This window comes from Tasmannia lanceolata, unplaced genomic scaffold (assembly GCF_043159265.1).
Source record: "Tasmannia lanceolata isolate RefF3 unplaced genomic scaffold, GAP_Taslan_0.1 ptg000015l, whole genome shotgun sequence".
Taxonomy (NCBI): domain Eukaryota; kingdom Viridiplantae; phylum Streptophyta; class Magnoliopsida; order Canellales; family Winteraceae; genus Tasmannia; species Tasmannia lanceolata.
Window position 1 is genome coordinate 61,018,524 of NW_027518692.1, and position 61,652 is coordinate 61,080,175.

General features: G+C 38.3%; 5 protein-coding genes across 9 annotated transcripts; 2 read left to right on the top strand and 3 right to left on the bottom strand.

Annotated features, from left to right (window-relative positions):
• The first annotated feature begins 57 nt into the window (after nucleotides 1-57).
• Nucleotides 58-3,254, top strand: LOC143846387 (Tetratricopeptide repeat (TPR)-like superfamily protein). 2 transcript variants are annotated; one of them, XM_077354819.1, is made up of 2 exons: nucleotides 96-175; nucleotides 271-3,253. In XM_077354819.1, exon 2 carries the CDS (start codon nucleotides 472-474, stop codon nucleotides 2,638-2,640), a length of 2,169 nt encoding a protein of 722 aa, XP_077210934.1. In that variant the 5' UTR covers nucleotides 96-175; nucleotides 271-471; the 3' UTR covers nucleotides 2,641-3,253. The 2 variants fall into 2 exon arrangements, with proteins under 2 accessions (XP_077210933.1, XP_077210934.1); XM_077354818.1 differs by having other exon boundaries at nucleotides 58-3,254.
• Nucleotides 3,255-5,726: 2,472 nt separating this feature from the next.
• On the bottom strand, nucleotides 5,727-20,796 carry LOC143892823 (solanesyl diphosphate synthase 3, chloroplastic/mitochondrial-like). 2 transcript variants are annotated; one of them, XM_077397715.1, is made up of 12 exons: nucleotides 20,386-20,796; nucleotides 19,155-19,247; nucleotides 18,628-18,708; nucleotides 18,421-18,492; nucleotides 18,003-18,134; nucleotides 17,759-17,845; nucleotides 16,005-16,076; nucleotides 14,012-14,097; nucleotides 12,864-12,996; nucleotides 12,667-12,741; nucleotides 8,625-8,723; nucleotides 5,727-6,268 (listed from the first exon to the last, which is right to left on the bottom strand). In XM_077397715.1, the coding sequence occupies exons 1-12, from the start codon at nucleotides 20,527-20,529 to the stop codon at nucleotides 6,089-6,091; spliced, it is 1,254 nt and encodes a 417-aa protein (XP_077253830.1). In that variant the 5' UTR covers nucleotides 20,530-20,796; the 3' UTR covers nucleotides 5,727-6,088. The 2 variants fall into 2 exon arrangements, with proteins under 2 accessions (XP_077253830.1, XP_077253829.1); XM_077397714.1 differs by having other exon boundaries at nucleotides 12,667-12,756; nucleotides 20,386-20,794.
• Nucleotides 20,797-23,088: 2,292 nt separating this feature from the next.
• Nucleotides 23,089-32,581, bottom strand: FUG1 (Translation initiation factor 2, small GTP-binding protein). The gene is made up of 12 exons (XM_077397716.1): nucleotides 30,390-32,581; nucleotides 30,229-30,261; nucleotides 29,941-30,054; nucleotides 29,228-29,377; nucleotides 29,056-29,154; nucleotides 28,895-28,957; nucleotides 28,566-28,721; nucleotides 28,339-28,404; nucleotides 26,257-26,493; nucleotides 25,802-26,077; nucleotides 25,519-25,707; nucleotides 23,089-23,584 (listed from the first exon to the last, which is right to left on the bottom strand). The coding sequence occupies exons 1-12, from the start codon at nucleotides 31,944-31,946 to the stop codon at nucleotides 23,423-23,425; spliced, it is 3,102 nt and encodes a 1,033-aa protein (XP_077253831.1). The 5' UTR covers nucleotides 31,947-32,581; the 3' UTR covers nucleotides 23,089-23,422.
• A 2,849-nt stretch (nucleotides 32,582-35,430) lies between these two features.
• On the top strand, nucleotides 35,431-44,073 carry LOC143892825 (uncharacterized). 3 transcript variants are annotated; one of them, XM_077397717.1, is made up of 19 exons: nucleotides 35,431-35,580; nucleotides 36,543-36,636; nucleotides 36,727-36,775; nucleotides 36,874-37,052; nucleotides 37,383-37,469; nucleotides 37,590-37,706; nucleotides 37,904-38,038; nucleotides 38,587-38,709; nucleotides 38,821-38,943; nucleotides 39,090-39,212; nucleotides 39,318-39,428; nucleotides 41,362-41,436; nucleotides 41,523-41,614; nucleotides 41,717-41,834; nucleotides 42,151-42,239; nucleotides 42,334-42,427; nucleotides 42,622-42,713; nucleotides 43,224-43,531; nucleotides 43,885-44,073. In XM_077397717.1, the coding sequence occupies exons 2-19, from the start codon at nucleotides 36,604-36,606 to the stop codon at nucleotides 43,908-43,910; spliced, it is 1,974 nt and encodes a 657-aa protein (XP_077253832.1). In that variant the 5' UTR covers nucleotides 35,431-35,580; nucleotides 36,543-36,603; the 3' UTR covers nucleotides 43,911-44,073. The 3 variants fall into 3 exon arrangements, with proteins under 3 accessions (XP_077253832.1, XP_077253834.1, XP_077253833.1); XM_077397719.1 differs by having other exon boundaries at nucleotides 38,824-38,943; XM_077397718.1 differs by having other exon boundaries at nucleotides 35,481-35,580; nucleotides 36,589-36,636.
• Nucleotides 44,074-47,039: 2,966 nt separating this feature from the next.
• Nucleotides 47,040-56,706, bottom strand: LOC143892826 (V-type proton ATPase subunit d2). The gene is made up of 10 exons (XM_077397720.1): nucleotides 56,281-56,706; nucleotides 55,251-55,371; nucleotides 53,267-53,374; nucleotides 53,083-53,185; nucleotides 52,471-52,551; nucleotides 52,296-52,381; nucleotides 52,045-52,104; nucleotides 51,895-51,943; nucleotides 48,980-49,114; nucleotides 47,040-47,415 (listed from the first exon to the last, which is right to left on the bottom strand). The coding sequence occupies exons 1-10, from the start codon at nucleotides 56,459-56,461 to the stop codon at nucleotides 47,284-47,286; spliced, it is 1,056 nt and encodes a 351-aa protein (XP_077253835.1). The 5' UTR covers nucleotides 56,462-56,706; the 3' UTR covers nucleotides 47,040-47,283.
• Between the last annotated feature and the right edge of the window lie 4,946 nt (nucleotides 56,707-61,652).

A 61,652-nucleotide genomic window follows, 5' to 3' on the forward strand; every position in this document is an offset into this window, starting at 1 on the left:
TCATACGAATGCTCAATGTACGAAAATGCCTACAACAAGTACAAGAATTACCTGCCCTTGAGATAAAAAAGATCTAATGTGAAATCACATACAGTGGAAATTCGTAGGAGGAGCTACTTGTCTGCTAAAATCAAGAGATGGATTTTGAGGAAAAAGATCGATTCATGGATAGAAAGTAAGTTCTCTCAAACCCATTTTGTAGATTATCATGTTCGGATAAATTGAACAAGGAAAATCTTATCGAATTTCTATTGCTACACTACAATGCAGAAAACCCTAGCAAGAACTTACAAAGCTAGGGTTTTTGTCCAACTTCGTACGTACATTCATGGCAGAAAGATAGAATCTACGGAAAAACCTAGAAAAAATGTCTCTCCCCAAAATAAGAAATGGGCCGAAGAGATTGAAGAAGAAGAAAACGATGCTAATCAGGGGTCTGAGGTTCTAGGTTTCTTTGGAAACCCTAAACCTATGAATACCCAATATGGAGAAACAGATGATTCAGATGATTATGAACAAACAGATGAAGAAATCGAAGAAGAAATTACAAATTGTGATGATGATTTTAGGGTTTTAGACTTATTTGACAGGAACAGACCACAAAAGGTAGAAATTAGGAATGTTGATGAAGAAGAAAATGGATTCAGACACCCTTTGGTTAGAGAGATTTGTAGATTGATCAATCTTAAGCATGCTTGGAATCCAAAGCTTGAGGGTGAATTGAGACACTTGCTTAGAAGCCTCAAACCCCATGAGGTTTGTGCCGTCCTTCGCTCTCAGGACGACGAGCGAAGTGCCCTAAATTTCTTCTATTGGTCTGATAGGCAATGGCGGTACCGACATGGGGTCGAGGTCTATTACGCGATGCTTGAGGTCCTCAGCAAGACCAAACTATGCCAGGGATCAAAGCGAATTCTAAGGTTGATGGCCCGGCGGGGGATTGAGTGTCGCCCCGAAGCATTCCGATATGTAATGATCTCATATAGCCGGGCGAGTAAGCTGAGGAGCGCCATGAGGGTTTTGAATTTGATGCAGAAAGTTGGGTGCGAACCTGATTTGTTGATCTGTAACACTGCAATATATGTTCTTGTGATGGCAAATCGGTTGGAGAAGGCATTGAGGTTCTTAGATCGGATGCAAAGGGTCGGTATTAGTCCTGATGTTGTGACTTTTAACTGCTTAATTAAGGGTTTTTGTGACGTGCATCGAGTTGATGAGGCTTTAGATTTGATTGAAGAGATGCCCTTTAAAGGTTGTTATCCTGATAAGATTAGTTACTATACTGTTATGACCTTCCTTTGTAAGGAGAAAAGGATTATGGAAGTTAGGAAGGTTTTGGAGAAGATGGAGAAGGATGGTAACTTGTTACCTGATCAGGTCACATATCATACACTTATCCATGTGCTTTCAAAGCATGGTCATGGAGATGAAGCTCTTATATTTCTGCGAGAATCGGAAGAGAAGGGGTTCAGGGTTGATAAAGTGGGGTACAGTGCAGTGGTGCATTCATTTTGTCGAGATGGGAGGATGAGCGAGGGGAAGGAAATTGTTAATGAAATGTTTGCAAAAGGTTGTATTCCTGATGTGGTGACTTATAGTGCAGTTGTTGATGGTTTTTGTAGGATTGGGAAGGTAGATCAAGCGAGAAAGATGCTTCAAGTAATGTACAAACATGGTTGCAAGCCGAACACTGTATCTTATACCTCATTACTAAATGGGCTATGTAGAATGGGAAATTCTTTGGAGGCGAGAGAGATGCTCAAATCTAGCGAGGAGGAGTGGTGGACTCCAAACGCCATCACATTCAGTGTTGTGATGCATGGGCTCCGCAGGGAGGGGAAATTGGCTGAGGCTTGTGATTTGGTGATGGAGATGATAGAAAAGGGCTTTCACCCAACCACTGTTGAAATTAATTTATTGATTCACGCCCTTTGCAGAGAGGGAAAGGCGTGTGATGCCAAAAACTTCATGGAGGAATGTCAGAGCAAGGGGTGTGCGGTTAACGTGGTAAATTTTACCACTGTTATTCATGGGTTCTGTCGGGAAGGTGATTTGGAAGCGGCGCTCTCTTTGCTAGATGATATGTATTTAAGTAACAGACATCCTGACGTTGTGACATACACGACTGTAATTGACGCATTGGGCAAGAAAGGTAGATTGGAAGAGGCAACAGAACTTGCAAACAAGATGCTTAATAAGGGTTTGGTTCCTACACCTGTTACTTATAGGACAGTTATCCATAGGTACTGTGAGAATGGTAGAGTGGAAGAATTAGTGAAGCTGTTAGAGAAGATGGTTTTGAGGCAGGAATTCCGGACGGTGTATAATCAAGTTATTGAGAAGCTTTGCAGATTTGGAAACCTTGAGGAGGCTTATAAGCTCTTAAGTAAGGTTTTAAGGACGGCTTCAAAAATAGATGCCAATACATGTCATGTGTTGATGGAGAGTTATTTAAGTAAAGGGCTTCCTTTATCATCATATAAAGTGGCGTGTCGAATGTTTAAGAGGAACTTGATTCCTGACGTCAGCTTATGTAGAAAAGTAAGCAAGAGCCTGATCTCAGAAGGAAATTCAGATAAGGCAGAGATGCTTATGCTAAAATTTGTTGAAAGAGGGCTCCTTTCACCTCAGTTTCAATAGCATAGGAACTAAGAAAAACTACACTCATATAGTAACTGAGAATGGATGACCACTCGGCCTCATTTTTCCATTTTTGTTGTTCTTTGAGGAGAGTTTGTTTGGATTTGGAGACAATGATGCCTTTTGTCCAAGAAGATTCAAACCCAAGGCTGCAAAAATACAACAATCCAGTGATCTACTACACTAAGAATGTGCATACCAGAGCGGATAAGCTTTTGGTTGTGTCCTTTTTCTTGGTTCTGTAGGTTTTGGTTGTCCATTGTATATTTATTCTGTATTTTTTTACCATCTCGGTCTTTTTAATGAAATCTTTTACCGATCATTAAAAAACCAATGTGCATACCAGAATGTAAATCTAGGAAAGTTTCAGAGATAGCAAAGGTTAGAGATAATACCTATTTTCTTGGAGTAAAAAGTAGAATTCTGAAAAGGATCAATCAAGGTCCAAAGATCCAAAGCTTGATACTACTACAATGTACTCCACCGTTTGCAAGTTTCTTTGCTTACTTATTTGTGCAGATACCTTTTGCAGTATATGAATAGAGAATCTGCTCAATCTTCTAGAATTTGGGAAAGAGCCAAGGAGGATGGGTAAAAATCCCGTTTCAGCTAATGGACAGCGTTGGGTAAGTCTTTGATTGAAAGCGTTCTAGAAGTTTGGTAACTTTATCCCTTTCAGAAAGACCAAACGCCTTAATAAAATCATTAACTGTTTTATTTCTAACCTAATGTTCTTAACTTGTGTCAATTATTTTTCATGTATTATCTTGTTTCTCATTGATTTTTTCATTATCCTAGCTATCTGAGATGGTATTGTGTTTGAGGGTTTTGTGTTTTCACTTCATATGGAAACTCAGGTCTGGATGCTCTTGGAAATGAACTGAAACTGAGTTTACAAGAATTAGATTTTGCTTCTTTTTTTTTTTGGGCTAGTGAAGTAGATTTTGCTTTAGCTCTTATAATCTCACTATTCTAGGATTAGAAATTTAGAATATTTGGTAGTGTTCTTTTATCTTGCCTTATATGCTTTCATCTTTTCGCAATTTTTCTTGAATCTCTCCTATCCATGTCTGTTAGTCTGTGAGTCTCTTCGTGGCTATTTTGGGTTGGACTTTTGGTGCTACGGATATGTAGTTGTTGACTATATGAATGTTGCATACAACAACAGGTGGAAAGCCCATCTTAAAATCCTACCATGTATGTGGGCCACACTTCAATCAATCTGGACCATCTAAATGGCTGTCACCACTGTGATTAGACAAACCCAGGTAACTGACTAATGAATCTATCCAGCCATTTAATTGAACTATTGCCTGTACTTTTTCTTCACCACCCATTGGCAGGCTCTTGATCAGACGTATCTGATGGTTATATTAGATCTATGAAACATTGAAAACCATAAAAGCATTTGATCATGGATCTCATTGCTAAAAGCACAGATGACAATGGAGCTGCTAGAGGAAGACCTAAAGCTGTGGTCAGCAGGCATGGAAGTTAACATTCCTCTCAACACTTCATTATGTGAACCCTAGCATTTCTATCTTCTTTCATTTTCATTATTTTTTGGTAAGCTCAACGGACCGGACCTACCTGCAGCTATTCATTTTTTCGGCCTGAAGTGTGATCACGGCTGACTTTTGCATGAGAGAACAGCCATGCGCGCTCACTATTCAATTCAGCAGATTTTATCTTATTCATTTAAGTCATCTGAGGGGGCCATTTTTTCATTCAAAAGTAAGCCGGGAAATGCCTTTCTGCGAAATTCGCTAGCAAATCCTTCGATATATTTGTTTGTTATGTAAGGTATTTAATAGCTATAAAGAAAATTATGTTTACAAGGTAGCTCGCTTATTTAAGCCCGAGCTCAAAAACTCATGTGGGCTCACATTTTTTGGGTGATCCTAAGCATTCATTTGGAAGGCCCTTACACTTACACAGACGGGATGTTAGTGGTTAAGATCATCCTAACCCTTCCATTTATGGAGGGAAAAATGGGCAGATTTGTGGAGAAACAGTATCTGTCTATTTTTCCCTTCACTTTTGGATGGGTGAGGATGATCATGGACCTAATTTTTGCTACAGCCTATCTATGTAGAGGTTTTCCAAATGAATGCTTCAGATCACCCCAAAAATGTCGGCCCACACAAGTTTTTGACGCTCGAGCTCAAATAAACTATCTGAGCCTGAGCTCAGAAACTGGTTTCCTATTAAAAAAAAAAAAACATTTATAAGACGTTTCTTCCAACAGTTAATCATCTTCCCATTCCCACCCTTGATATTTGTTCCAACAGGAGCACCCTTTTTGGGATGCTGCTGTTGGATCAAATATCATGGGCAGTACTCCCATCGTACCACAAATAAGTGTTTGTACGCCCATTCAACATATAATTTCTCACAGATATTATTGATAGTAAGGTCAGCCACACTGTCTCGACATAATTTTCGTAACAGAGAAAAAGATCCAATATGAGATCGATTTTTAGGTTTCTCACAAGAAATTACAAAAAGGACCCTTTCTATTATTATTCTCCATTATGATTAGTAAGCAATCATTTATTTGGAATTAATATTAACTGCTGATATTGGGAAAATCATGTTTTGATAATTGCACAAACTCACTTGTTTTTTATATATTTACCCAGGTGCAAATGTGATTACAATTCCCAAAAGGTAAATGATATCAGCACAACCATGTTTTTATAATTGCACTAACCCATCTTGTCAGTTTATTATTTAAAGAGCCGCAAGGGCTATTACAGTTTGCAAAAAGCTCTTAGAAACCAATTAAAAAGGAAAAGACAAGCTGTGTTCGTGCAGTTATTAAAGAATAGTTGTGCTGATATCATTTCCCTTCCAAAAAAACACTCAAAAGATAATTAAAACATGGTAGTGTCATTATCAGTACTCTCTTTTTTTGTGGTTGCCCAACATGTCCATAGAGAGCAGTCAGGAACCTGTTTCAATGAATTGCTCACAGTACATGTATGTGAATTCTAGCTGCAAAAATAGATTAAAATCTGAATCCCATGTTCTTCCACCTAGAAGGTTGAATCACCTTGTGTGAATGTCAGTCGGGACCTCGTGGGAATAGAAATGCGAAGCCAATCCATTATGAAATTTACGCATTGGACAAATAGATTACACCATAGATTTTTGAAAAGATCTACATGCCACTGGTATGGAGAGGCTGGCCTAAAAAACACAGTATAGAAGAGTTACAGATTCAAAATATTCATCCACGTTAAGATGTGGGGTCACGGCCATTTCGGCCACTTATTAAGAAACAAGAAAAGCAGCTTTACATGCAAGAATTCGGATCCTCGAATTGGAGAAAAATTATATAAAAAAAACAATTGCCTACTAATAATTAAAAGAATATGAAGTACAAATTAGGAGAAGATGTCCCTCCAAAGATGATATAGCAGTGAAGTAAGCATTTGAGTTATTTTCACTTTGTTCTGGTGATGACTCTGTGGGTGAGATCCACAAGCGCACGCCTAGAAATCAGGACATCCTCGTCGTCACTCTCTGGAAGAGAATCAATTGCTTCAGCGGCAATTTGTGCATGTTGTGCAGCTAGTTCTCTGGTCCTCTGTATTCCGCGGCTCTTTCCCAGGTACTCAAGGGCCTGTGAATCAACATTTATGTTTACCAGTTATAAAAGGAAAATACAGATGCCCATATTCCAAAGAAAGTCCCAAGCCGGAAATGTTTCATTCAAGCGTCTGATTTGTCGTTAATCCGAAACAAAAATAAGCTTCATTTTTTTTTTTGAACAGTAAAGGCGTGTTCTGCAACACTTCTTAAGAGGGCCTTTTCCATTTTTAGGTGTGGAGAGAGAAAAATGCCAAAAATCTCATGAAATCACATTCGACAACGCTGACCCGGAAAACCCATCTCCTTTGTCTCACTTCTTTTTGCGACTAAATGATGAGATTATTCGACTCCGAGTCCCTTAGGTGACTCTCATCTATCTGGCTACAGAAGAAACACAAACAAAAAGGAACAGATGTCCCAAATACAACCAACCATATGCCCTACCATATCTTGTGCCCTTGGTATTAGACCCTATACACAGTGCCTGTACAGCTCTCCCAAACTGGCCAAAAACAATAGGATCAATCTTTATTTTCATTATGAATTGCCCCAACATCCTACCCTTCTCATAAAGTCCCATCATTCCTCTCCCTCCAAATTTGCTAAGCCAATACAAATTACTTTTTCAAAATTTTTCAAAGGGACTCCTGCCCCATTTAAGAGTTATTTTTCTCAATCGAAGTTGGGAATACCCAAGAAACACCAAAACAATATCAAATGGTGCACCAAAGTTTCCGCACTGAAGGAGCAATGAACCATTAAATGATCTAATGTTTCCTCCTTGTATTCGAAAGATAACAGATTTTATTGTTAAAAAAAAGAAATAAAACAGATCTACATAGACCTCAATATATGCTGGAATTTTACCATTCAACATATATATATATATATATATATATATATATATATATATATATATATGAAAAAGGTTTCTGAGGTATCGCTCACCGTGAGCAGCCCTCTAGATACCCCATTCTCTCTCTCTCTCTCTCTCTCTCTCTCTCTCTCTCTCTCTCTCTCTCTCTCTATATATATATATATATATATATATATATATATATATATATAGAGAGAGAGAGAGAGAGAGAGAGAGAGATTAGGCCCACATTAAAAAATTTCCCTACTAAACGGGGAGAGACAACTGATCCTTCTATCTATAGATTAGGCCCACATTAAAATAAGGGGCATGGTAGAGAATAATAGAAACATCTCATATCACAGTTGTCAGGGGAACATCCTAAGTCGCACCGACCATCTGTCCTGATAAGAATGCCACGGAACATCATTTTGTAAAACGCTCTTATTATTAAAAATCGTTGCTGTAAAGGAAGATTGCAAGAGTAGGGAAGGAAATAGGATATACACGGGAGATCGTTGTATGCGCTCTGGCAAATATGGCCTCCGCAGAGCAGCTCAGTAATCCCGACATGAGAGAAAATGCCCTCCTCGATCTCTCCAAGGTCGGTATTCCATCCGTACTTTCTGTATCTCTTTTTTTTGGCACTTATCTCTTATTTCATTCAGTGTAAGATTATCTTCTTTTTTTGGCACTTCTCTCTTATTTCATTCAGTGTAAGATTTTTATTTTTTTTTGGCACTTCTCTCTTATTTCATTCAGTGTAAGATTTTTTTGTTTTGGCACTTATCTCTTATTTCATTCAGTGTAAGATTTTTTTTTTTGGCACTTATCTCTTATTTCAATATATATATATATATATATATATCTGTGTCTGTGTGGAGGAATTCAGGGCTTAAAGCAAAGATCCCTAATTTAAGTAATAACACCTCCAAATTTCCAAGTACCTACAGTTTTTTTTCCGGCCTATGCAATGACGTTTGAAGAATCACCTTCAAGGCTTCAATGACTAATGGACCATTCATAGAGCTAGCGTATCATCTCAGTCTCCAAAGAAGGGCTCTTGCTTCACTCCTAATGTCAGTAATAACACCTGCTAATTTCTAAGGACGAAGGAGAATAAAACCAGTCCCTCACTCCTAATGTCAGTAATATAACACCTGCTAATTTCTAAGGATCTACAGATAAAGGTGACAAATAAAACCAGTCACTCACTCCTGCAATTGAGTACTAGATGCTTTTTTACCTTTTCTTTTATTATTCTCCTTTTTTTGTCAACATCTAAAAAAGCTAAAGGTTCCAAAGCTAAATATTCCATGCAGAAATTCAACCATATGAATATTATTCAATGCTGTTGGCGTAGTGAAAGGTGTGACACCATACAGTAGAAAAATGATAAATGGTGACATTGGTAAATCCAACATAAGGATTCTTGGACCATAATGGTCCTCTATGAAGATTGTTATACGAAGAAAACAGAAATGATATCTCATTGAAAATAGAGCGTGTAGTGAGGCATATGTATACTTACAAGATCTATATCCGACGGGTCGTCAAAGCCCCGATCGACCACTGTCCGCAATTGAGGAAACTCTTCAATGGCGAATAATATTGGAGCGGTTACAATTCCCTATAAAATGAGTAAAGTCATCACCAATTTACCACAAACACATGGCATTTGTTCACATCTGATGTTCAGAATATTGAATTGGATTGTAAATCACAAAAGTGCCACAGTGACTCAAATCATAACTTCATATCTCTAATTATAAGATTTTAAAAATTCAAATAGAATTAAACATAGCACGTGACCGAATCAACCATAGAAGAAAATTCCATGTCAAAATTTAGTTAATATACATTTTATGACTTGTACATGTAGTAACCAGCCATTAAAAAAAAAAGAGTAGTAACCAGCTACATAGAGCATCAAGAACACTAAATAATTGGAAAGAGTCTATGATTAGGAATCGTGAAACATTATCCATTCCGTTTTTAGTTAAATAGATTCAAATGTGATTTTAGTTGAATTGGAGTCAAGTTGAATTATGAGACGACTCAAATATAAACAGAACTGCACGATATCAGAATTACATTTTAAATATTTTCCACGACAACTACCTTGAAGAAGGGTGATATTCCAGCGCACTCATCTTCACAGAAATCCCACGTAAAGTAATAAAGCAAGGAAGAAGTATGCCTCTGTTGGTGCAATGAGAGTGCTATGTTCCTCCGGTTCGTGAAATTCATCGAATACCCTTAAATCATAGTAATCACATGCTCCTGTGAAACCATTTCTTCGTGAACTGGTGAAGTAAATGCATAGTACAAATTGAGGATAAGAGTTTTTTGTGTACCAGGTTCTCCATAAAGGAAGAGTTGTTTTGTCTTGATGAGTTGGCAAGCAATCCAGTCTAACTACAAGTATTTTTCCAGCAACTCTTCAATATCGTTTTCCTCTGTATTTCCCTTCGTAGACTATGAAAAGAAAGACAGGATAGTTTCGAAGACCTTACCATTTACTAAAAAAAAGAGGTCGAACTCAAATTTCGTATAGAAAGAAAGATGTGGGTTGAAATGTTTATAAATATCGCACCCTTGTTATATTGTTTGATATAGTTATATAACTAACACTAACTTCAAGCAGCCGGGGTTACGTTTTGTTCCTTCTTTTAGGAAGGAACCATACATGTTGGTTCTCATCTGAGTGCCGACCCCCTTTTTTTGAATGATAGCCGAGAATTTATTAAAAAAGAGGAGACCAAGATGGACAAAGTACAAAGGAGAAATGAAAAGAGAAATTGCCTTCCCACTAAAAACAAATAATCAAGGGGGGAGGGAATCAAATAATGCAAGTGCTTCTTTAGAAACTCCATCCCATAGCAGATAGTCTCAAGTCATGTTGAAACACTACGGGCGATGAGCCAATCCTATCAAACACTTCATAAAAAAACCTGTCAAATCTCCAAGGGTGATTTTGGGATCCTTTTAGCCAATGAATCACATTTAAGGAGTCACCTTCCACCACCAAGGAATCCATTTGGTTTGTTCCACTAATTTCATCCCTTGGTGAACTGCCCTGACTTCTGCTTCTGATGCATCTGTTTCCCCAATAGGCCCTGCAAAGGCCCAAATTACCTCCCCCAAATCATTCCTCAAGACTACTGATGCCAGCCGGGCCAGGATTTCCCAAACTTGAACCATCAAAGTTCAACTTAAGAAAGCCCGGAGGAGGAGGCGCCCATTCTTGGACCACCTTTTGAACTATTTTCATAATTCAAAAATAGGAGGAGCTGACCCCTATTTTTATAGTTATTTTCTTTTTGAAAAACAATTGTGTATAATTTTGTGTATTTCATGTTCTTAACTATCAAAATCGGTTGCATAAATGTGAAGAAAAAAAATCAACATCAATGTGTTTATTTTTTTTCCAAGATCAATGTGTTTAATTTGTTTGACTAGCTATATGACATAGCCAAAGCACCCTACTTTGAGAAAACCCATGCAGGTAGTCTGTTGTTATCAGACAGCTGCTAATTTGGGCCACTTGTGCAACAGTTGCAGTGGCAAAGAAGCCGTTTGGAGTCCACAACAGTTACATGTTGCACTCTAACGATGGCACTGGAATCTGAGCTCCTAGGCAAAAATTTGATGCTTGAAGATAGAAAGAGAAGAGATTAACTGAATGCTTTGTAGTAGAAGTTGCACCTAATGCTTAATCTAACTATTAGGTACTATATTAGAGAAAGACTCAATCTGTCCAACTATACAGTAGGAAGAACTGTATTAGGGTAGTGGCCCAGCTCTTGAAGGGGGAAGCACATAACTAATAGGGTTCAGGCTTATACGGTTCATGTTGACTCTCTCTCTCTCTCTCTCTCTCTCTCTCTCTCTCTCTCTCTCTCTCTCTCTCTCTCTCTCTCTCTCTCCTATTGCCTGCCTGGAACTCCTGGCAGTCTTTTAAGAATAGCTAACCATGATGCATAGTTTTAGAACTCCCCTGCGTCCGCGTTGACTCCCCGGAGTCCACTCCCTTTTACATTGTCCGCGTTCCGTATTTGGCACTACAGATTCAAATAAAAACTCCTTTGACTCTTCCGAATTATGACCGAATTATGACCGCGCCAAGCGAGTACTCGACCACGTCGTGCCGAGTCGACTAGGATTTTCTTCGGCCGCATTCCGTGCCGCATCCGCGTTTTTAAACACTGCCACGATGTAAAGCAAGATCCATGTAAAAACCGTTAGGTTTTGAAGCCAAAACTTGCTCATCTAACAAGTAGGTTCAAACATCAAAGAAGCATGAGACCAGAAGAGCAGATCCTAATCTGTGATGTCCTTCCAATAATGGTCACCTATTTTGATTGGATGAAATTCAAAGATGCTTTTGTTCTTTTTCGATGAATTCAACTTCAGTTGATAAAAGGGGACATCTACAGATTTATAAGACCACCATCACCATCGTAAAAATGCATTAGTCTCACATGGGCTCAACACCCCAGTTAATTAAACTATCAGCCAAGGCAGTAGCTTCCCTCTGTGTGGGCGAGTACAATGTGAACTATCCCAAGCTCTTGAGCAAATCCAGGATCTCCTTGAATATCTCGTTGAATCTCCAAAGCTATAATATCATCTCTAACCCATTAGACCACATAGGTCATTCTTTATAATCCACCCCACAGCCCTATTAGCATCCTAGACCCATAGCCAAGGGTTCACTCTCCGCCAGCTTAGAGACATTGTTTATAGACAAATATGCATGCCACAGCAACATCAGTTCATTGATACTGACAATGAAAAATTAACTAGTGAAATAATGAAGAATGGGATGGTGAGTACAAGAACTCATTATGATGAGTATGAGAGCCGAGTACGAGAAGTATGGAGGTTAAGTATGAAAAACCGCTTATGATTATTCTGTAGCACTATGATGACTTTATTTAAAATAAGTAATGTTATATTGTATGAGTACCAAAAGGAAACAGTGTCTGGATGCAGGGGTACAAATGGTATTTCTGTGCTTTTCATGATGATTATAACAAGATTAATCACCAAATGATAAAGATGGTGTCCATGTGAAATGCAAGAGTTACCAGCTGTGCCTAGAAATGCACCACTATCTTCCAGAACATTGGGTGGTTTAGCATGACATTCTCACAGGCAAGCAATCATGGATGAACACTCGGCTGTACATAGGAGTAGGACAAACAAGCTTAACATTTAACAAAATAAAAACAAGTTCTATAAGAAACAGATCCATAAAAAAAAGGTTCACAAATTTAGAAAATACGTCAATGTTTAAAATCCCCACAAATTTCTAGCCCAAAGTAACAAGCTATTTTAAGAAGCGAAATAGCTAAATGTGTACAGTAGTACATCACATAGTTGAGTTGCACATGTTTGTCCAACAGTACACATGCCAAACCTATCATATCTAGCTTCGCCTTAGCAAATGAAGGACTTTATTCCCTAATAATTCATATTATTTTGTAAAATAGGAAAGCATGATGGAAAATCACAAGATAAAATCATCCAGAAAGTGAAAGATAAAGCAAATGGGGAAGACGGATTACCTGGCGGATGTCAGACAAGGAACCCTTTCCAAGGTAAGCCGATGTACCAGTAAAATCAAGGACATCATCAATCAACTGAAATGCCAATCCCTTGAAATAAGTGAAAATTTAATCAGTGATACAAATCAGAAAGAAGAGTTATAAACATAACGGAGAAATGATGACTCAAGCATACGATAGCAAAGATAATAACAAACCAGATTTCGACCATAGTCAAAAGCAAGCATTGAAACTTCCGCCGTTTGTCCCGCAAGGAGAGCAATTGCTTTGCAGCTATTTGAAATCAATGAAGCTGTCTTATAGTATGTTTTCTGCAAGTAATATTCCATGCTGTTTCCACATAAAGTGATTTTCAAATTAGTGAAGGTGAAAGAAGCCTTGTAGTATGGGACAAAAGAATTAGTCAGTAACGGAAATTAAGCATTGACAAGATAGAAATCGAGATTAGTCAATGGATTCAGAGTTTCCATACTGGAATAAAAGCCACGATAGAAAATATGGAACATGATAGTAAAGAGACGCTTGGTTAGTAACTCAGTTGCGGATGCAGAAAGAGAAGTGGAGCAGAAAGAGAAGTGGAGCGGATGAATTAATACTGATGAATTTAATAGGGGGTATACAACTTGTTTAGATTGTGTTCATAGAAACTTAGAATCTAGGGAACTTTAACGCTGACAATAGGGTTTAAAGTTTAAAAATAGTGACCTCAAAAACACAACATGCTGACATGTCTGCACATATAACAGTATTTTTTTTGGAATAATTTTTTTTTTTTTTTTAATCTTAAAAAAAAGTCTTTTTTTTAAAGATAACAGAGTGATGTATTAATTCAGAAACGCTTACAGCACATACAACAGTATTAGTGGATAATTTTATAAATTTAAAAGTTAATTTATACAAGTCAAAGATATAGAAACATTTATTTCAAATAAAAAGTACAAAAAGCTACATAAATAATACTACAAAACTAACATTTTGTACGAAAAGGCACGCCGACATTTATCTAATTAATGTGTTTAACATGTGTCCCAATGTAGCACTTCTGTAAAGATGAAGAGACCTTGTTACACAACTTGGAATGTATAAATTTGGACCTACATACAAAATTGACAGAGTTATAGGTGGCCTTGACTCTTGATGTGATGATATTAACAATAGTTGGTGGTGTGAGCAAGACAAGGCCTGGGAGTGGGAGCATGAGTTGAAATGACTTGAGTAGAAGGCTCCAGGTACTAAGGTGTGTATAAATTTGCATATGCCATCCTTTTTCATAAAATGAAAAATAACAAATAAAACAACACAGAGAGAAATTTAATACAAGGTTTTACATGTTAAAAACTTGTACCTATAACGTTGCTCAGGTGTAGTTGTCATTTGCATTGTTTCACCCGTAACAAGATGTTCCACGACAGTTGCCAGTAATGTTACAACCTGTAGATACAAGATAAAGAAAATAACATGTGAAAGAACTGAGAAACAATTGCAAGTTCTGCAGACTGACCAATGCAAGCAACCCAAAACCATCTTGAGAGAAAGGTTGGAGCATCTAAATCCTCGTATAATTTTGATAAATATTTTTTACCCAAAAAAATATCAAAACAAGAATATAACATGCCCCGTAACCAAGGATCAAAGGTGAAAAGCCTGGGGCATAATAATTCACAATTTTAGGTATAAAGTTATGTGATTCTTGTCCGATCTAATTCCAGTTAAAATAATACACATTCCTAGTTATCAATTTTTATACATAAAGAAGTATTTCTATAGAATACCTCCTACAAAGCATAAACAAATAATAGCTCATACAAAGCATCATCGAAGATGTTACAAAACCGATACTATGACCCTGAGTTGACCATGGAATAACAAAGTTACGCTTAACAACATACTTTGCAAGACTCCATGTGTCAAGAATCCTACCATGTGACCATTCTAGCAGAAGTGAAATATTGAGCAAGGACGGAAAGCCACCCTCTCTACCATGTCAAAAACAATCCTGTGCAACTTCCAAAATCTGTCCCTCAAGCCACCGGTTAATCTATTTATTACAAAGGCCCAAGTACAGCGTAGTAGGTAAGGATCCAAAGGGACTAAAAGCCTTAATTGGCCCAGGGAAGCCTTCATTCTAACCCCATATCGGTCAATTAAGTTTAGGGTCCTTCTTTTTAGCAGACCTGGTCTTTTAAGTTCTACTCATTATGCTCTAGATGGTCAATTAAGTTTAGGGTCCTTCTTTTTAGCAGACCTGGTCTTTTAAGTTCTACTCATTATGCTCTAGATGGTCGATTGGGCTCTTTCAGGGTAGGAACTGCCCTAGCAACGGGTGTTTCAAGCAAGGTTGCTAGAGCGGGAAGCGAAGGCTCCCGGAATGGTAGTACGCGGGAAGGGTCTGGGGAAGCGCCGGGGAAGTGCGAAGGGAAGAACCGGGGAACCGCGACAGGGAAGCATGATTCTCATTCTTGTGATTCCCATAAAATTAAAATGATGGGAAGCGACAGGGAAGCGCGATTCCCATTTTGGGAAAGTGAGATTCCCATTTTGGGAAGCGTGGTTCCCACTTTTTGGGGAAGCGCCGAGATTCCCAATTCGGAATCAGTTTCCGGGGAATCGTGATTCCTCAATGCAGGGGAAGATTCCTGCTTCCTTGGTTTCAAGTGGGCCAAGTACCTACACATAACACGAGAATCATGTTTTTTTTGTACCTCGGACACCACTCTGTAGCCCCCAGGGATTCCTGGCCCTCTCCCACCTTACTTACTTGGGACGGAAGGTAAAGCCCTCTTCCATGCAACCGGTTTGAAGGGCATATTCAATCCTAGCCACTTTCCAAAAATTGAAACTTATTACGTATATATGAAAATATATTAAAAACAAAACCACGAAATAATGTTGATTCAATTCAAATACAGCCATTCCCAAATAAAAAATCTGGAAAGTAACAGAAATCCTTAAAAAAAGTGTTGAGAAATGAAATCATACATCAAATTTTGAACACGACATAAAATCTTAACAAAATTTCTGATGCTATTGAATCTTGGATAGGAGGGTGGATGCATAATATTTTCTTCTTTAAGGGTCAACCATGGCATGCCAGGAACAAACAGAATATGAGTCATTGGTTCTCAATAGAACTAGCACCCCTACCTAGAGGACAAGAATATGAGTCATTGGTTCTCCATTCCCCTTATTAATTGAATCCTAGCTCTTGATTTAAATTTAAAATTTCATATCAGAAGTTAAGTTATTTAGGAACTAATAAATAAAAAAATGGAACACTAGAAGAACATCTAATCGACTTTCGTTAAGATAAGAGATCATAATCTAAGATAATTATATACCTCTGTGTTTTTCAATGATGCAAGTGCGACACAAGCTCTTGAAAGCAGAAAATCTCCTGCCAGTACAGCAAGCTGCACGATGAGAACAAGTTTAGGTTACAAACATTAAGGTCACAACTCACAACAGTTTTGTGGCACACAAAATTTATTTGAAATGAAGACCAGACCAGAGCATGGTTTATTGCCATTTGACAACAGTGTTAGATAGAGAATGGCTCCGCTGGAATACACAAAGGAATCTCTGATGGACAGAGCGTACCTTCGCAATCATGTGTTACATTCTAGAAGTTGAGGGCAAAACATAGTTAATAAAGGTAAAATGTAATCAATGAGAAACACAATATATAATGGCCTCAAAATTGTCAGGAAGAAAGTCAGATTCATTATGGAAATGCAAATCCATAATTATAACTTGAACAAACAATTGATAGTCGTCGGTATATAGCGTTTCACAGATACACACTTGACGACGAGCATAAAATAGCAGCATCAACACGACAGTATCGTTTTCATAAGGCCACCTTTCGAAAAATGCCAGGTTGTTCAGCAGGCATCTCAGACGCACATCGATCCATCTATTTGTATAAAATAAATCTCAATTTATCTAGGCTCCCGTTTTTTCTGATGTTGTATATTTGGATTTACATAGTTGTAACGCATTTTCATTTGTTTAGATTCATTTCCATGTATTTTATATTCATGTGAAAATATTTGTATGATAGTATGCAACATAATTATATAATTGTACAAGTATGTCAGGCAGTCACTTGACTGACTCTGCATGTCCTTGTCTGACAACAACGTGTCCATGTCTATTGCTGCATTTGGATACCCTGAATATCGAAATTCTATCGAATGTGACAATAATTCCTGATTTTATTTCGACATTACGGCAATATGTTGGGCATCCAAATGCAGCCTAAGTTACATCTATGTAGCATAGGCATTCAAATTGCAGTATGTTATCTCGTACCAAATGCTTGGTTAGGTTTTTTTCATGTCATTCTCCAAGTAAGTTTCCTAGCTAACAGCTTAATCTAGCTGGAACTCTATGAAACATTTTCAAAAACGATTCTACAATTTGAAATAATATATATTATGGAGGGTGGGGTGGGGGGTTGGGTTGGGTTGGGTGGGGCCTCTAGCACAATGGTTGAGGCTTAGTTGTTCAAACTTGATTGAGGTTGCAGGTTCGATCTCAGCTTACCAACCTAAAAAAGTATTTTACCATTAAAAAATACCATAATACATATTATATCAGATTAGAACTAAAATAGCTTCTTTCCAAGAGCTTTTTTCTAGCACTTTTTATCATGCAAGTTCATCATAACAGGTCACACCAACAGTGCTTGGTTTTGGGTTACGCCCCACCCCCCCCCCCCCCCCCCCCTGCGCCCCTCTCTCTCTCCTCTGAGCAGCTTGTAACAAATTTGTTCACTACTTCCATGGCAAGAAAAGAAACAAAAACCCAATTCTCATGACCCAAATCTCAATGATATAAAGTCACTGGATGAAGCAAGAAACATATCCAGATCACTACATAAATCCTGAGTCCCGTTGATAATGAGGTCGTTGCACCATCCTCATTAATGAAAATGAAAGGTTTCCCAATTTTACAATCTGCAAGTACGTAACCATGTCCTCATGTATGTGTTGGGTTCCAACCCAGTTCCAAACATTGCATTAATGGCAATTTTTTTTAAAAGCGATAAATAGCTTTCACTTCGAGCATATGAAAAATACACTAAACATACCTTATTTCCCATCACGAAATTCAATGAACCAATACCACGTCTAGTATCTGCATCATCTAAGACATCATCATGAAGAAGGCTTGCCACCTGGCCCAAAGAATATATACAGTAACTTATTTGGATATCTATGGAGGGAAGATGAGTTTCCAGAAAATGGCACATTATCAGATATTCAATATACAATAGTAACTGAAGACCATATAAGAAGCATGCGGCAAACACAGCTTAGTTTCCAAATACCAACATGAATCATTTCAGTGATCTCAGCAATGCACTGCTGCCTTGTACGTAGATCCTTTGATACACTCTCAAACACACTGTCGGCAGCTGATTTAGGTATGGGCATATTCAATGCTGATGCCATCAACAATAGTACCTGCACTATCCAATTGTCTGTCATTCCTTAAAGGGAAGGAATGAGGTAAAGGTACATAAGCAAAATAAAATAGTTCAGGGTAATGATGATTTGAATAGTAAGTGAATATGACTGGTGAAGACATAGTAGTCTCAAATGTAGCAATTTGTCTCAACAACAATAACATTAAATTGAGACATAACAAAGCATTGGCTGAAGATGGATCTCAATACAAGGATATAAACAAACAGGCAACCTATTTGGAAAGCATGCTACACGCCTCAATATTCTTCATATGATATATTACCGTGGGACGGAATCTTTTTCCTTCGACCCCCAACTTAAAGAAGTATTCGGCAGCTGACGCCAGCTTAGGGACCTGCATGAAATCGCGTCTATTGGGTACTCAAAATGTATTTTATAGCTATTAGTCTCCATCCAACAAGGCTTCCATAACAATGGAGATGGATAGGAATGAACTGTTCCAAGGATGAAAGAAACAAAGACTCCATACCTCTGCAACCACCATCGAACGCAATCTATTAGCTAGGATCAAAAGCTCATCAGCAACAAGGGAAAATGGATCCAATGGCTCCTACAGAAAAACACTGCATGAGTTATAATAGCATGCAAAAACAAGAAACTATCAATAAATCGTCTCATAACAAATGGGAAAAAAAGAAGTCTAATCCAGGGGATATGATTGGGCAAACATTGCATATCGGTTCCACATCCATGTACAAAATATAAGCACAGCACTTTAGGCTTGAGTATTAATATCAGCCCTCCAGGATTGGGGATTCAAAAACCCCTTCTCTGATAGAGTGATTTTGTGTGTTGGACCATCAACACTAGGACCAACCCAACAAACAGTTGTAGATGTTCTCCCATCTACACAGTGTTGTATGGGACTACACATCATACTTCATATGTGGCATGCATATCATATAATTCGTCAAATACATAAGGAAGAGAGAAAGAGATGTCACACTGGATATGATCTGTCCTCAATAACCAAGTTTGAAAAGAATAATGACTAACCTCAGCAATGGAGCTGTTGTCATGGTGAATTTGATACCTTACATCATGGAAGGCATGCGAACCCCAACAATAAGTTTCTCTGCAATCCATAACCTACCAATCCACAAAAGCAATAAATATTAAGTTATAATGGGTCATGGGCAAAATATAACTGACAAAATAAAATAAAAGTTAAACAACGAGAAATGACATCCGCACTACCTTGTTTTGATAATGGCACTTGATGTAAACAGAGTTAATGAACATGCCCATAATTCTTAAAAGATGATACAAGAGAAGAAAAGAGTTGACCGAAGATGTAGGCTCGAAGGCAACCGGAAATCCGGAAATCATGCTAACGTCAATAATGGGCCATATAGAGTTTTGTTCATCACCAAAAACCGGCATGCATGCTTGGTCAATGTGATTTATGTGGGTTTTTGGATTTTCATTTAATTTTTGGTAAAATTTAAGAAGGTTTTGTCAGGCCCTATGCGATGAAAATATTGTGCACTTCAATGGTCTTCCTCCGTGCCTCATATTCACTTCACATGGCGGTTCTGCCTCTCTTTCCCAATCACCCCATTAGCACTTCTCGTTTCCTACATTTTCTCATTTTCAAAGCACCCTTTCTTTCAGCTTCTGATTCTAGCATTGTTTCTCACACTCTCTCCTAACCCTGGCAACAATTGGTCTGTGTACAGGTTAGGAGGAACTGGTAACTATGCTTCTGGTTTACATGACAGTAACAAATTGAGAACCATAAAGCATGGACAAATGTTGAAAAACTCAAACTAGGTTGGGAACTCGGCCAAGGTAAGAAATAGTCAACTCAGGTGAGTCTTCAACAATTAGCGCAGTCAACTTTTCATTAACTCGGGCTAGTCAAAGGAGTTTTTGACTGACTTGCTAGGGCGAAACCCGGATGAGAACTTGACCAGGGTAAAACCGAGTTGGAACATTTGGATCATGAGGTAATATAGAGAAATGGATAGAAGGAACTTGCATGCGAATAAACATCATATTCAGAAGTCAAAAAAACAGCATAGGCAATCGAAACCATGTTAAAAATCAAGAATAAAAACCCAAAATCAACACATAAAACGATCCTAAGTGGTTTAAGGGTCTAGCCTAATATATTCCAACACTCTTAGGGCTTTTGGCATATTGGTTAGGTAGCTAACAAAAAATGCGTGATGTAAATAACTAATCTGCATCAAAAAGCAAACTAGAAAATGAACAAAAATCATACCTTCAAACCAATAGGAAATCGTGAGCAGATCTCCAGAGGCTTTCTATTGGAAAAAGAAGAGTAAGAACCCGTCGAGAAGAACCTTGCGTGCCCTTGGAATCTCGATTTACAACTAAACCTTCTCAGAGCACATCTCAAAGACATCTTTCGGAAGGAAAATAGGAAAAGGTAAAGCAGCTCAGATCTATTGAGATCGTTTAATGAGAAGATGAAGGTAAAGGTGATCGCATTCTGAGTGTTTGGTCTCGTTCGCAAAAAAGAGATCTTTTTCTTCCCTTTTTTCTGGAAGAGAAGAAACAGAAAATGAGAGAAAAAGAGCTGAAAAACTAGATCCTTTTACTCTCAGAGGAGAGAGACGCCGCCCAACCTTGATTTCTGGGGCTTTTGCTTTGGGCACGTCACGGGGGTTAATGACGCATACCGGCGCTCAATAACTTTGAGATGGATTTTGTACCACATGAGTGCTTAGATTTCCACCGTACAATTATTGGGCCCACACAATGATCTGGACTGTACACCCAGTGGGCCCCACTCTGTAAAAGCCATGGCCCACAAGTTTCAAAAAATCATGCGAATGGGAGTATGGGATACTTGAAATTTGGGTCGGGCTCAACCCGGTTTTTTGCCGGGTTGGGTTGTGGGTCGGGTTGGAATTTTATAACCCGATTTACCGGGCAATCCGACCCGAATTGTAACCAGACTTTCTATAAAATTTTTCTATTTTTTCAACTTTTATTAATAAATATGGTTTTATCGTTTTAGACTTTTCTTTTTAGAATTTTAAACTTTTGGTGAAAGTGACCCACAACTGGCAAAGCAATGAAAGCAGGTCGCATACTCTCTTTTCATCTTTACTCTCTCTGACTCTTTGTCATTTTCAGTTTTTCTCTTTACCAAATATAAGAGCTAAACTAACAGTAGAAAGTGAAAACCCTAAGATCTAAAACTTCTTCTTCTTTTCTCCTTTACCAATGAAACCCTAACCCCACGTCACGGCTACATAGAATCGTCACCACGTCTCTGGTCCGCAGCTTCACTTCCTCCTTGCGATGTTTTCAGTATCCCATATCTCTTTTCAGTGTGTAGCACTATGATGTTTTGATGCATATGGGAAAATTGCAAATTATATTGTAAGAGGCTTGATGGTTTTGCATTACAATATCAGAACTGTGTTCATGCACCAGCGGCTATTAAACTGGTTGTGAGTATGGTGGAATTCATTCAAATAGTTATGCTCTCTGATTAAACATTGTGGTTAACTCATATCAATCATCAAATGGTTGTGAGTTTGGTGAAATTCAAATCAAATCTTGCAGTTAAGCTATGTTTTTTTTTTTTTTTTTTGTGAATTGGAAATCGGGTTGGGTTAGGTTGAGAAAATTGCAATTCGGGTTGGGTTGGCTTGAACACAACCGGGTTGGAAATCAGGTCAGGTTGCACCCCTAACTTGAAAAGCAGAGCAATCAGCAAAGGTTTGTTCTTTCGATGCCATTTTCAGGGGTCCATCTATGTTATGGTGGGGCCACATGGAATCATTTTTGTTGGCCCAATCTTGTCTACAAGTAATGAGCAAAATCTAACAAAAAAAAAAGAAAAAAGAACTTACATTTAGGGGAGATCTGGGCAGTACTTTTATCGTACCGCCCTTGATACGATAAGAGTCTGCTGTTGGATCAAATATCAAGGGTGGTACCACCCACTCTGGACTTCCTGGTCAGGCACCATATAATTTCTCGGTTTTAGGGCGTGATCGGCAACCATATTTAAAAGGGATCTTCCTCTTTATTATTTATTAGGTGTAGAGAATTAAAAAGGCAAAAAAATTTCGCAAATCCTGTTAGGCTATACCTGACTGAAAATGAGATTCGTTGGAACGTCTGAGAGTCGCTTCGGAAGATTCTCATTAATCCGTTTCACCATTTAATCAATCAAGAACGAGAAGCCTTGCTGAACACAACCTTATTAGGGAAAAACGAAGTTTTCAGGAAAATCTGCTAAAAGAATAACTCGCCCTTTTCTAAAGGCATGTTGCAAGCTGCAACCATTAAAAAAAATTCAAGCAATTCCTATTTATCTAGCATTTACCGAATGCAGGAGAAGAGAAGAGAGTGCCGGTGAGGAGATTTGAGAGGGCAGTGAGTGAGGAGCAGTATGAGATGGGCAGGAAAACTAGGGAAAAGAAATTCCCTCTCTATAATAGATTTTTTTCTCCGGTTTTCGGATTTTCATCCGCATCTCATGCTCTCCTCACTCACCACGCCCACAAATCTATTCTCCTGCTCTATGTGCCCCTTTCTCGCACTAGGTCAGTAGGGATTCCATGGAGTGGGTGCGGCTTGCGGAATGCCATCCTTCATTTTTTGTCATTCTCCACACAGGAAAAAAAAATACAAAAACGCGGCCGAGAATGGTTAAAGAACACCGCTAGTGCCAAATCATAAGTTGTCATGAGATAGGGTCTCATGGCATCTCTTCACTATTTTTGTTGCTTTCGATCCCAGGAAGCCTACCGGATTTGATTCTGCTGATATACTGATTATCTAAGAAATTATTGAAAGGGATGAAAAGCAAGACATATACTTGAGGAATAAGATCAAGTTCTAATAACACAAAATAAAACTCTGAAGGTTCCATGTGAATACTGATTATGAACCCTAGAGGTTACTCTCTCTAGGATCTGAAAAAGTATTGTAAGAGTAGGAGTAGCAGCAATTTCTCTTCATTGAACACTGTAAGAATCAAAGTCATACAGCATTGAAAAATAGGGAAAAAATCCCCAAGAATCCTCATAACTGACACAGAAGGTTTGTGATTGAAACTTCATTAAGTAAAATAAATATCACTTCCTTACAAAAAGAAGCTGGCAAGTAAGAATTATGTACACTAGCATACAGCTTGGTTAATCGCACACCTCCTATTCTCAGATCAAGATTTTGGATGCAAAGGCAGTGATGGATACTATAAAGAGGTAAATACATTTCTTATCCATCAAGGAATGCTTACCAAGTGACTGATCCCTCCATGCTATTTCAGTTTTTTACCTTCCCACGCCTGCTCCTGCAAGTGCAGCTTCAACTGAAGCCGATGCCTCTTCTAGTGTCCGTTGTTTCTTTACTGCGTTGAAAGCCTCAATAACATCACCAACTTCCCAGTCTAGGAAATCATCCACGCCAATACCACACTCCAAACCAGCATTAACCTGCCCAAATGAAGAAGTGGCATGTGAATAAAAAGAAGAGGGCAGGTAGTTGTACAAAATCAATAGATTAAAAATGCAGATGCCACGAGTGTTGAAAATCGACACTACGGATTTGGACTCAGTGCTTGGCCGAGTTAATGGTTTTCTGGGTTCTTAGTGCCAAGTCCCACAATTGCCAACTACAATTGTTTATGGATAGAAAAGCCAAATTAACGGTCAATTTGCCAAGTTCATGGAAATAAAAGCAAGTGTTTATTTTTTGGTTTCTGCGGAATTTTTGTTGTTTCTCCTTTGGAATTCCTCTCCCCTGCCCACTAATAATCAAACCTTATCCATCCAGAATACCCAGAAAAGTCCTCTTCACTCCCCATCACCTTCTTAGTTTTCCGTAAACCCAACCCTAACCATGTGAACCCTTTCCTTAGGGTTTTAACTGAAATGATGGAACCCTAAACTGAAAACCCGGAATGTTCTCATCCCATATACAAACCCCAATCCTGAAAGGGCAAACCATGACTTTTCTCCTCTTAGTACCAATCTTTCTCCTCTTCAATCTTTCTCATCTTCACAAATTCGTTTGACTAAATTACTTGTAGGCCTCGTGCGCGTACCCCCCCACTACCACAAACTTCGACGTGCACTCTCAGTGGAGGCCGCTAACGTGGGCCTTCTTTACAAATTCGCTACGATTATTTTCGATGACCACTTCCAAGATGCATATTTCAAAAGCCAAAATGTAAACTTCAGACAACACTCAGTATTTGTTTTTAATATAAGAGTGTTTATTTAAAATGATGCTTGAGAAACATATGTTTCGTAACAAGTTCTTCTAGTTTTAGATGCAGATTCCAACTAATCAGGATCATCTATTTCGACTCACTCACACTTTATCCATGTCCAAAACTACGCCTAAGAAGAATTGAATATGCCTACATGAACATGACAACCACTAGCACCAGCAACCAGAGAAAAAGTAAAAGAAGAAAACAACAACTTAAAAGAGGAGCTTCATGGCAGCCCCCACTCACCCAGTCACAACCGACTGCATAAAGAGAGCCAATTGAACACGCGCGCGCGCGCGCACTACTAACATGGAATGCTTGTTTGCCAAAAACTCCTTTAAACTGTCATAGAAAAACGTGAAAACCAGGGCTTGCTCTACTCCTGACCCAAAACCAAGGCCTTAAACCAGAAAGGAAAGAAATAATAAGAACCAATAAACCTCTTAACTCGAGCTATCCTGTGGGAAAATATGCTCAAACATGTCTGTTAACATACCAACTTCTCCAAAAGCTTAAGCTGTTGGAGAAAGGCGCTATTTATCTTTTATACTTTAACACTCCCCCGCACGTGTGGCCCACTTGGCAAACACATGGAACATGTGGTCCCACTTTGGGCCGACCATCGCATGTGGATTTTTGCTATCTGGGAGGTTTGAACTCGAGACCTTTGGCTCTGATACCATGTTAACTTACCAACTTCTCCAAAAGCTTAAGCAGTTGGAGAAAGGCGTTATTTATCTTTTATATTTTAACAATGTCCAGAATGATGTCATTGACACTCCCAACAACAATAAAACATGTCTAATGGACCAATACACATCACTGAAATGCAAGCACAGATACAAAATGGTGTCAAACCCCTTCATGTTCACAACTCAGCTGACAACATCGACACATGTTTTCTCCACCCAGGACAATTTGGCACTTGAACCAATTCCTTTGGTTTTGAAAATAAACAGATATCCAGCACTCCTTCAACTAGATAGGTACGAGTAAAATGACCAGTTACTAGGAAAAAGATGCAGATGTCTGTTGTTTGTTATTTTCAAAAGCAAAACTTCTAAGCTAAGAGTCTTTAAATTTACTAGAACCGTGCATCTATGTTGATATCAATCGAGGATATGTTTGCAAAAGTTGTCAACGGAAACATACCTCTTTCACCATTTCCTTCACCCGCCTCAGAGAATCAAGGGTGCCAACATAAACAGTCTTCCCATTTCGGGTGATCCGTACGCCACAGCCCTTCATTACTTTACCTTCTGTCACCATGCTTCCGGCAACACGCCCACTGCCACTCCTGAAAATGGCCCGGACATCTGCAGATCCAATTGGTATTTGTTCCTGCAAGTGATGCACAAAGTGGCAATTCAAAATTTCTACAGTTTAAATGGAAAGGAAACAAACTCTGGTCCATCAAATGTGCAATTCAATTCACCTCAACAGGCTCCAGGAGCCCTTCCATTGCGCGCCGCATTTCATCTATAAGTTCATAGATGACCCTATATGTCCTAATCTCGACACCTTTGTTATCTGAGTGACTCTTTACTGAAGCCGGTACTTTGACATTGAATCCAAATATAATGGCTTTACTGGCAACAGCCAAATCAACATCACTAGCGCTTACATCCCCTGGTGCTTGCAGCAAGAATTTCAATGTGACATTATTCTGAGGGAGCACCTGAAGGGCTTGTCTAATGGCCTCAATGGATCCCTGATAATGATGGGGATGTTACAAGTCAGTTGCAATGGAGAACCTTGGGCATATAGCTCACAGGTCACAGGAAAGGGACAAGGAATTGAGTAAAACCATTTACACATGACCCTAACCAGTTAGTATGGGGAAAATTATATCAACATTAAAAAAAAACTATATTAGCATGGGGTACAAACCTGCACATCAACCTTTAGGATTATATTCAGCTGGTGCATATCTAGACCTGATTGCTTTCCTGCTGAGACGGCGGATGCGAAGGATGACAGTGTGACCTTCATGTCCCCAGCTTTTGCAGAAATCCGTTCAGTCCTTAATGATTCTGCACGTGACTCTGCCTTCTCGCGTGCAACATCAAGGGAGTCAACAACTTCAAATTCATCACCAGCGACCGGAACATTGTTCAAGCCAATAATCTGTGGCAGAGTTGCATAAAAGAACAAATACTCAGAAGTAAATATAGGAGCACGAAGGGGTCTGAAAACTAAGACGGTAAAATGCAATACGACCAGTTCATGGAAGATTAAACACGAGTGCTAAGATGTTGAGATGTTGATGGAAGATTAAACTAAGAGGGTACATACCATTCAAAAAAAAAAATCTAAGAGGGTACATGGTTTGCATGGACACATGTGCCCAAAAAAACATTGTTCTGGTTAAGAATCACAATCCCATAAAGACAAGCAAACTTCGCGAGCCCACCCCACAGACATTTTCAGATTGTGACATCTTGTCATTTCTATGCCCCCGGCTCATAGGTAAATACAATGTGATCAAGGAAGGGATAATGCCATTGCATCCCAAATAAAAAAAGTATCCAATCCAACAGTGAGAATGGAACCGGACGTGAGAAGGCACGAAATGTAAATCTCTATAACCACGGCATCTAACCCTGCAACCAAGCTCGGTCATGGCATCCTAAGGCTCAATTCAACTGCCAATTTACGATATCCTTGCACCGTAGCCAACTTATCATATACTTCAGTTTTTGGGATCTTTCACAAAAGAATATTGCTGAGATCAAGCCCTAAGCTACAAAGGTGGCAGGTGGGAACAGGCACCCAACCACTGCAGTAGGAAAGAGATTGGTAACCATAAGAGAGATGTGAATTGTAACTGAAGTCGACACATAGTTTCAAAGAATAAGTTTTACTTCCGAGATAAGTGTTTGTGATAAGCATATTTCAACAAATTTTCTCTGACATTACAATTTAAAACATCATTTATGCTTGGTATTCTTTAAAGAATTATTTGATATTCTAATTTCTGATCTGTCTCCAACTTTCAAAAGATCTTTCTCAACACCTCGGCCATCAAATTCAAAGAAATGGGGCAATGGATCTCCCTATATCATGCAAAATGAGGAGAAGATGCGGAGCTATAGATAAGGAACAAAATTCTCACGGGTAAGTTGCATGCCACAGATGCTTCTTTTTCTAGGGCAGAGCTCTCCAAAACTCTATGGAAAATTTCTCATCATACCAGTGATATGCCTTCTCCTTATGCAACTTTGCCACCAAACCAGGTTGTACAGGAGATCTCTTTCTAATTTCTCTCACGATCAGCCAGAAAAGGTGTGGAAGTTATTCATCAGTCAATGAGCTAATAATTAAGGATTTTTGTTATCTTCAGCAGGTTCATGTTTGTTATTTTACTTTTTAATAATGATACGTCTTGTTGATCATTTCGCAAGGAGGAATAAAAATAAAAATAAAATAAATAAATATAAATGATCAGTGTCAAATTGGAAACTTCAATGCAGAAGAACACGAAGTTATCAGTTACTTGGTCTGCCATAACAATAGATCAAGCTATGAAAGAGAATATATCCAATTTCACATTGAAACACAACTGTTTCATACATATAATATACCAATTTCATATTCAGAGAGAGGAAACATAGCCTAGAAGGTGATGTCTACAAGGATGATGCAAAACTAGCTTGCAGAACCACAAAAAATATGCTTTCAACATCGCAAGATTGAAGCTGTTGAGCCTTATTTGATAAGAATAACCAGAACCTTGCCTTTCTCAAATAAAACTTGCATTACAAACAGTTTAGAATAACTTTGACACATCAAGCTACAAGCTGGAAATTAAGGTATAGAATTAAAAGTTTCTAGAAAAATAGCTTTCACTCCAATGATAAGAAAGGTTCAGTACTGCACATGCTAGTTTAATCCATCAGATGTCATTACAGTTTCAGAACATAAGTACAGAGGCAATAGGGAAAATTTAAAAATAAAAAATAAAACTAAAACCTGAACAGCTGTAGATGGTCCAGCTTCGTCAACACGTCCTCCCCTGTCATCAAACAAGGCCCGCACCTGCCCACAGGAGTAATGTAAAAGCAAACTAGTCGGTCAAATGTATAAAATAAATTAAAAACGATGCATATTGCCGCATTTAGATCCCAATTATTGAATAGAGGAAGTCATGTTTATCTTATTGCAAGCATTTAAAGTTTCCCATCGTGTTCTTAACCGACCTTTCCGAAGGCATCGCCACAAACTACCACATCTCCCCTCTTGAGGGTACCATTCTGCACAATGAATGTAGCTACAGGTCCTTTTGATTTATGAAGAGCTGCCTCAATGACAGTACCCTTTGCATTCCTATGAGGATTGGCCTTCAATTCTTGCAACTTTACAGTTCAAATGGTTAATCAGAAAAGTTCGAAGATGTATCTAAAGTATTGAATTCACCCTATGGTAAACACTAAGGACATTATGATAATTAATGATTCATTCGAACCAACACCAAAGCCAGCATGTTGACAACTGTAATTAAATGAAATTCTAAAACCATTCCACATACCTCAGCAATAAGCATGACAGTTTCCAACAAATCATCCACGTTCTCCCCTTTAAGAGCACTGATCTGATGGAGGAAATGAGTCGAGTATAAGCTCCCAGAAAGAATGTAAAGTCTCATTGAAAGAGGCGTGCATCATTTGTATGTTATAGGGGGGAAGATACCTGAACCATAGGGACATTACCGCCCCAGTCTTCTGGCATTAGGCCAATGGAAGAAAGTTGTTGCATGACTTTGTCTGGACTAGCTCCATCTTTATCTATCTGGAGAAAAATATTGGCTACAGAAGAAAGAAAAAGGAAATCCACGTCTATTAGAAAAGGGCAAAAAGTGTACCTTTGTAATAGCAATTACAACTGGCACCCCAGCAGCTTTGGCATGAGCTATGGCCTCATTTGTTTGAGGGCGAACTCCGTCGTCGGCAGCAACCACAATGATTGCAATGTCAGTTACCCTTGCACCACGTGCCCTCATTGCACCGAATGCCTACGGAAGAGGATGTGAATGAATGATGATATGTTAAAGAAAGCAAAAATAAAGGTAAAATCGGGATATAATTTGCAAAGGGGGTTATAAGATCATTTGGACAAAATCGGCTACCATTAAAAAAAATATCCCATGTTTTATACGTCTACTTTGCAATAACTTTGTCCAATTGGTTGCTATGCGGTGTTTCTACTTTTAGGCAAAAGTTATTTCAATATATCAATAATAATAATACTAATTACAAGGGAGATAACATATGCACTCCTTTTTATATCGGCGCTCTATTTTAAAGTTTAAACTTCTCCGAATGGCTGTTGATAGCTTTTTGGAACTTGCAACAGCCACTGGGAAAAGTGAATAACAGAGAGGAGTTTCAATGTCAAAACAAAGGAGTGCAGATACCATCACAAAAATAATAATGATTGTTATTATTATTAGAAACTTACAACTCCAACCAACAGATGTCAAAATCTATAACAAGATAGACCAGAGATTAGAAGAAAACAGTATCCTATGGCAGCAAAATACTGCACTGTGAATTACGGACAAGCCTTCGAATGTACCTCATGGCCGGGTGTATCAAGAAAAACACATGGCTGAACCTTGCCATCAACAGGAACAAGCACCTTGTATGCTCCAATTCCTTGTGTTATCCCACCTGCTTCAGATGCAGCCACCTGCAAAAGACAAATCGTCAGACATTTTTTGAGAGAAGAAAAAAAAACAGGAAAAGAAAAAAAAAACAAAACAAAACAAAAAGAAAGGTGATGCCATAAGATATCTGACTCAATATATATGCATTCAAAACATGAAATTAAAAGTGTTTTATGTGATTAAGCTTCTCAAATCACCTTGCTCTTGCGGATATAGTCCAAAAGAGTAGTCTGGCAAAACAGATAACAACAATATATTAGCATATCTAAAGGTTATGAATGATATTTTTCGATTCAAATCAAAAACTCATTGCTCTTATAGCAACATTGAAATGAAAAATACCTATCTTAACCCTTACCTTTCCATGATCAACATGACCCATTATTGTAAGAACTGGAGGCCTATCTTCTAGCATGTCCAAGTCCTCCTCTTCAAGTACATCCTTCTTTTTTGCCATATCTTCCACTTTAACAGGGTCAACTTCCATTACTTCCACTTCATATTCCTTACATATCATCTTGACCATGTCTTTGTCCAATGTATTCACTGTATCAGGTTTAATCCCCTTTGCAAACAGATACCCAAGAATATCTGCTTCACTGACTGCCAAGCTGTAAGCCAAGTCCTCTGTTAACATTCCTTCTTCCCCAACCTCAAGAATTTCAACTTTAACAGGAGCTGCTGCCATAGCCGCCTGGAGCCTAGCTGCCTTACGACTTGCCTTACTCCATTTTCTGCCTTTCCTCGCCGTTCCAGGAATAGAGACATTTAGCTCTGAGGCGTCCTCATCAGGAATGCTATCATCAACCATGCGCCTCCGCAAACCCCCGGCTGCATTGGATTTCTTGCGACGCTCGTCTTTAAACTTTGATACGGTAGAGCCTTTAGCTGGTTTTGGCGGGGCTAAAATGGCTTGTGCTATCAGAGGATCAGCAGCTGATTTCTTGGGTGCGAATTTGTCTACAAGAATTGGCTTTCGATCTTTTCTTTTCAAGTTGGTATCTTCATCTTCAGAAACTAATGGTCTTGGAGCAGCACCAATGTCCTTCAATATCACTGGTTTCTTAACTGTGGGTGGAGCAGCTACTGCAGGTTTTGCTTGCAACCTCGGCTGCACTTTTGGAGGTGGTTGAGGCCTCAGAGGAGCAGGAGGCTGAACTTCTACTCTCTCTGCCTCTTCCACCTTAGGATTATCTTTCTCAACATGAAATCGATCCTTAACAACCTTTTGAACACTTGCAACTGGATTCCCTTTCCGCCACACACTCTTCAATGTTTTAGCCTTCTGGTTCGACGCCGAATTTACAAATCTATCTACTCTAGGATTAGGGCTTGTCGATACAGATTTACCATCGACACCACTCACTTTATTAACCAATTTGCTTGAATTTGCAGTTTCCAATTTTTCCGCCTTCTCTAAAACCTCCCCAAGCGACTCAATCACTTTATCTTTATCTTTATCCTCTACAAAATCAGATTTCTCACCCAATGGGTTCTGAGAGAGTTTTGTGGGTGACCATGGAATCGAGTTTTGGGGGTTTACAGTTAGAACAGGTCCAGCCCTTGGACGGGCCTTCAAAACTGGCTTGGGAGAGGGCTGGATGACAATATCACCATCCTCGTCTTTGCTCCCCCTAAATGTAGAATCAGAAGAAATTGAATTCCCCAACTCAGCAACCAAATCCGTCGTGACTAAGCATCTACAGACCAACATGTGATCCAGCCACATCTGCCTGCTTGTAGAATTACGTAAACTACTACCCTGAACTATCATAGATCTCCGAATTACTAATGGACGCAAATTAACCTTCTGAACTACGATAGATCTCCGAATTACTAATGAAGAACTTTCAAGACCAACAGAGGGACTTGGTCTCACACTTCCCAACGTTGCCAGGGAAGCAAAGGAAGCCATGGCCCTTACAGAAACCCTAAATTCAACATCAAAACAGGAAAAATAGCTTTCCCGGACCTACTCCACTGGCATCCCCTTAAAATATTACACAAACTAACAATCTGTACAGAATAGGTCTCGAATTGTTGGAACAGAGAAACTCTGTGAGGTAAAAAAACAAACCCTAGACCGAATTCAGTAATGAAATGCTCCCAATGCTGCAAAGGCCAAGTTATTCGACTTCTAACACATTAATCTCCGGAAAAATCTAACAGTGAATCAATTAGGGCGACAGAATTTTCAGGAAAATCGAGGAATTACAGTGTGAGGTTCTTCGGGTAGAGAAAAAAATATAATATGAGAGGAAAAGTTTGCCTAGTTTCTCTCTTTCGTGAGGAACATAAACCCTAATATTGAAAGAATGTGGAAAGGGAAGGGGTAAAAGCTTACCTGACAGAGTTCAGATTTTTTTTTTCTGTTCTTCAGCAATTTTGTGGATGGAAATATGGTTTAAATTTTCGTATTTTCTCTCTTTTTAGGGAAAAACTGTCATTGGGATTTTATATGGTTGGAGAGAGAGAGAGAGAGAGAGAGAGAGCGGTTCTTATTTGCATTTGGGGGTATGTGTGGCTGCCTCTCCTCTTGTCAACTTATTATGTGATAAGGTTTTTGATCAGGATTTTCATACCTTCTGGTTTTTGTAGTGAAGTACATCGCAAGGCTCCGTTTCGATTACCGGAGTTAGGAATCGGAATTGGAATCGGAATCGGCATTTTATTCCCATTCCAATTCCTATTTTCTTGTAAATGGAAGGGGAAAATAAAAAAATACAATAAAATTTCATTCTAATTGGGTGAGATTAGAATAGCTTGTCTTGGAGCGGGAAACCGATTCTGACATTTCCCCCCTTTTATTCCGCGTCAATGTCAAATTCTTGCCCCTGATTTTGTTCATTTTTATTGACCAAATGGTGGAATGAGATGGGATTGGAAAAGGATTGCTGATTCCGGCAATCTAAAGACACCTTAGGAGGCATTTGTATGAGAATTTTCTATGGAATGCTTGACATTAATGCAAACCAAATTCTTTGCCTGGTGGGGCACCCATGGAGATGCCATAGATCAAAGATCATTTTGATCAGAATTCAGAAGCCATCTTAACCCTCCAAGAGGGTTTTTGCTCACTTGATATGGACCCTATGTCTAGGGTAGGCTTCAGAGGGGGTGATGTAGATCATGTTCCATGTGTTGCAATAGGGAGGGCAACAAGCCACATGTGGGATTTGTGTTCTTGAAATATGAACAGGACTAACTCTAATTGCTTGAGCTTGAGTCCGCCCAATTTTAAGATAGAGAGTGCTTCTAAGTGCTGAAGAGACCGGCTGCCTAACCTAGAGTGGAACGGAACAAAACTCTACATGCCACTTGTCCCAGAGAGGGGGTAGTTTTTTCCTTCTTCGAGAAAAAAGGAAGAACAACGGATGAAGATGTTGTTAGTGTGTGAAGAGGATCTTTGCTCGGTCCCATTCTTGGTTCCCAACTCTATTGCCAGAGAAATAAAATCTCCTGTTGAAAGACTACTGTGTGACCCCCACCAAATCTTGCTAGAGACATTAGGAGAAGCACCGGCCATGTAGCTTCTTTCCATCTTTCAACAGCACAATAATATTGTGAGAGTCACCCTCCACCACTAGGGAGTCAAGGATGGAAGGATCCACCAGGCTGGTCTCGAAACAAATGGCACGAACCTCAGACTCATTAAAGTCAGCCACCCCAATAGGGCCAGAAGAGGTTCAACTCATAATCTGTTTGAATTACAAAGAAGACGCCCTACATCTCCTTGGTCAAAATCATCAAAATTAAGCTTAAAGTAACATGGAATGGGAGGAAACGAATGCTAATTTTGAATGACTACATATTCTTTTTGTTTCTTCTACAATGAGACACTCCTTCGCGATATATTATTCCTTGGGCACCCTATGATTTGGGCCCATCCATTTGCCAAACGAGTTGTTGGGATACAAGGAAATACAAGTGCAAACACTCAATTGCATCTTGTCGAGAATGCACAAATTATAGCATCACTTGTCGAACACAATTGAATCTCTTGACGCATGACATGACACTCTTAGGTCCTGTTCGTTTAAGATTATGGCAATCATCTGTGATTCCAATACAGATTATTGGACTCAAAATTACAATTTTTTTTTGAGTCCAATAATCGGTATTTGAATCACAATAGATGGTCATGAACCTTAGTGTACTTCTTAAGATAAGAGCTGGAGAAAAATAAATATAACACTAAGAACAAAACCCTCTATTTCAAAATATTCATCGCATACAAGGCGCCACACACTCGAAGGCATCGAACAGATGAATTACAAACGTGCTCTCACGAATTTCTTTACTCAGGCCTATCTTAAAGACTATTTCTAATACAAATTTGGACTATAATTCTAAAAAAATGCTACTAAGTATTTTCCTTAAAAGAAGTATTTTTAAACTAAAATCCCTAAAATAAATCAATTTCTCAGTTTTTAATTGGTCTAACTCATAAGAAAACAACTAATAGTTACCAAGGTATAAACAACAAAGGTGTATGAAAAGAACTAAGACATATGGTTGCCTCAAAAAGCAACATGGACACGAGAGACATGACCATACTATACTACCTAGCGAGAAAAACGCACACAATGTGTGTAATTGTCTAGATCGATGATCAAGCACACTAATACGACTCAACTCAACTCAACTAAGCCTTTGTCCCGAACTAGTTGGGGTCAGCTAATGAAGAAAATTTAATGAAGAAGTTGGGGTCGGCTAATGAATCATTTAGCAAGTACACTATATAAAGTATAAATTATACATGAGAAGGAGAAAATGGTTTAAGCTAAACTTTATGTTTAATGAACACATGCAATCCATATTTTCCACCCTAAAATAGTTTTTTTTTTTGGCAAAAGAAGTCTTCTGACAATTTACAAATAGAGTCCTAACACTTGAATGAATGTTGCAAATCAGGTCATGCTATCAGTTCGTGACCAATTCATCTCAAACCCATGCATAGGGTAGGGCCAACCATTTTACCCTACCACACACGTTCTAACGGGCTAGGTCCCACGATCTCCACCCGTGTCTACGTATAGGATGTGACCCACCATTTTAAAACTCATGTTTTGTTGGGGTGGGGCCAAGAATGATATGCCCACACGCTTGATTAAAAAATAAACCACTGAGCATCATGGTTATTTTGGTCTTTTTACAAGTTAATATCTCTCTCTTCACATATAAAGTCATTTTGATCAAAACAATCTCCCATAGGTACTTTGCTCACAAACCAAGGTCACGACGGGATTTGCAAAATCCCCTCAAATGGGAGGACTCTAACGGGTAAATTGTTACATAAGGCAGTTTTTACCAATAAAAGACTTTTCGTTGTACTTGAGGGCTTTTGGTAATTTAGCTACATGTTGTCTGCGTGGAAAATTACGGAACTAACACTGAAACCCTAAAACGCGTGATATTTTTCACGTACCTTCTCGTATAAAGAGGGGTGAGGCCTCTATTCTGAAGCTCTCTCCTAAACCCTAACTTTCTAGGGTTTCTCATCGACTCCATTTTTCTCTCGCCTCCTTCGCCCGCCTCCCCTTCTAACAGTAAGGAAGCTCTACTCAATCTCCACGATCTTCATTTACGTCAATTTCTCTGTTTTCTGTAGATTCTGATAAACGAGAGAGAGGTTTTCTGAGGAAATCGCTGTTTTTTTCACTCGTTCTTGAACCCTAGGCGATCTTATTTTTCATTTCACTTTTGATTGTTTCTGTCATTGATGTTTTTCTCTCTCTATATGTTTGACACGCATTGTTTTCTATGTTATTTGTTCGTTTCATCGATTTTCGCCGGTGAAAATGATAAGAAATCAAGATATTGTCGTTTTATTTTATTTTTTATTTATTTACATGGATTTTATAAGCTAAAACCTAGATTTTTTTAGATGAAACCGCTTAAAGCTAGGTTCTTCAACCTAGAACCTAGATTTTTAAGATAAAACCTAGATTTTAAGTCATAAAACCTGGATTTTGAATGTAAATGAGGTGTGTTACCACTCCGTGTTTTTAAGCTAAAAACTGGATTTTTTAAGCTAAATCCTAGATTTTTTAAGCCAAAACATAGATTTAAATCATAAAACCTCGATTTTGAATGTAAATGAGGTGTGTTACCACTCAGTCTGGTAAAATCATGATTTTATCTAAAAAAATCTAGGTTTTAGGTTGTAAAATCCAGGATTTTACAATCTTGGATTATAAAATCCATGTATCCTACCGGCTTAGTGTACTCTAATTTCTGTTTCTGAAGATCAGTGAAAGGTTGAAATGATTCCTTTCATAGCAGAAAAATATTAACTTTAAAAATCGTGTTGATATGTATTATCAATCCAGTTATCTAAGATTGTGCGGTTCTTCTCGCCGGTTGCTCTTTTTAATGAAATTCTCACTTATGTTTCGTTGTATTTATCAGTGCTATTTTGTATTTTACATTGTTATTGCTTCACTCATATTGTTATTGTATTTGAATTATTTGCTGAATTTTTATGAAATTATTTTAACGTTTTCTGCAGAAAGTGTAACTGGTATTAATTTTCTAGTTCCTCTAAATAAATCTAGGCTACTTACATCAAAATGGGCAAGTCCAGCAAGAAATCCAAAACCGAGGTACTATTTTTATTTCGCATATTTAGTCACTTTTGTCGCATTTTTCGCCTTTTTTCTCTTTCTGATTATTTTTATGATGTTGTAATGCAGGTTGCTGCAGTTCCCATGGAAGTTTCACCTGCAAAATCTGCAAAAAAAGGTTTTTTTATTTTTTCTCTGCCCTAATCTATTTTGGCTGATTTATTATTCTAGGGCTTATTGAAGGGTTCAAAGTTACGTATCTTGTTATACATTCAGGGAAGAGGGATGCAGAGGATTCTATCGAAAAACAGGCCAGTGCCAAAAAGTTAAAGATAGAAGTGGCGGAGGCAGTACAGAAGCTGAATGGTAAAAAGAAGTCAAAATCGTCTCTCAAGGCAACTCCAAAGAAGAAGCAAGAAACCAGCAGTTCCGAGGATCTAAGCTCCGAAGAAGAGGTTTGATCAACTATGGAAGGCTTGAACTTTTTCTCAATAATTTTCCCAATTTCGATAGATTGGAGAAGCTTAAGTGCTAAGCATGCTTTTTGCTCTTGGCTTAACAGATGTTTGCTTATCGGGTGATAGGTTGCATGCTTACACCTTGTTTGGATTGCAGGGAAAAATATTTATGGCAAACATTTTTTCTTAAGAAAAATTTATCTGTTCCACTATTTAGCAAGGATGGTTTTTTTTTCCTGCCCTTAAATCAAGGGGTTTGATACTTTGATTCAGTGAGATGTTACATTTACCTTCTGTGGTCATGATTGAACAAATTGTTCTCTTTAGGTTAAAGTTGCTCCCAAGAAGTCTGCCACCAAATCCGCAAAACCACCTGTTAAAGAGTCAAGCAGTGAGGAATCATCTTCTGATGAGGTAAGCAGTGAATGAATATCCTTACCCCCATGCCTGTAGGGATTGTTACATTTTGCTGCCTAATCCAATCTTAATGCAGCATATAGCTGTTACTTGTTTTCACTCATCCTTTTTTTCCAGGAGCCTGCTGTTCCTAAAAAACTGCCAACCAATGTCTCCAAGAATGGTTCTGTTGAAGCTTTGGCTAAGAAAGCGAAGCCTCTGACTAGCTCTGAAAGTGACTCCGATGAGGAAGAAGTGAGTTGTTAATTTAAAGCACATTTGAGAATTTTTGGTTTGTGACACTTTTTGTGTCTATTTGGCATTTCTGGTAGGATTTTATAAGGAAACACACTCTGGAATGTGTGATACATTCTTTTAGGCTGATGAATGTGATTTGCACATTTACTTATATATATATATTTTATTCTGAAGATCAATTATTTTGTACCCAGGAAGCTGGACAGAAGGTTACCTTACCGTTGAAAAAGTTACCAGTAGCTGCAGCTAAGAATGGCTCTGCTGGAGTTATCAAGAAAAAGGATTCAAGTGACAGTTCTGATTCTGATAGCAGCTCAGATGAGGACAATGTGAGTGCTATCGTTGCAGGCTGTTGTCCGTAATTGTATGCTCTCTAGAAAAAGGAGTCAACCATGAATTTTTTTTCAATGGAATATTAGTCTACCCAATAGTGAGGATGGACCTGAGAGAGGCTCAGCTAGGAGAGGGTGAGAAAAGGCTGAAAAACAAGGAAAAAAATTCTGCTGTAAATATGATTTAAATTTTCCCTATTTTTTTTGCCTTGTATCACACTATCTTCACTCATGCTCTCTCAAGTCTCCCCTCTGCCGCCCTTCCAACCTATCTTTCACTACTTGATAAACTAATATTCCTAGGAAAGAGATTTCATGGTTGCCAAACATGGCCTCAGTGCCACCAGAAATAGATTACAATGTTTATTCAATGACTGCTTTCTCAAAGTACTTTTATCCCGTAGTTGACAAATGTGGGTTCTAAGTTCTAACCATTAGTTGCAATGTAAATATGAACAAAATGTTGTTTGCCAAACTACCTAATCAATCTAAGAAAACAACTCTATGGGAAAGTCTAACAACGATTGCAATGTAAATGTAAATAGAAAATTGTGGCCAAAGTACCTGCTGGACTGAACAAACCAGTGCAACAGAAAATTGCACCTGTGTCAGCATTGAAGAAAAAAGAAGAGTCTAGTGAAAGTTCAGAAAGTGATTCTGAAGATGAGGTAAGTGGAGTTGTTTGCCATGTTACATGAACACCTTCCAGCTTGTTGCTCTTCATTTTCTTTGAATTTGGTTGATATTGCTTCTCTAGCTAACTATGCAAATGCTATCAGAAGGTTGTAGCCAAAGTTCCCGCCCAATCGAAAAAACCAGCAGTGACAAAAATTGCAGCTGGGGCATCGTTGAAAAAAATGGAAGAGTCTAGTGAAACTTCAGAAAGCGATTCAGAAGATGAGGTAATTGGTGTCTGTAATTGCTCATGTTTATTTTGTTATGATAACTTTTCTAAAGAAATAGAAACAAGTGCAAGGAATTATGGGCATGAGATTAGCAGGTGGAAGGATAAGATTGCCTCTAACACTTAGACTGTAAATGTTTGCAGGAAGTTGCAGCCAAAGTTGCTGCCGGAGGTAAAAAGCCAGTGCTATTGAAAACTGTACCTGGGCCAGCATCTAAGAAAAAGGAAGAATCTAGTGATAGTTCTGAAAGCGACTCTGAAGAAGAGGTAAAATGAGTTGTTTCAATTATACGTGCATGATGGATACTTTATATGATGCGGCTTTTCTTTTAAGTCTTGTTGCCCCATTTTGATGCCAAAGTCTCAAAGCAGGACAACGTTGCGAAAGCTGCTACTCCACTGGCTTCCAAAAGTGCACCAGTTAGCGTCAAAAAGGAGGAAGAATCAAGTGAGGGTTCAGAAAGTGACTCATCTGAGGATGATGTGAGATTTTCTTTTTCTTATTGCCCCCTCTATTCACATTGAAATATGTTTATGTACATTGTAGTTGTCTTGATCGTTTGTTGGAAGCTTCTCGGCTAGATTTTATTTTATTTTAAATGTTTACAACAGCTTTATTTGCTGCTGCCTGTCAATGTTTTTACCCATTCCATGTTTAATATATTGAGTTTCATTACTTTGTTAACTTTGTGTTTCTGCATGAATTAATGCACAATATTTGGGTAGAGGTGATGTGGACACATTTGAGTGCCTCCCATATACCTTGTTCAGTCATTGGACCATCCTTCATAGGTTTGGGCGAGTGATCTAATCCTCTAATTGCCTTTTGCTTGTGTGCCTAAGCTTATGGGCATTGGTGTTTCTTTATTTGGGGTCTATTTAGTAATATTTTGGGATTGGTATCTGCCTGTTTTAACCCTGCTCTGTTGATCCCTAACCACAAGGGACAAACTCTTGTGGAGGCTAGTTTGTTTGCTACATTCTTGACAAATGTGGAAGGAGCGCAACATGGTCTTCAACAACATAAAGAGATTGATCTTGGCACTAAAGGAGAATGATAATTTGTGTTGTTATTTTCTAGATCAAAATATGAGTTTGAGGAGTAAACGGGATGGCTTTAGAAAATGTTTGGAGGTCTTAAGAAGTCAAATTTCTAGTGCGAAGAACAACTAGAGATGGAAGCCCTACCACATGTGTACACGGTGAGTTTGGCCATATCCGAGGCAAGTGGGAGTAGGAGCTATTGAGGATTAGGTCTTATCTTTTTGTTGAGGTGAGATTCGTTGCCGCCTCCATTAGTGGATCACTTATTGTGGGAGGCTGCTCAACCAATGAGATCATATTGGTGCCAGGCCTAAGATCTTTTCCTTGGAGGCTCACTAACCTGAATGTGGAGTTTCTAGATATTAAGGTGACTTTCCCTCCTTTCGTTCGAGAGATAAATTTGATGGATTTTCTTCGGCCAAATCTGGTGTTGGTTTTGCATAACTTGTGTAGAGTTTTCCAATTGGGCTGTGAGAACTTCTCTTCGTAGGCCACTTTCTTGTTATTTTCTTTTATTAGCAATATTGGAATGTTATCGATTAAAAAATAATCTGAGAGTTTGTGTGTTGGAATTGCATCACAAATTCTCTTAGTTGTATTTGAAAAAATAATGTCCCCTATTCGCTTTAACCATTAAAAAAAATGTGTCCTATTCCTTTCAATTTTTTTTTTTGGGGGGGTGGGGGAGGGATCTAATTTTGGATTCTTATTAACTCTGCATGTTTTTTAGGTTTGGTTGTTTGCGTTGAAATTTTTGGAACATGCTGCAATTAGCAACTCATATTTTGTCTCAGGTAGTTTCTTTCTGTCATTGGATGAACTTAACAAATAATATGAGCTTTCAAACTATTTAATTTGGGATGGGTACATTTTAGTGGGATGGTGGAGACCTTTGAGTGTTTCTTTGTTTGTCATTGTATGAACTTCAAAAATAGTATGAGCTGTCAACCTCTTTAACTTGGGATGGGAACATTTGAGTGCATGAGCATGAGGTGTCAGTCCTGACATCCGTGGTAGATTGACCTGATAACATTTCCGTGCATTTTTGTATGATAATGTGGGTGATAAAAATAAGTCATTTCAGAGAATGTGAAATACGAGAAGAACAGTAAACTTTGATTGAACTTTCAATATGTTGACCGAAGTTCTGTAATTTATGTAAAAAAGTGGTGGTGTCGTTCGAAACGTTACTGAAATCTAAACATGTTGATGAAAGAAAATTGTCTCATTGGGGATGGAAATAGAAACATGTCACGAAAAGGTTTGGACCACCATTTATAACCATGGATGTAGCACCGTCTGACATTTTATATGTTTGACAAGCCCGAGTCATTTGACTAATGGAATTTCATAAAAAATCTATACTCTGCAGGATAATGATGTTGAAATGAAAGATGCTAGTGTGGCTAGGTCAAATAATAAGAAGACCACTACTAAATCTAAGGAGGTAACTTTCTCTACTTGCACTATTTTATTGATATTTCTGATCTATATGGCTAATAATCTCGACATGTTCTTATTAAATTTGTACAGCTTCAAGCCCCTGTTACTCCCAGCGCTAAAACCACTGGGTCAAAATCACTTTTTGTTGGCAACCTCTCATTTAATGTTGAACGAGCTGATGTGTATGTGCCATTTACTGTTATACAGTCACTTATTTAAGTCACTTATTGGAAGTGATTTTTACTCTTCCATTTTCATTTGTTTGCTTATTACATTACCTGCAGGGAGGAGTTCTTCAAAGATGCAGGTGAAGTTGTTGATGTCCGGTTTGCATCAAATGAGGAAGGCCGTTTCAAAGGATTTGGTCATGTTGAGTTTGCCACACCGGAAGAAGCACAAAAGGTAATCTCAGCCATGCGACATCTTACCATTTTGTCCGGACTTTACATATTCTCAAGTATTTTTTGCTTTCATTTTTTTGGCTGCTGGAACTGTTAGAATAACAAATAATTTTGACATCTTAAATCATATACCTTCAAATACTTGAACAAAAGAGTGTTTGACTTTCATACAGTATTTATTGTTTTAGTGACGTCTAATCATGTTTTTGGTAAGTAGTTGACTGCTGATTTAGGTTCCCACCTGCCCCACTTGTTTGTCATGCCCTCGTCATTTATATTTCTTTTTTTGAGCTTTTGTACTTTCGGTTTTGTTCCAGGCTCTTGAGTTGAATGGCCAAGAACTATTAGGTCGGACTGTGAAGCTTGATTTGGCCCATGAGAGGGGCTCATATACACCACATAGCGGGTATTATTCTATGCCAATGTTGCTTCTATTACTCTCTGTCTCTCTCTCTCTCAGTAGTTCTCATTAAGCTCACTTCATATTGCCAAAACCGCAGCAAGGACAACAATTCTTTCCAGAAGGGAGGGAGAGGTGGACAAGGCCAAACCATTTTTGTACGAGGTTTCGACAAATCCCTTGAAGAGGGTCAGGTGAGACTTACCCCCTTTGTATTCCTTTCAGGATTGGGCTACCTGGTTTCTGGTTTCAGAGTCTCTTCTTAGGATTGTTTTACTTTTAAGAGAATCCGACTTTTAAAGTAACAATTTTTTTGTTGGAGGTTCTGCTCCCACTTCCTGCTTCCTATGGTTAGTTTGGATACATTACTTTCCTATGCTGATGACAGATTCGGAGCAATCTAGAAGAGCATTTTGGGTCTTGTGGAGAGATTTCACGGGTTTCCATTCCAAAAGATTATGATACCGGTGCTCCTAAGGGGTTTGTGAAATTTTCATTCAATTCTAATATCTGTTGTCTTTGCTTCGCCAAATTTCAATTGTGTTTTATATGGTATATTGAATGTCAACTCTCATATTTGCCATCATTAGAAAAGAAAAAAGAAACTCATTTGTTTTTCCTGATAAACATTTGACCACTCTTGTAGGAAGCTTCGTATTGTTTCTTCTGCTACTATGAAAATGCCATTTAGACGAGGATTTTGCTCCAGTGTCTTGTAATGGGAGCTTGCTGAATCGATTCGGCTGAGTTCTCATTGACTTGACTGAGCCAAACACATCTCGGAAGAACTTTCTTAGGGCTTATTCTGCATAACATATTTTGAATCCATTTTTAGTCTTCTGTAAATCATTTTGAAAATTTCCAGTCCCATGTAATTCTCGGCTTCTAACTTCACCTAAATTACACCATCTTTCTGCCTTTTGTAAATCATCCAAAGTTATTACAGTTTCATTTTATTTACCCTTTACTGACTTTGAAAATGTCCGGCAGGATGGCTTATTTGGATTTTAAGGACAGTGATAGTTTTTCAAAGGCCCTGGAACTCAATGGTGATGAACTTGGGGGCTACAGTTTGACGGTGGAGGAGGCAAGACCTCGTGATGGTGACAGTGGTAGGGGTGGTCGCAGCGGTGGTAGGGGTGGTGGCAGAGACAGTGGTGGCCGATTTGGTGGCCGACGTGGAGGTGGCCGATTTGGCAGTGGTGGAGGTGGCCGATTTGGTGGTGGTGGTGGCCGTTCTGGTGGTGGTAGAGGACGTGGAGGGTTTAATAAACCGAACATGGCTGCTGCTGGTACAGGTAAGCTTGCGATCTGAACTCTCATTCTGGGTGCAATTTTTTTGTGTGTAAACTACCCTTTTTATTAAAAGAGGAATGCTAAACTCCGGGGCGCTCTTGCAAAAAAGGGTTGAAAGGGTGTTCACATTGGTTGCACTTTACCAAAGTGCAATTTATGTGGTTTGACTGTTACAGATTATACATGCACTATGGTGACAGCAACCAATGGGAGTGCCCTTTAATCCCATTTTTGCAAGGACGCCCTTGAGTTTAGCATCACTCATAAAAAAAAAAAACCTTGATTTTGGGCAGTTTTCAAACAAACTGCTCCTGAAATTTCCTTTTAAATCATTTATTTCTGTACTGTAATGCAGGTAGGAAGACTACCTTTGATGATTAAGAGAAGGGCGTTTTGAAAGAAGCCCTCTACTCTTGTTTTTGGCGAATGAGTGTTTGTGTATGGTAGAAGAAACTTGGGATTTTGATATTTTAAGTGTTTTGACATTATGTTGGATCGTAACTATTAGTTTACCTATTTGATAATGATTGGTTTAGTTTATCAATATTATGCTGCATGAGATTGGTTGGTGAAATTAGTAGAGCTTACTCACTGTGGTTTGTTTAACTCTAAATGCCCAGTTTGGATTGCAGGAATTTTCTGGGGAAAGTTTACTTTTCCAGAATTTATTGTTTTACATTGTTTCCCCAGTATTTCCATTTCAATTTTTATTCGAGGAGCCTTCATTTTGTGATATATATCCCTTTAAATAAGATCATTTCCCTTTAGTTGTGGAAATGAAATAATTTTCCTACAATCCAGAGGTTTTTGTAGAATTTCTTGTTTTCAGAAATGTTTTTCCTGAAAACAAGGTAAGGCCTAGAATTTCTTGGCTTCCATTATTTCAGAAATGCTTTTGCTGCAAACCAGGCAGGGCCTATACTTTTCTAGAATTCCTTGTTTTCCATCATTTCAGAAATGCTTTTCCTGCAATCCAGACAGCTCCTATGGTTTGTTTGTCATGTCAAAATTTTCCATGAGAATTTTAGAATTATCTCTAGTCCTTTTAAGTTATTGATCCCGAATCCTTGGTACAAATCGATTATAGAGGCTGTTATGATTACCGAGATGCTCCCAATTCAGAATAGCTTATAACAAAGTCTATGTGGGGGTTGCCATTCTTAACATGATATATTGATATCATTTCTACAAATTTTCCCTAGACTTTCTCCAGAGTTGAAATGGTTCGTCATTTCTCGAGATAGTTTTGAACCTTGCATCACTTCTAGAGGGCATGTATGGAATTATTTTCCAAGAAACATGTTGCCCTTTGCAATTCCGGAATAGCATTTCCAGCGTCTCCCAAACAAATCGAATATATAGTAGCAAGTGATTAGAATAATACATTAATAATTTCATTGCTAATAAGTTTTCTGCACCATTTTCAAAAGTAAGTTTTCTGCACCATCTTCAAGTTCTAAAAAACAATGCCAGATATTTGACACCAAATCACTTCCTACACAAATCATTCACACTTTTTTGGCTACTACAATGAATCTTTAACTGTAAGAAGCAACACGAAGATAATCTGTCTTCTGCAGGTATTAGCTACGCAAAAATTATAAAGATAAAGAAAGGGAAATGATATTCCCCCCCCCTTCTGACGGATAAAATTCCCCCACGTTATTCGTTAGGTTTTAATGGCAAAGAAAAAGGTTCAAGGGGGGATTTTATCCGTTTAGGGGGGTGGGATATCATTTCCCTAAAAAAAGAGATTTTCTTTCTTGATAAAACCATTTATATGGGAATGTCCAAGCAATCTTGAGAAATAAAAATTGCACGGCTTCTCTCTTTCGAGTTCTAGGATGATGGATAGAAATGGAAATCCTAGAAGAGGAGTTTAAAGCATCGGGTCAGGAGCTTTTAACATATTGGTTAGGTGCCTAACAGGCCTTACCGGAAGGGTATTATTTTCATTTGTCATAAGCTAAATTCGGCCCCCCAAATGAATCTTGTTTTTAGGGAAAAAGGATTCCGGTCCTCTAGCACCTCTCAAACCCTAACCAGAGCCCATGAAACACACAAGTCGACTAATCAATCCAAATAGCCGGAGCCTTGTTTTTCATGGAACTAGTTTTCTAGAAAAAGACTTTCCGGGCTCATTTATGCCATTTGCTAGGGGTGTAAACGGATCGAATTCGAATCGGATATGGCTATATCCGAATTCGATTACAGTATCGAATTTGACGGATATTTAATATCTATTACTGAATTCGTATCCGCCGGATATTATTCGAATTCGGATATTATCTGTATCCGTTTATCCGGTAAATTCAAACATTTTATTTCAGCACTTTATCTTTCTTCTCCTTCTTACCCCTCGAATGAATTTTTCAAACCCTAAAACCAGACCTCTACTTTCTCTTCACAAAATTAACTCTCAAACTAAAATATATGAGATCCTCTTCTTCCTTTTAAAACAAAGGCAGAGAGAGGCGATGGGGATGGATCATGGTGTTGGTAGTGGTCTTTGGGTTTTTTTTTTTTTTTTTGTATATGATGGAATGGATTTGGGCTATTTTGAACAGGGGAAGTGGGAGTGCTGATTGTGGAAGATGAAAAGAAATGGGGATGGAGATGGGGATTGGGTTAAAGATTGAGGTGATTGGCGGTGATGGAGGTGGCTGTGAGAAGGTGGAGAGGGGTGGCGGTGGATTTTGATGGGTTGGAGGCACCAAGGAATGCCGAAGATGGTGTCTCAGCCTCCTCCTTTCTCCTCTCTCTTGCTTCTCTTTGTAAACCTCAGAAGTCCCCTCCTTTAATTGCATTTTGGGTTTTTATATAACCATAAGTTGAAAAATTGATCTGAGCCATCCATTTACCATCAATGACCTAGATGGCCTTTTTGCTTTAGAATTCTCTAGAAACTATAACATCTTCTTTCAATCACCACCACCCATTGTCTCTTTCATCCTACAGCCCACATTTGTTGCTTCCTAAAGACGCCATGTCAAACTCCAAGAATGCCCTTAAAATGAGAGATTACTTCATTTCCTACCCAAAACACTTTTTGTTTTTTTTTTCTAAAAAGAAAATTCACTTTTCTTTTAGAAACAAAAGATAGTGTGTCATTACTAAAAATAAATATTAATGATATTATTAATAATAAATAAAAAGAATTTACTTCTCTGATTCGGATGTTAAACTGATCGGATATATCATTTACCAGATTCGCATCCGCTTAGAGCCGGATATCTCATAAACGGATTCGGATAATATTCGCTTTAAACGGATTCGGATGCGGACGGTAATCGAATTTTCGAATATCCATTTACACCCCTACCATTTGCTGTTTCCCTTCAAATTCGCATCAAGAGTATTCACTGCAACTACCCTATAGGTGTTTATTGTCACTTCAGATCTTGATCTAACGGTGATAAAAAGTTGGCCTGCTTGGCCCCATTACTTGCTAAAAACTCTAACAACAGGTCCTAATACCGGCGGCCCAAATGGGCCCCACACACAAACGCAAACACAAACACACCGCATTTTTAGAGAAAATAAAAATAAAATTCAACCAACACATGCAAATTCCGGTACAAGGTGTCCTCCCCTCAAATATGCAGATTGAACCTACATATTATTAGCTCTACGAATCCATGAGTGAAAGAAAGCAGTACTGACCTTTGCAATTTGCTACAACCAAGATAGAGAGAAATGTACATATGAAAAATGGAAAGACCAGGGGTCTTATGGTTTGAAATAAAATACATGCCTAGAATATGAATACAACACTGTCATGAACCCTAGACTTCTGGTTCTGTGCCACGCATTCGGAGATCCACATCAGATTCCTGATCTCTTGCTCCCTCAATCTCATGTAGGCAAAGAAAACCCCATAATGGAACTGCATGTTAAAAAAAAAATCCATAAGAAAATCTCGAGAGGAAAAGAGAAATAAATGGTTTTCAGCTCATCATAACACTGCAGATCTACTTATGTAGTCATGTTATAATCAAGAGCTTTCTAGAGTGGTTATTTCATAATCAGGGATTTCTAGTTCTCCCAACTCAGGATTTTACCAGCTGTAAGAAATACATATAAAGAAACTAAATAACTTATCAGTAAAAAAAAAAAAATGTTTACAGAACATGATCATCAGAATGGACACCACTTGAAATCTAACTGCATTTAGCAGAACATGATACCCACTTTTGAGTTTTGACCTATCTTTGCAAGTACGAGCTGGTAACACTTCTGGCAAATCAGAGGAAATTATTTCCTCAATACATCAGCAGAAATTTGACACCTTGATTATGATAACATTTTGATGCTATTATGTGCTTTTTAGCAGTAGTATCAACAAACCAGCCATTTTATGCTTCAATAGACCTCAGCATATTATGGCACAAAAAACTGCACTACCTTTCAATGTTGGCATCTTATCTATAATGATGTATAATTTGACAAATTCAATGATTGATCTCGCCATGTGCAACCCTAGATTCCATACCTCCAAGGGGCCGTTTGGATAACCTGATTTTATTTAGCTTGAAAGTACTGTCTGAGTGGCTAAAATCCTGGATTTTACAATCCAATAACTTGGATTTAGGTTTTAGAAATCTCTATTCCATCCTAAGATTTCTTAAACCTGGATTGAAAAAACTTGTCAGGCTGCTTTCCAATTTCCAGGTATGGCTTCGTCACCCCCATGTCCACCCCCATTGTCTCTTCATCTAGGGTTTTATCTATGAGTTGGCCGACACTTTGAATTTATTGCCGACTCACGTGTCCTGCCGTGTCCGACACGACACCCGTGTCCACACGTCTTGACACTCCTTTTGACACTTTTACTTGTATTGCTGGAAGTGTTAGACTTAATGTGGGTGTGTGGACATGTTTTTGTACCGTGTCAAGTGTGACATTCTGTTTTTTTATTGAATATTGTGTTTACCTCTTTTAGACAACTCGTATCCATGTTGAAACTGGACACAGAGATCCATATCCACATATCACGATTACATATACTTTCTATTTTAGCCGTGTTGCCGTTTCTAAAGCTTGGGGGTTTGCTGTGTCTGACACTCCGTGCGACACTCGTGTCCGTGTCCACAAATCATAGGGTTTTATCCATCAAAACACTAGATTTAAAAAAAAAAATACAGGATTTTAAAATCCGGTTATCCAAACGGCCCCTAAAGGTCAAAATATATTTTAGCAAAAAAATGATTCCCCTTAAACCACCTCAACACGTTCAGAAACCTGCCTTGGGAACAACTTATTTGTTTTCTGATAGGTAACAGAAACTTCTTTGAGAAAAGAAAAGCAGAAGCTATAAAAGGGCAGAGCTTAGAATGATTGATAGGTTCTATAGCTCATATCACACACAATCGAGTATGATGATCAGTTTCTACCACAGAATATAAGCATAGATTTGGAAACTTCGTTTCAGATGTATCATACAGACATACCTGTTGTTCAAATGCCAAACAAAGCCTTTTCACCTCCTCTTCATAGAAAGCCTTGTCCAACATCTGGCTCTCCCCATAGGATATCTTGGCAAATATAGACTGATATGGGGGGTATTTCTCCATGGCACCACGAACCTACAACACATCCATCACAAGGAGCAGTTATTTTAGCAACAAACACAGCAACATAGACAATTGAGAACCAATTAAAATATCAGGACAAAGCGGCAAGGCAATATCCAAGAAGCATTGAGTGGGAAAAGAAAAAAAGAAACACAAAAGAAAAGAAAAGTAAATACTATGCACAGAACAAACTCTTCTAACATATAAGATCAACGCCACATTTGGCATCAAGCTTTGTGCAATTGTGGTTATAATACGGGAATTGCAACATTAACATTATGGGTTAAATTACCATTAAAAAATCATCATGGGTGAAATTTTAACCCAACTTATTAATCACAAATAAAAACAAGAAAGGAACAAGGGAAAAAAAAAGCAATATCTGACTTCTCAAACAATGCAAATTATACCTACTTCAAAATGATAAATAGGTTTTCATGGCTTGGAAGAGTTAACCACTTGAATATTATGATATTTTTATTTAATAACAGCTAAAACACAACAGACATTTCAGAAAACACCGCCGATTTCCATTTCAAGAAACATGAAGGAACTCCATTTCAAAAAAAAATATTCCATTTCAAAAAAAAGAAACATGATGGAACTTTTGATTCCATCGTCCTATCAAAAAAGCGCTTTGGTTTTTTTTTTTCCTTTTGAAACTATTTTCCTTTTGCAGTGGAGGGAAAGGGATAGAATCCCTGGGAAATTATGCGGCAGATGGAAAATGAAACTAGGAGAAAAACAAACTTGATGGGAAAGTAAGAGAAAGCGAGGTGTTTGGTTGTCCTAGGGAAAAGAAATTGAGGTTGGGTGCCATTATCAATGGTGGGGGTGTTTACTTGTCATTATCAAAAGTAGAGGTGTTTATGTGTCATTATCAAAAGGGGTATTCACTCAACAAATAAAAGGGCATCCCCTGGGTATCTCAAATTAAACTTTGATGGCTCTAGCCTTGGCAATCCTCGCCCAGCGGGAATTGGTGGAGTCCTTAGAGACTTTGGGGGTAAGGTGATTTGGGCGTTCTCTGGTCCAATTGGGTGCGCAAATGTCAACGAGACTGAGGTTCGGGCTGCTCATCAGGGGATTAGACGGTTGGATAAAGAATCTTTAGATCGTGTCATTGTAGAGGGACGCTCCCATAATGTGATTCGATGGTTGAAAGGGACGTCAGTTCCTCCTCGAGGTTTTCGCAGTTCTTCGATGAACGATGAAATTCATGAGAGAGTCTTTGGATCCTCAATTATTTTTTCACACTTTAGAAGATCAGCTAATAGCATAGCAGACTGTTTGGCGAGGGAAGGAGTTGATAAGCGAGGGAAGGAGTTGATAAGCAGGGCTGGAGTTATTTGATTTCCTGACTCCTTGAATTGGAGTGTTTGATGTATTTTCTTTGTTGGTTTTTCACTGTATTTTTTCTTGTTTTCATTTCATGCGTTGGGTTGACTGCCTTAGTCGGCCCCTTTGTTGGTTAATGAAATCTGCAACCATTCAAAAAAAAAAAAGGAAGGGAGAAAGGGTTTTACATTGTGGGCAATAATGTAGCAGAAAAAATGGTAGAAATGCATTGGCAAAAATGCTGGAAGTGGAGGGATGTAATAGGCTAGCAGTGGCAAAAATGCAGCAGCGATGGAGGAAAATCCTGCAGCAAATCGAGTGGGATGAAGTGGAAGGGCGAAGGTGGAGAGAGAATGAGTATATGGACAGCCATGCACATGAACCTTTTTCCTATAGGTGGGGGTTTCCTACATCCAATCACCTACCCCTTCCCATGTTTTTCCCCAATTATTTTGTGCCATAAGGCTTCCTTTTCCCCACCATACGTCCATAGCCACTTCCCTAATAGTACTTTATTCCTTAGTTTGAGGTTGCCAATTCTGAGCCCACCTTGTTTCATTGATTTGCACACCCTCTTCTACTTCATGAGGTGTTTGTTTTGTTTCCTTCCCATAGAAAATCACATAGGAGCTTCTCAATTCTCTACACAATCTCAAACGATAAGTATCTCTTTTTCCAAGTGGCTAACTTTCTCTCCATTTGGTCAATCACTGGATCCCAAAGGGATAGTGTCAGAATTCCCACAACTAATTGGAGTCCAAGATGCCATGAGTAGGCCCCAAATGACATTAACTTTGATCAATGTTAGGAGTAGGTTTTCTTTTTCACATCCCATAAGGTTAGCAAGAATTTCCATTTCATCTTCCTCCACACAATTCCCACCACCACACTTATTACAAGGTTGATTTTCAAGCCCGATACAACCTCAAACCACCTAAATACCCTCTTTAAGTTTTTGAGTTCCTCTTCTTTGTTCAAGAAAATTAGAATATCATCCGTAAATTAATATTCTCATATTCACAAACGGAGGCTAACCTTCTCTCATCTTAATCTTTTCAGGCACATGATTTTTTCAAGAGTTCCACTGTGATATTGTAATCTCTCAGTTTAAACAAAACAACGGTTCATGTTTAACCTTTGTAAGGCACTAGAGACAAACTTACCATTTCAAAAATTGAGTGGCCATAATTTTAATTTTGAAAGGTCGTGAATACACCCACAAAGTTAATCTTCAAGTTCCTTCAATTCAAACATGACCAACCACAATTAACAGAATCTCACATAACTGTTGCAGCAATTAAAAAGCATTTCCATCTAGTCCAGGTTAACATGTGATAACAGGTATCTGCAGATGATTTCATCAAGCACCTTTAAAATACTGCATATCTTAGAATTGTGATAAGAAATTGATATCTTTCAAAAGTCAAACTCCTAAATCTTCTATGGTAACTTGCCTGATCAATGTCCTCACACACAGCAAGTTCCTCATGGCCATAGGGATACCTACAAATCACAAACACGCCATCTATCAGATAATAAATTAGGAAACCAACTGAGCGACGTCTAGAGATAAACAAGCAAGAATGATCATATTAGAAGCTTACAGTAAACCAAAATTAGAGTAAAGCTTCCGACGATCATCTCGTGTCAGTTCAGTGCCAATACTGCACAAAGCAAACCACATAAGATGTAAGATTACATTCTCCACAGAAGAATCCCTGCCTCTTTGGTTGCATGGCTGAAAGTAACATCATCAGACCAATCTAATTTTAGTAGGTTAGAAGTTCACATAGCAGCATAGCATTCGCACGGCATCAAAGCCACCAAAGCAGCTTCATTTTTTACAGTAACTCACCTGTTTATTGTAATATTGACAGCCCTTCTATCAGCTTCAAAGGCTAGGAGGTCAGACATGATTTCAGCTGTAGCTCCACCTAGTTTCTATTTGAAAAACATTGTCTTAGACCCAGGTAACAGAGAGAGAGAGAGAGAGAGAGAGAGAGAGAGAGAGAGAGAGTTACTACTCAAACCTTACAGAACTTATAAAAATCCTCAAGGTATGCCTTATAAAGCGTGTTCCTCATAATTTCAATATTCATGTCATCCAAGTCCTACAGAAAGTGCAATTCAGGAATAATTATGAAAAGAGTCCACATGTAAAGAAAATCCCTTTCGTTCAGGGAAATTATCGAAAAAAGCTACATGTTTTTAACTTTCCCAATCTAATTTTAACTATATGTAAACTGAAAGTTCCTTCAGGGGCTGTTCGGAGACAGGGAAAATTTATATTGGAAATTATTTTCCATGGAAAAAGAGTTTTCCAGCATTTTGTTAATTCATTTTCCGTAGAATTTCTTTTTTCCACATTTGAAAAGTTCCCCAGTTTTCTAGAAAATTTGCAACACTCCTTGATTGTGGAATTTGTTTTCCTTGGAAAACTCTTCTCTCTGTAAAATTTTCCTCTAGATCCAAACGACCCCTTAATGAGGCAAGCAACCATAGTGATTGTTGTGGAAGCCAATAGGCTTCGGCATCTTTTGCTTATAGTTGTAACTCTTATCGAATAAGAAAATAAATGTGAAAGTCAAGCTATCGAAATAATGAAGGCAATATAAGTAATGAGGACTAGCCCAAGTCAATACCTCAGACGTAATACATTCTGAGAAATATGGGGCCAATGGTGTGTCAACAAGCACCAATCTGTAAAGCTCACGCATATTCTGAGCAACTGCGAGGGTAGCAATACTGAGAAATAGAAAGTAGAGGGTAAACGGTCTTACCAACAGTTAAAGCATCAAAAGCAGGACAGAAAGTAAGAGACAGTACCTGTCAAACATGCCCAAAGGATGGCATTTCTCCAACAATTCATGAACATCTCTCTCGTGCAGGGTACCAGTGACAATCAGGACAACATTGTCAATCATGTGACCGTACCTGAAAGACCAAGAGTTAATTTGGGATTTTCAAAGTCTACAAAGAGGAAGAGATTATAAAGTTATGGAACATTAATTATTAAAGCGTCATATGCATTTCAATTTTTCAGTATTCACAGTAGAGATCTTGAGGAGTTTGAGGGGGATTAGAATTTGTTTCCATGGTAGATGTTTGGAGGTTTTTTGTGAGATAATAATCCGTTTTCTTGAAGGGAAAAAACTAAACAATCCCTCTCAATCCCATTTCTCTTGCCAGTTTTCTTGTGTTTTTTTGTGAGATAGTGACTGTTGTTGTGCTCAAGTTATAGTGTTGCTCATATTCACTTTTCTATCTCTTGCCAACATAAATGAGACCTACACAGGACTGAAACAGAGTCTAATGCATATTTGTGGTTGATTTCATTGAGAAGATCTCATTTCCATTAGGAGTCCAAATCGAATTTCTCTTTACATTAAGAAGCATTAGGCAGATACAAAAGAATGTCATCATTCAAAAAAAAAAAAAAAGATACCAAAGAATGTCCTCAATAAAAAGTTGATTCAACAAAGCTTGAAGATTCGTAACATCCGAAGCTGGAGGCTGTCTATCGATGAAATTTCGATTTTTTTTCTTTACACCCAAAGGTAATGAATTTTCTTCTTCTCCTCTTTTTTCGAATGAATGCCTCGTTTGCACAAGCAAACCCCTTTAAATATTACAATATTTTTTTTTCCAATGTAGGCTGAGGAGAGTAGGTTTCCACCAGTTGCAATTTAGAGGGAGTTGACTCACCGAATCAGTCCATTTGGAAGGAATAATGGGTCTTATTCCACAATGTAATCTCATGGTGGGGTGTCTCGAGGGATGATCTCCTCAGATCATTTCCATGGAGGAAGGCGGTGGGTCTTAGTCCACAATCTAATGGTTTCTTGACGGATCATCGGTTATGTGGATAAAGATATGCAGAGGGATACCATTAAACAAAAAAGATATACAGAGGGATGTATATATTATAGAGGTATGTTCTCCTCATCACTTGCAGAGAAATAATCTTCCTACACATAGCATTGTTCCTTTGGTCCTAATAAGTTGAGACCTACAATTAAAGAGTAAAAACAATCTCTATAATGGTATGTTCAAACCTACTGTGAATGGTTATTCATCAACCAATAGAGATTACCTTCTCTATGTTGTAAGAGGTAAGGCCTTTCTTTGTGTTTTAGGGATTGGCTTTTTCTTAGTTGAAATACATTGGCTATCACTTTTTTGGTGCTAGTGGTTCCAACCTTTCAAGTGTTTTCTTGGTTGGAATACATTGAAGATGGGCTACCACTTTTTTGTGGTCGTCCCTAACCTCACACCGAACTTAGTCGATACACAAAAACAACCAATAACAAGAACTGGTGTCTCTCGACACACCTCATCTAGCACCCCCTACATTACCAATCCTCCCCTCATCAATCTGATCATCACCCTCTGAAGGAGAGCAACCTGTGACAATAGGCGATGAAAATGGACACTGTTCACTCCCTCTTCACATCCACTACGCAGAAAACATTTTTGAGCATTAGATTGATGGTCGGGAGCCGACCCCAACTAGTTTGGGACAAAGGCTTTGTTGAGTTGAGTTGAGTTGAGATTGATGGTCGGGGCAGCCAGCCTTAACTCAATACTCGGTCTCGGGAACCTGCTAACTGCTTTGGATATGGGGTCGATCTCAAGAACCACGCCCAAACAATTACACTGGGTGACGACAGTTTTGATAACCACCTATGAAGGGGTATAGCGAACAACCAGACCCAAAAATATAATTTTACAAATTTGGATTATCAATGTTAAAGTAAGAAATAAATAAACAGATAGAAGGAATTTAAAGAGAAGTTGAATAGGTACTTACGTGATATACTCTAAGAAGGTTGATAAGGGCTCTGTGGCTTGGCATAACATGTGCTTATACTCATCAACTAGTTTAAGAGTGCATTTCTCCACAATTGTAGTTGTATGCAAAGGCGAAGGCTCTACAAGCAGTTCATAACTTCATTACCAACTATTCATATACAAATCCAATAAGAATTAACATGATAAACACAAAAAATAGAAAGAGGCAATATTCAAAATGTAAGCTAGAGTGATAGCAGTGCATATTTAACATAAAATATCTTGGAAATGAAGATTCATTTGCCATCTCCTGAGCCCTAAGCCAGGGAAAACCTCTCTTCCCATTCCCTTTACCCTACCCCCACTCCTCTTTTAAGAAAAAATATAAGCATTATTTTCAAGCAGGTGCTAGAATGTAGCAATTTCGGAGGTGTCCAAAGTGGGCAAAAGGTAACTCTGTTAATAACCATCTCCAATTTTCCGACAACATGGCCATCTTCATTGAAAAAACTAAAGAAAACCAAATTTGTAAATTTCATCTTCAACCTAATTAATGTCATATCCCTACAATGTATCAGTGCCAGTAAGCTCACAGTAAGCTTATAATTTCTGTCCAAAGTTTGGACTATTGGGCAACGGTTGGCACTCGTGCACAGTATAATCACTGAAGCACTAACCAAGATTTTTGGCAAAATTCAATGACAATTAGACTGTCCTTATAAAAAAAAGGAAAAAAAAAAATTCACCAAGAACCAAATCTTAATCAAATTAAATTGCACAGAAAAAAAAAAGGAAATGGATACAGAATGCACTGCGCCGAGTCCAATCAATCTAAAAAATGCCATACTTGTAACAATTGGAATTCACTAATAAGATGCAGATTCAACTCCAATTTCAACACGAATTAAAATCCAAGAAAACATCATCAACTCAAAACAACAGTAGTAAATAAAAAAGATCAAATTGAAATCATAAACCGAAGCGTATACATGTCAAGAAAAAAGTTAGGTATTCCCATAAAAAAGAGAAATGAGATGGGATTGAGATACCGTTCTGAAGGTAAGGACCGTATTCGGTGGCGGAGAGATGCATCTTGATGTCGTCTAGGGTTTCGCACTGGCACAGATTGTTGTAATCTGCGGCCGTGAGAAGCCCAGATCTGTGACCTCGAACAATTGCTTCAAGGTATCCCCCATGGATATTGAACGTCATGGCTTCGAATCCGTACATCTTTTCGTTTCCCGACCCTAAATTCCAAGGCCGGAGAGAAGATCAGATCTGGAGTAGAAAAACCGATGAATTTGAAAAGATCACGATCGAAGAAAAAGAGAGAGTAGTGTTCGATTAGCTGATTTGGAACCCTTCCAATCTCGGATCCTTTGGCATATGAGGGATTTTGGATGGGAAATGATATTTTCGACCCCTTTCTTACTTGGGCCACCTGAGGTTGTCATGAACTCATGATTCATGAATAAAGTTGGAAGGGGCTGACCATGGAGAAGTTGGGGCGAGTATATCACATATCTTTGGCGTAGATCATCTTGTGTGGTCCATGATGCATAGTTTGTAGAACTCACTGATTGGACAATCCTAGTGCCCAATCCTAACCCCACCTGATCGAATGGTTAAGGCTGTTTAATCGGTGCCAATTTTTTACCGTATCTTAAATTATATAATCATATTTTTTCTCTGCCATTTGTGGAGGGAAAAAATGGTCAGAAATAGTGTCTGTCCATTTTCCCCTCTACCTTTGATTGGGTTAGGATGATACTATAGGGCTGATTTTTGGTACACACCCTATCCATAGAAGGACCTTTCAAATGAATGCTTTGGATCACCCAAAAAATGTGGGCCACATAAGTTTTTGAAGCAGCTGCTCAGATAAACTATTTGAGCAGCTCAGCAGGAACACTATTCTCTCTCTCTTCTTCAAGACACCCTCACCACATACAATGAAAGCCCACCCCATGGCTACACCAAACCCCACATTTAAAGAAAAAAACAATGATAAAAACAAAAAAAGCCCTAAAATATTAGGGTTTATGTGCAAAGCATGTTAATGATGTAAATGAAGACAAATAAAACCCCTACATCGAGGGTTTGTGCTGATAAATAAACAACTAATTTTTACTTTTCAAGTATGAAAACCCTAATTTCTAGTTGGGGAAGCCGAGGGCATTATAGCCATTTCTTCCTCTCCGTCCACTCCGTCAAGTTAAAAAAAATCCATCGAAACCTCAGGGGGTGTCGTTGGTGACTTCGAAACTATAAGATTAGAAGTGAAGATGTCAGATAGTTGAGAGGGGCTATATATAGTTTTCCCTAAATTTTTTAATGGAATTTTTTTGAAGTGAATTTTTATTCTATTTTTTCTCACTCCGACTCCGTTGACCAGAGAACGGAACTAAGATGCCAATTCCAATTCTTGATTCTATCCATCCAAACACAGCCTAAACTGTTGTATCCATGTTACATGAATATGTTCTGCCATGTCATATTTTTTTAACTCTTGGGAGTCTATCTTGGTAATTTATACTTGCGGGTTTATAGAGAACCTAATGGGTTTATAGGGAATTTTCCATGTTTGAGTTTGGTAAAATCTACTTATCAAGGATGCTCGACCTTGTAAAAAAAATTGCTGCGTCAAACGCCTATTTTAGAGATGTTGACAAGGTTAGCTTCAGCGTCTCTTTACTTCCGATTTTTATCCTATAAACCATGGCCTTGATCTCATTTAGTAATTGGAGGGGACTGCCAATGCAATTTTATAGTGTAAAGAGCACTTGTTCCTTAATTGGAATAAGACATTTCATTTTCTATGAGATTTGGATATATCTGGATATCCATCCCTAGTCGGTGGCTGAGTGGGTTTCCCTTGTTTGCAAGGAAATTCCTTCTTGGGGTTACTTTTGGTAATTTCAAATCTAATCCTTTATTCAATCTAGGTTCTTCAATGGGTAAAAGGACCTTTGGTTGCTGGGTTTTATTTTTTCCTAGGATTTTATGTGGGAGAATATTTAGTGGTCACATTAACTTTTTCTTGCTGACATCAACAAAATCTTGTCTTGAAAATGGTGGTCCCTCTTTCTCTCTCTACCCTCTCTCTCCACTCATCATAATATCTTTCTCTAATTAATGCTTGTCCCCTATTTTGTCTCCTACCTTTACCCACATAAATCCCAGGAAAAGAAAAAAACCCGGCAACCAAACAAAGCAGCAAGTTGAGGGGCTACTATGACAAGGTCCTTTAAGACCCATTGAAGAACCTAGATTGAATAAAGGATTAGATTTGAAATTACCAAAAATACTCATAAATAGGACGTGATTATAAGTTTAATTAGATAATTAGTGGACTTTGATTAATTAATTAGAGAGGAATAGATTAGTGTAGGCCAACAATATTTAGTTAGAGTCGTTAATTGATAACTGAGAAATAGAATTTTTTTGGAAAAGATCTATCCAATTCCTTTGCAGGTTGTTGCTAACATGTTCAGACCTAGATCAAGAAATAAAAACTTCTCATATGCAGCTGCGTGATTTAGGCCCCTTTTAACTTGGATTTTGAGAACTGATTGTGAGTCCAAAACTGATTATTAGATCTACAATTAAGGTTTGTTTAATTTTGAGTCAAATAATTAGTTTTGGACTCATGATCTGCATTCAAAATCCTAAGGCCCCGTTAATTTTAGATTGTGATAACCTACTGTAGTTTGGGTCCGGGTTCACAATCGGTTGTATCAATCTAGAACGAACAGGGCCTAAACAAGTTAACAGGTACTAAACATAAATTTGAGTCCAGTAACCGGTCTTTGACTCACAATCTTTTCTCAAAATCCAAACCAAACAGTGAGGGCCTCAGTGTATTTATGCCAAATTTGCATGTGTCACAAGACTCACAATCGAAGATCTGACCTTTTTAACAGAGGGTTGCTAGAAAAATGGGATCCCGTGCCGGAAAAAAGCTCGGGATCTTCTATTGTTACACATACGTGTATGATACAAAAAATGTGGGGCGCGTATCTCGACTGATGCTAAAGATTGCCAAATCAATAAGCCATACTTACGCGGTTTTTATTTTCCAGAGGGATCCTCTTTTCGAAGTGTTAATCAAATTTCCTCTTTGCTAGCAGCCCTCAGTCAGTCGTATATATTATCTGTTGAAGGCTCACAAAAATGCATGTGTATTTACACTTCCTACCTAAAAATAAGCTGATGATATCTGCACTACCTTGTTTTGATAATGGTACTCCCCACATATTTTAACAGTTTCTAAATTGGCTTATGAAAGTTTGTTTATAATGATGCTTGGCCTTGGCAACTCGCTATTTGCAAATCGGACAGCTCCTATGAGGTTATCCATGTTATTTATTGAAACTTGACTAGTGATTATGTCATTTATACAATGACTATGAATGCTCGTGATTAATGGCAGATCAAGGATAACATAATATTCCAAGGCTTAACACAACATATCTTATTATTTGAGCTCACAGCCAACATGTAGAGCGCTGCCACCGACATCACAGTAACACCATTTGTCAATCACAGCATTTACACGCAAAAAAGTTTAACAGAAGAAAGAGAGGGAAAAAAAAAAGAAAAAAAAATAACTGCATCAAATTATCATTTCTTCTTAACATAGTCAAAGAAGAAGAAGAAAGAGCAGTCACACCTATGGACAGGGTACTAACGGATGCTTTATTCAAAGACAACAATCGCTGCTCTAATTGATAACGACACCCACTTTCTATTCTTCTGAGAGAGGGTTGTAGACTGAAAACGACCTCTCTATCTCCCTCAAAAAGCAGGAAGAAGAAGAAGACGGAGAAAAAGAGTTCTTTGAAGATGAGGGAAGAGCTTCCATTACATCAACTCTCTCTTCTTCAACAATTGTGTCTAGGATTTTTCTCGATACGCTTCGCCTCACAACGCTAATAAGCTGCGAAGGAGCGACCTCGGTAACGAACCTCGAAATGCATGAATTTGCCATTTTTAACTGATTGAGTTAGAAGGACAATAAAGATTGAAAAATAGAGGAGAAGAAATCAAAGGCAGAGAAATTCCTATCGAGAAGGAGAGCGAGCGAGTTGAAGAGTGATAGTTAGAGCTATGGAATTTATAGGCATTTGTTTCGGAGTTTTCTTTACAACAGTCCAACGGTATAGCCGCCTTACGCTTTTTGCATTAAATGCTTGGGTTGGCTTTTCTTAAAAGCGAAAAGTTGGATAACACACGTGTCTGATCATGAGCTTACTACGTGGCTTTCAAATATCTATTGGAGATTTCTTTCTTTTGGGTAGTTGTCTTACTTTTGTCTGAGGGAAAGTATAAATTTTTTTTTTTGGGATTTGATAGGGGCCATCGCAGATAGGCATTTCGAGGCTGGCTGTTGCATGAGAGATCGGATCGGATGGTTAATCCGAGGTGGCTGTTACGGATCAGATGGTTAGGATCATCTTATGGAGATCAATTATGTTGTGGCCCAACAAATGAACGGTTCTGATCATCCTTTGAAGTGGGCACCACTGTACTTTTCAAAAAAATACTGGATTTTCATACGCACTCAACATTTAATAATAAAATATCTAAAAAAATATTATTATTTTTAGGGATTTGCTAGGCAATTTCTCGGAAAGCCATTCCATGGCTCAATTTTACAAGAGACCAAAGCCACCTCCGCTTAATTAGATCAATAAGACAGAATCTGCTATAAAGTGAGCGTATGTGGCCATTTTCTCCCGTAAAAGTTGGCCGCAAAATGGAAATTGCCTAGCAAGTCCCAAAAGGCCATCTTTAAGACTTTAACTTATCTCCACTTGCGTACACGTGACGGAAGCATCGCGTGTTCCGCATTTCCTTGCGTGTCAGGCAAAAGCACCCACATTTTGTTTTCATCTTTCAGAAAGACTGGGAGGACCTTCAAACAATTCGGATAATGTTAATCTTAGCCATGAATCAACAAGCAAATGGAAAATAACCCGATAATCCTTATTTTATTTTGATCATGGTTTTAAATTTCGACCGAAATTTCCGTGGAGACCGACACCGAAACCACACAAAACCGATATGGTCATTTATTTCGGCCGAAATTTGACACAAAAAATCTGTTTTTTTTTTATATTAATTTAATATTTCGCTGAAATTCTGGTAATTTCGGCCAAAATTTAATAATGAATAAAATATTGTTTTTTTTGTACTAGATTTCGACAGTTTTTTTGAAATTTCGGTCAAAATTTCAAGGTCCGAAACCGGTACCGAAACCAAAATTTTAAACCTTGATTTGATTGATTAATTGCGTTCCGGTGTATATGATCAGCCCATTCTGGACACTGCATTTGGATTTTGGATTTTAAGTCCCTGTTTGTTTTGGATTTTGAGAGAAAACCTACTGCAAGTCCAAAACTGATTATTGGACTCAAAA

Excerpts from the sequence above, each read along its gene's own strand:
- LOC143846387 (XM_077354818.1), top strand. The coding sequence starts at position 265 with ATGCAGAAAACCCTAGCAAGAACTTACAAAGCTAGGGTTTTTGTCCAA.
- LOC143892823 (XM_077397714.1), bottom strand. The coding sequence starts at position 20,529 with ATGTCTTTGAGATGTGCTCTGAGAAGGTTTAGTTGTAAATCGAGATTC. Across the intron at positions 19,248-20,385 it reads GATTTCCTATTGGTTTGAAG|GTTATGGATTGCAGAGAAAC; the intron begins GTATGATTTTTG and ends GTGGATTGGTAG. Across the intron at positions 18,135-18,420 it reads GAAAAAGATTCCGTCCCACG|GTACTATTGTTGATGGCATC; the intron begins GTAATATATCAT and ends TGGATAGTGCAG.
- FUG1 (XM_077397716.1), bottom strand. The coding sequence starts at position 31,946 with ATGGCTTCCTTTGCTTCCCTGGCAACGTTGGGAAGTGTGAGACCAAGT. Across the intron at positions 30,055-30,228 it reads ACTATATCCGCAAGAGCAAG|GTGGCTGCATCTGAAGCAGG; the intron begins GTGATTTGAGAA and ends TGTCTTTTGCAG. Across the intron at positions 29,155-29,227 it reads TTGTAATTGCTATTACAAAG|ATAGATAAAGATGGAGCTAG; the intron begins GTACACTTTTTG and ends ATTTTTCTCCAG.
- LOC143892825 (XM_077397717.1), top strand. The coding sequence starts at position 36,604 with ATGGGCAAGTCCAGCAAGAAATCCAAAACCGAG. Across the intron at positions 37,470-37,589 it reads AGGAATCATCTTCTGATGAG|GAGCCTGCTGTTCCTAAAAA; the intron begins GTAAGCAGTGAA and ends CTTTTTTTCCAG. Across the intron at positions 39,429-41,361 it reads GTGACTCATCTGAGGATGAT|GATAATGATGTTGAAATGAA; the intron begins GTGAGATTTTCT and ends TATACTCTGCAG.
- LOC143892826 (XM_077397720.1), bottom strand. The coding sequence starts at position 56,461 with ATGTACGGATTCGAAGCCATGACGTTCAATATCCATGGGGGATACCTT. Across the intron at positions 53,186-53,266 it reads CCTTTGGGCATGTTTGACAG|TATTGCTACCCTCGCAGTTG; the intron begins GTACTGTCTCTT and ends TCTATTTCTCAG. Across the intron at positions 47,416-48,979 it reads GTTTGGCATTTGAACAACAG|TTCCATTATGGGGTTTTCTT; the intron begins GTATGTCTGTAT and ends TTTAACATGCAG.